Genomic DNA, 72,089 nt, shown 5'->3' with positions numbered 1-72,089 from the left:
TGAGGTGCTCAGCGGCATCTCTGACCTCATCCAGGAGGAGGTGAGCAGACATCGGTCTGCAAGAGTAATCCCGCCTTCTCCCTCCCAGGCCTCCAGAGCCACACGACCCTCGCTGAGGCCGAGGATGGCCCCCCTCTGCCGCCGACTACAGATCAGCACGCAGCGGAGACTCACCTTCAGCAGCAGGGTGACGACACCGGCTCCAGCTGCGTCCTCCGGCACCAGGGGGCCCACCGCTCCTACACAGGCACAGATCACAGTTGCGGCTAGACAGGTGGGGAGCCTCAACAAAACCAGGAACTGGTCACTTGACCTCAACAAAAAATATGTCATCCTGGGTGACTCAAATGTGGCCAAGTTTCCGGCCTGGAATAACCCCAACCTGCAGGTGGACAGCTTCCCTGGTGCCAAGTGGAGGCACCTCACCCACCTGTTCGACAAGGCACCTGTCTTCGCTGACGTGGAGCGGCTCATCATCTCTCTGGGCATCAACAACAGGGCCCAGAGGGACAAAACGTCGGCTGTGAAGGAGATGAGAGCAGCGCTGAGAGCAGCCAGGGTAAAGTGCCCGAATGCTGAGATTTTTATCCCTGCGATAAATTTCTCGCCGGCACTACCGTCCGTGAACAGGTAACTCTCACTCACCTGAACATGCACATCACACAGCTGAACCGCTGCATCCCGGCACTGGAGAGGCGGGCCTTCACAGTGGCTAGAGATAACGTCCACTGGACCAGGGCCACCGCTGCTCGCATGCAGAGCCACTGGAGCGAGTGGCTAAAATAGATTGCCCTAAGAGCCTGCAAAGGCAGGATGGGCACTCTCAGATTGTAAATAATAATATTTGTAATCTTTCTAAAACATTTACACTTACTGATGCACAGTGTTCCCTTTTAAATAAAGGTTTGACTTTTATTCCCACTCAGGGTAATAATTCTTTAAAGAATGTGAAAATGCAAATGAGGTATGACCTGCAAAAATACCATAGAAGGATAAAATTGGCCATCTACTACAAAGATGATGTTGGTAAAAATGTAAATAATGAGAACTTACCTTTCATGCCTGAATCCGACTGGTCTCCTCCAATCGCTTCTCTTCCTCCTGAGGTGGACAAATTAATTTCAAAGGACCTAAACTATTTGGATTATGATTTTAAATTTAATAAAACTACACCTAACCTAAATTTGAATGAGAGAAAAGCTCTAAAGGAACTAATGATCAATAAAAACATCATTATAAAACCTGCTGACAAAGGAAGCTCTATTGTCATTCTGGACAGAGAGCAGTACCTGTGGGAGGGATACAAACAATTACACAATGAAACCTATTATAAAAAATTAGATTCTCCAATTTATCCTGATACGGCCCCCTAATATCCAAAATTTTAGAAAATCTTCATAAAAAGAAATTTATTAACGCTAAACAAAAAACTTACCTGCGTGGTTCTCCTGAACCAAGGGCCAGACGGTTTTACCTGCTCCCTAAGATCCATAAAGAGCCCGAAAAATGGAGCAAACCGTTCGAAATCCCTCCTGGTAGGCCCATTGTCTCCGATTGTGGGAGTGAGACCTACCAAACAGCAGAATTTATTGATCATTATTTGTATCCTCTATCAATTCGGCACCAAAGTTACATCAAAGACACATATGATTTTGTGGAAAAAGTCAAATTAATTCTCTACCTCAGGACTCTATTTTATTTACAATTGACATAGACAGTTTGTACACAAATATTGATATAGATGAAGGAATTGGCTGCATTAAAAACATATTTTTGAAATATCCAGATTCGAGGAGGCCAGATCGAGAACTTATACAGTTGCTGGAAATAAATTTAAAACGCAACGATTTTGTGTTTGATGGCCAATTTTTCCTGCAGGTCAAGGGCACGGCCATGGGCAAAAAGTTTGCACCGGCATATGCAAACATTTTTATGGCCGAGTGGGAAGCGGGTGCCCTTAATACGTGCGGAAAGGCACCTCTGCACTATTATCGGTACCTGGATGACATCTGGGGGGTCTGGACCCATTCTGAAGCCGAATTTCAGGAATTCCTCCAGCACCTAAATACACATAATCCATCCATTACAGTAAAGTCCACTACCAGCGTTAAAGCGGTCGACTTCCTGGACACCACCACATATAAAGGACAAAATTTTGACACGACACACAAATTGGACATTAAAGTTTTTTTCAAACCTACAGATACACATGCTCTATTATTTAAGACCAGCTACCATCCGAGGCACACGTATGCTGGTCTTATAAAATCACAACTCCTCAGATTCCATAGAATTTGCTCACAGAAAACAGACTTTGAGGAGGCAACTAGGATTCTGTTTTCTGCTTTAAGTAAGAGAGGATATTCCAGATCTTTCCTGAGAGCATGCAGGAAGAACTTCCTTGAGTCCAGACCCCCCTATTCATCACCTATGATCCCCCTGATCACTACATTCTCCTCCTCAGCCGGACAATTTGTGCATAACATCAAGCAGAATTTCACTAAATTCCAATCTGAAACGTCTTTGCTACAAAATCACAGAATAATTGCGGCCTACAAAAGAAACAAGAACCTGAGGGATTTCCTCATCCGTGCTGAGGTTCGACCTTTGAATGCACCAAAGGTCAGAGGTCAGGGTGGATTCTTCAAGCAGCTGCACTGGGTACAAAACAGATTTAAAAACACAATTTTCAAATTAGACCCATCAGGAAACCCCAAATCAAAAAATTGTGTTTATTTAATTACCTGCCAAATTTGTAAGATCCAGTATGTGGGTGAGACGGGTAACAGCCTCCTTACTCGTTTCACCCAACATAGATATAACATTCAAAAACTAAAAAAGACTCACGTACCCTTAGTGCAGCACTTCATCCGCCATGGCTGGGATGCACTTTCAGCCTCGGTGCTGGAGTGCGACCCAGCCTGGTCTTCAGCCCAGAGGAGAAGGGCTGAAAGATTATGGATCCAAAAGCTGGAGACTCGGATCCCTAGGGTCTGAACGAGAGATAGGCCTCGCGTAGAGGCTCCCAGCAGAACGTGCCCGTGCACACAGGGGCCGGGGAAGAGGGTGAGGGGGAGAAGGAAGGGGTTAAACTTGTTTGACCTCTGACCTTTAACCCTGAACCCAAACCCTGACCCCAACCCAAACCCCAATCCTAACCCTAACCCTAACCCTAACCCTAACCCTAACCCTAACCCTACCCTAACCCTAACCCTAACCCTAACCTAACCCTAACCCTAACCTAACCCTACCCTAACCCTAACCCTAACCCTAACCCTAACCCTAACCCTAACCCTACCTACCATGGTCTCGGGGTCAAATTTTGACCGATTTTCACACATCACCCCAGCCACGCATATGACACATCCCCGCGCTCAGGGCTTCGCCCTGAGCACGGGAACCCCTCTCACGCCTCTCTACCACCCTCCCAACAACACACCATATCTCCAAAACACTCCACCCAGGACCACCTCCAGACGCCTCAGCGAGCCCCGAAACGCACTCTAGTGAGGTTCCCCCAACAACCCCCAACGTAAACACTTAGAGCAATTTCACCCATTTTTCAACTTGCTCCCACCCAAGTACATGACCTCCCCGCACTCAGGGCTTCGCCCTGAGCACGGGGAACCCGCTCCCGGCTCGATCCGACCTTCCTAGCCGGAGATGAAAAATGAATGGGGGTCTATGGCAGCTATAGGAAGGGGAGGGGCTAGGGCCACCAAACTCACAGGGAACCTGGGGGGGCCCATGGGGAGTCTACACACCGAGTTTGGTCCCCTGAGCACTTATGGTTTTGAGTTATTGAGCGTGAGCACTTTTTTGAAATGAATGGGTGTCTATGGCAGCTATGTCTTAGGAACCAGCCACTTCCACCAAATTCACAGGGTACCTGGGGGACCTCCTGGGGATCCTCTGTGCCAAGTTTGGTCCACCTGGGACTTTTACTTTTTGAGTTATTGAGCGTGAGCACTTGAGATTTTTGGCTATCATCCTATATCCTAACCCTAACCCCTAACCCCTAACCCTAACCCTAACCCTAACCCTAACCCCTAACCCTAGTCCAAACCCTAAAGTCCAAACCCTAAAGTCCAAACCCTAAAGTCCAAACCCTAAAGTCCAAACCCTAAAGTCCAAACCCTAAAGTCCAAACCCTAAAGTCCAAACCCTAAAGTCCAAACCCTAAAGTCCAAACCCTAAAGTCCAAACCCTAAAGTCCAAACCCTAAAGTCCAAACCCTAAAGTCCAAACCCTAAAGTCCAAACCCTAAAGTCCAAACCCTAAAGTCCAAACCCTAAAGTCCAAACCCTAAAGTCCAAACCCTAAAGTCCAAACCCTAAAGTCCAAACCCTAAAGTCCAAACCCTAAAGTCCAAACCCTAAAGTCCAAACCCTAAAGTCCAAACCCTAAAGTCCAAACCCTAAAGTCCAAACCCTAAAGTCCAAACCCTAAAGTCCAAACCCTAAAGTCCAAACCCTAAAGTCCAAACCCTAAAGTCCAAACCCTAAAGTCCAAACCCTAAAGTCCAAACCCTAAAGTCCAAACCCTAAAGTCCAAACCCTAAAGTCCAAACCCTAAAGTCCAAACCCTAAAGTCCAAACCCTAAAGTCCAAACCCTAAAGTCCAAACCCTAAAGTCCAAACCCTAAAGTCCAAACCCTAAAGTCCAAACCCTAAAGTCCAAACCCTAAAGTCCAAACCCTAAAGTCCAAACCCTAAAGTCCAAACCCTAAAGTCCAAACCCTAAAGTCCAAACCCTAAAGTCCAAACCCTAAAGTCCAAACCCTAAAGTCCAAACCCTAAAGTCCAAACCCTAAAGTCCAAACCCTAAAGTCCAAACCCTAAAGTCCAAACCCTAAAGTCCAAACCCTAAAGTCCAAACCCTAAAGTCCAAACCCTAAAGTCCAAACCCTAAAGTCCAAACCCTAAAGTCCAAACCCTAAAGTCCAAACCCTAAAGTCCAAACCCTAAAGTCCAAACCCTAAAGTCCAAACCCTAAAGTCCAAACCCTAAAGTCCAAACCCTAAAGTCCAAACCCTAAAGTCCAAACCCTAAAGTCCAAACCTAAAGTCCAAACCCTAAAGTCCAAACCCTAAAGTCCAAACCCTAAAGTCCAAACCCTAAAGTCCAAACCCTAAAGTCCAAACCCTAAAGTCCAAACCCTAAAGTCCAAACCCTAAAGTCCAAACCCTAAAGTCCAAACCCTAAAGTCCAAACCCTAAAGTCCAAACCCTAAAGTCCAAACCCTAAAGTCCAAACCCTAAAGTCCAAACCCTAAAGTCCAAACCCTAAAGTCCAAACCCTAAAGTCCAAACCCTAAAGTCCAAACCCTAAAGTCCAAACCCTAAAGTCCAAACCCTAAAGTCCAAACCCTAAAGTCCAAACCCTAAAGTCCAAACCCTAAAGTCCAAACCCTAAAGTCCAAACCCTAAAGTCCAAACCCTAAAGTCCAAACCCTAAAGTCCAAACCCTAAAGTCCAAACCCTAAAGTCCAAACCCTAAAGTCCAAACCCTAAAGTCCAAACCCTAAAGTCCAAACCCTAAAGTCCAAACCCTAAAGTCCAAACCCTAAAGTCCAAACCCTAAAGTCCAAACCCTAAAGTCCAAACCCTAAAGTCCAAACCCTAAAGTCCAAACCTAAAGTCCAAACCCTAAAGTCCAAACCCTAAAGTCCAAACCCTAAAGTCCAAACCCTAAAGTCCAAACCCTAAAGTCCAAACCCTAAAGTCCAAACCCTAAAGTCCAAACCCTAAAGTCCAAACCCTAAAGTCCAAACCCTAAAGTCCAAACCCTAAAGTCCAAACCCTAAAGTCCAAACCCTAAAGTCCAAACCCTAAAGTCCAAACCCTAAAGTCCAAACCCTAAAGTCCAAACCCTAAAGTCCAAACCCTAAAGTCCAAACCCTAAAGTCCAAACCCTAAAGTCCAAACCCTAAAGTCCAAACCCTAAAGTCCAAACCCTAAAGTCCAAACCCTAAAGTCCAAACCCTAAAGTCCAAACCCTAAAGTCCAAACCCTAAAGTCCAAACCCTAAAGTCCAAACCCTAAAGTCCAAACCCTAAAGTCCAAACCCTAAAGTCCAAACCCTAAAGTCCAAACCCTAAAGTCCAAACCCTAAAGTCCAAACCCTAAAGTCCAAACCCTAAAGTCCAAACCCTAAAGTCCAAACCCTAAAGTCCAAACCCTAAAGTCCAAACCCTAAAGTCCAAACCCTAAAGAAAGGTTTTCCCAGGCCCACCTATTCCTTAAAATTGATTAAGTTGAATGTATAAAATGATTTAGAAAAAAATTTCTAAATCAATTTATACATTCCACATATAATATACAAGCCATAATTTACAATTCTGTAGATATTAATGTTATAAATCTCTACCCACTTGTGTTTAAAACCTTTAGCTAAGTTTTTAGCCATTTCATTTAGAAGTGCATAGAAATTGAACTTAACTTCTTATGAACAGGGATCCACATTTGGCATGTACTCCACAATGAAAAATTCTTCATGTAATTTTATTGTCCTGCCACATTACAGCTAAATTTGCTAGAGGCAATTTGGCTAAGGTAAGAGAAGCACTTGATCCTGAATACTTTCTGGTGGGGAAAAAAAAGACATTCATTAAGTCATTTTTTTCCAGATTGGTGCATAAATTACATATTTTTAAAGTTTAACCATTCATTTTCAATGCGCCTCAAAATAATTTACCAATTTGTGGAAATAAGGACTTTAAGATTCTTTTTGTAAAAAATGTTACGATATTATAAATTGCTGCCTTTGTAAATGGTAAGGTTCTGTCACTGAACTTTAAATTGACCTCTCAATTTAAAACAGAACTTTAAATTTAATTAAATATTGGGACTCTACTATATAGTAACATTTTATTTAAAAATCTACAAATATTTTTACTAGGTTTTTCCAGAGCACTACTCTTTAAAGAGATGGAGCTACTGGGGTTAAATAGTGACCAAAAAATTAACATTGAACATGCCAGTTAGAGATTTAAGATTACCAAAATGCACTGCAAAGATCTCTGTGGCACATGAAGAGCATCATGCTCTTTTTACATGGAAGCAGCTAAAAGTGTGTTGGCTGAGGTTGATAATTGATTTTCCAGAGTGAAAATTGGACCCTGCCATTTTACTCAAACAGAAAAAGTGTCCATTGAAGGCCAGATGCCCATATGTAAAAGGTGGAAAACTAACAATCCAATGCACAGTTAAAGGGCATCACCAAAAATTAGGGTGCATTTTTATTTGCAAGATGCTCTTCTAACAGGAAGATTACAATTGTTACAAGGCTCTTTACACATAACTATAAGCATGATCCCATAAGTGGAAAGTTATGAGAAACCAAACCATCCAAAACATTTTAAGTAGGTTTGGAGTGAATAAAATTAAATGTCATAATATATTCAGAGACTTAAATTAACTGTTTAGGACAGCAGCAATGAAATTGGCTTAGAGAAATGATAACCTTTAGGGAGATAGACCTTAGCCTACCTGTTAGCAGTACTTTGAATAGGCCACATTGCTGAAAGAGTTACAGCTATACTGTGTGTTGTTTTGGAGCTCAGAATAATCCTAATCTGAACAGAAACTAAAGAGTTTTGGATTTTATTAATCAATTTTGTAACTGCTATCTTTTACATTTAAAATGAATCTCCTGATATGTAAATTTTTCTCATGTCTAAAGAATTTTATTTGGGCTGATTGGGACCTAACCCTGCAATAATAATCCATGCCATGCTAGAGCTAAGGTCATAGGAAGTTAAAGCTATTGACTTTTAGCTGAAAATTTTCTGAAATTAAAATTCTTCTGCATTTCTAAGCTGTAGGACTGAATAGAGAATACTAGCTGGAGTGCATGTTGCTGTGTGTGTGTGTGAGGCTATTCCTCTAGAAGACTGGACTGCATTTAAGACTCCCGAGTCCTGGAGTCACCTTTCCCACGTGCTGTTCCTATAGGCGGAACCTGGGAAGGCTGATACATACCGCGCCCCTGGTTTCAAAAACACACTGTCCGTTAACACCGCAAGGTGGAACCAGCATGCCCAGGAAGCAGAAGAGTTCTCCGTTGATTCTCTACTGGTCTGCGTTGAATCCTGGCAACCTGCAAGTTTACTGACTCACCTTAGCTTCCCAGTCTACAGTGAATTGTACACTAGTACCAGCCACAGGGCGGCTGTGGCTGTGTGGCAGAGTTGTCGTCTTGCAATCAGAAGGTTATAGGTTCAATTCCAGCTTCCTCCTGCCATATGTCGATGTGCCTCTGGGCAAGGCACTCAACCCTAAATTGCCTACCGGTCTGCATATAGGTGTGCAAATGGGTGAATGTACTGTAAAGTGCTTTGAGTAGTCAAAATGACTGGAAAAGCGCTATGCAAGTTCAGTCCATTTACCATTTTTATTTTAGTAGATAGCAAGGTGTTGCTACCCAATCATCCTCCCAGGGAAGAAGAACCTAGACCAGTTGCAGTAAGCTGCTGCCTTCAAGGTCTCTAGACACCTACTGGGATTCAAACCACCACCCCTGAAATGAGAGAAAAGAGCAATTCTAGTGCCATCATACACCGCAAGACCCCTAGAAAGCTCGGTAACAGCAAAGGGTCACGACCACTTTCACAAAGTGAAGAGACTTACCCAAAGCTGCCACAGTAGGATCCATCTCAGCAGGCAACAGTTCAACTCTGAACACCTCATTGTGACTCATGGTGCAGATTTCCTAAATGTTTTAGCTCATTCTAAAACATCTAGTTTGACAGAGGAGCTCATGCTAATCACAACACTATATGGTTTTTTAGGGATTGCAGCAAAAACAGCAAAACTAGAAGCTAAAATATGAAGCCCCACCATGCAATGGATTCTGGGTTCTTCTAAAGTGCATTTCTGATGTTCAGAACAGTATTAATACATATTTCTGCCCCCTAGCAGGATCTCAGCGATGAAGTTAGAAGCTGAGCTGTGATTTCTGTCTTGAAAACGCAGTTTGAAGACAAACAAACTGCGTTTTGTTTAGGGTTAGGATTGGGGTTGGTTTTAAAAGTCTTAAAATAAAAGACTTTTAAAACCAAATTCAAGCCTTCAGAGCAGCATAAAGATGAAACTCCATCATCCAACAGAGGGACTGAGATGGCATTTTAAAACTGAGCTGAGTTCAGTCCAAAAAGGAGAGTTTAAAAAGTAAAAGCATAGAAAATCAGTTTGAAAATTGACTTTAAAGCAAATTCCTGTTGAGTAGAGCAGCATCAAGGCTAAATTTCATCCAACAGAAACTCAGAAATAACATTTTAAAGCTGAACTGATTTATTTGAAAAATTGAGCTCAAAAACAAGTAAAAATGTATTGAAATATGATTAAGTTGAGGCAACTGAGGATGGGGCTGAGTTCCAGCTCGATAGAAAATTCATCACCAGACTTCGATTAGGTTGAAAAATTCATGTAGCTGCCATAGGGTTAGGGTTAGCATGTAGCTATGGCAGCTTCATGAAAGGAGTAGGCCAGGGCCACCAAACATGGTGGGAACCTGCAGAGGCTTGTAGGGAGTATAGAAACCAAGTTTGATCTAATGAGGTTCACCTCTTGTTATGTTCAGAGAACCTTAGATACTCTTTTATTATAAGATCATCATACAGATAAGTTTATAAGAATTAACAGATGCACTGCTTGCAAATTAAATACATTTCATTTGGTTGACAAATGCCCTATTTGTAAAGTAGTCACAATTTATTTTATTGTACAAAAATGACCACACTGAAATGAAGAAGTCTATGCTGTCCTACTAAAATCATAACTGAAAAATAGTGAAAACCCAATTAAATAAAATTGACAGATTTGGGAGGAATAATAACGAGGAAAACCCTAACCTTTTTAATTTTTATTTTTTCACTTTTTGATACCTTTTCATTGTCGTTATCTTTTTATTTTTGTATTTGAAATTGCCCTTCCTGCACTTTTTAACATTATAGTCTTACATTTAGTCTTTATTATGGACTTAATTTAATAAACATAGCTTTGTTTCATGTTTTTAATTTGAAAAGGGTGTATTTATACTTATTTCACTGATTACATTATTTTACTTATTTAATTAACTTTGCAGTTAATAGGAATAGTCAGCTTAGACTTTTTCAGGTTTTCTTTGGGACAGGTGGGGTTGTAAGAAAGTCATGATCACACATCCACATCGATAGCTTTCTCATCTCCTTGGGCACAACCAGAGGACGGGGAAGTTGTGGACGGCGTGCGGCGGCCCGTGTATTACCTTAAACGCCCCAGTTTCAACTGCCCAGTAGACGGACGAGGTGGGGGGAGTTGTCGAGAAAGATTTTACCCATCTAACCCCAACCCTACCCTGACCAAAAAAGCTTTCTCTCAGTGAAATAAGTCAAAAATGCAAGAATGTGTAATTTTCTGCAAATTCATGAAAGTTCAGCTTTATCATCTTTGAAACAGCATAGAAGTACTGAGAGGTAGTATATTTTAGTGTTTTGAACAATTCCAGTGTTTCATGAACATAAAACTAAGACCAAAAAAGCATCAACCTTGCAGTTTTGCAGACAGCAGTAGTAATACTACTGGCAGGGGGTGGAGGAGCTCCATCTTTTCACAGATTATCTGTCTCATATTGTCAAAACATGGTGACAGTTTGACCAAATTTTGGTAAAAGTTACATTCTTACTTAAAAAATTAACGACTCGGAATAAATCAAGAACGGGCATCATTTCAGACTTTTATAATGTGCTAATCTCTAACTCATTAGAGAATTCAAATATTAAGCTTATAAACTGGAATTTGGACCTATCATCAAATATCAGTGAACAGGATTGGGGAAGGGCTTGCATTAAAACTCACAAAATGTCCATGAACAGCCATCTTAGAATTCTACAATGCCTGTGTTACGCCTGTGCATTTAAATAAATTCAATAATAACATCCCAGATCTTTGTGTAAAGTCTAATGGGACTCTAATACATTGCATGTGGGAATGCAGACAAATCAAAGCGTTTTGGACAGAGGTGAAAGATATAATTGAAAAAATAATCTTAAAGCAAATTTCACTGGATCCTGAATTGTTTCTGTTAGCTTTATACCCTGAGAAACATAACTTTAGTAAATCAGAATGTACTTTTATAGATATAAGCTCATTAGTGGCAAAAAAGTTTATTGCTTTGGCTTGGAAAAATATCAGTAGACTCAGTGCCACACAGTGGTTAAAGCAGATGTCGTCTAATTTGCCGCTAGAAAGAATAACATATTTTAGGAAATCCAAATGATATCTTTTTGAGAGGATTTGGGGGCCTTTCATTAATTTGATTAAGGACTTAGACTTGTCAGAGGGTTTGTTTGAGTTCTGATTTGCCAGAACCTGCGGTGTGCCATGCTGTATAGGTGTGTACATTTATACTCTATCTAACCAATTTGTAATCTGCTTGAATACCCCCGTTTTTGAAAAGCTGTGCTTTTTGTTGTTTTTTTCTCTTTCTTTTTCTTTCTCCGGTTTTTAATTCTCTGAGTTAAGTGAGAAGAATTACCGTCACGTAATAACTACAAAGAGAAACTGTTCAGATAGTTACATGATTCTATGTCTGAAGTGGAGAATCTCAATAAAATATTGTGGTAAAAAAAGTTACATTCTGCAGCTTTACAAGGTAAACAGCATATCTATAGTATGCAGTTTTGAATGAGCTTAGAAAATGCTGATGCTGTGGAGAATACGGTGAACTGGTTTTTATTGAGCAAGGGATACAAAAACAAATAATGTTGTTTACTCAGGCTTTCATATATATAGTTATTCCATGAAATGATGACTTCAGCAATAACTGTTGGTTTCAGTGATTTAGGGCTGGCAGGATGGTTCCTTTGCAGAGTCCGAACCCCACCCTGTATCCATCTCTTTCACCGTAACCTAAGAAGAAATAATTATTGTTACAAAAATATATCTGACATCATTCAGCAAATACAGAAGAATATAACAATAATTAGAGAACATACATCAAAACAATACATAAACATTTTAAAGTCATGACAAAGCTTGGTTGTCAGTGTAAAAGTAACTTAAAAATATTTTTTCAATCAATTTTGTCAAAAATGCATGTAAGAATCAAACCACCTGTTACCACCTGGTATTTCAGTTATAAATATTTGAGTTTGGAACCTAGAAGGCCATTACAGTGTGCATGTCTGATGTCTTTTTTCACAATTTACGAAATTGTGAAAAAAGTGTGACAACTTTGCCAAAACGCGTACACTCAGTGTTGCAGAGCCACGAGGAGATGCAGGGGGAATCATATCAATAGGGAAATGCGGGTCGAGAGGGGACGCCCTCTTTATCCTGGATCTTGATAGTAATCTCATTATTTCACTATTGTATCTCAATAATTAGAGATTTTTTAAATTTTTTACCACAGTAGCGGAAACAGGCTTCCATAGATTTTAGCACCAGACAAGCTTTGGCATGGTAACCGTTTGTTGTAGAAAAGACTTAGATGAATAATGTTATTGACCTTTGACACCAAAATGTCTAACCTGTGATTGTGATCTCATCTCCATCATTCAAGAATGTTCTAGTTTCTCCTCCTCCAATGTCAATACTCTTTGACCCTCTCCAAGACAGCTCCAGCATGGAACCAAAACTGCCAGGGTTCTATGGAAATAAAGTACATTTTCTTTTAGCAAGAATCGTAATTATATGTAAAGCAATATACTTTTGACAGCAATGCACTGTGTGATAATGTCAGCTTCTGCACTGTCAGTTAAACATGATTTAATGTGACCCAATTTTCACTCTTCATTATTAATGCAAAGTATGTATTAATAATGAAGAATCCAGAAATCTGATCCACCAAAAGAAACTTCTCCTCACCTACACACAATGATGATATTATTGCATCCAGCTAAATAAAACTTTTTTCTGTCCATTCTCATCTTCAGTTCTCGTATTACATAAATAATTATGTGTTTTCCTTCTTTCTCTTTTAGCTTGTTGCTAAGCTAAACCTAAAGGAAATGATATGTTAGGAAATGCAAAGGAGAACTAGGGTTAAAGGGAAAGGCACACTAGGCTCCGCCCTTTTTAGGGTGTAGCTTAGATAGAGGCTAACAAAGCAGATCACAAATTGTTCTTGGTTGCCATTTTGTCTTGCTTGATAATGTTAGCAGATTACTTAATGCAAAAGCAAAGCAACAAACTGGCATTTTTTGTTACAGATCGATGTCAATGACATCCAACTTTGGCACTACGGATGAAATATGACCTTTCAGAGCTTAGATTTAAGACTAAGAGATCAATTGAGCTTTGATTGGGTAATGGGAAGTATTACAGACAGGTCAGGGCAAGGCTAAAGAAATGAAAGAAAAAAATAATGCAAGACAACACAAAGACAGACACATATACTGTATATGTGTGCATGCGCATGTGTGTGCAAAACCATGCCATTATTAACAAGGCAGTAAGGTTGCTACACTTACGGGCCCACTGATGGTACCGGAAGCCAGTAAGTCTCCTGGTCTGACATTGCAGCCATTACTTGTGTGATGGGTGAGCTGTTGCTTCATTGTCCAGTACATGTACTTTAAATAAAGAGAGATACAAAAAGGGAAAAGGAAATTATTTCATTTAAATTACTGTATACTGTAAACTCCGCTCCTCTACTCCTGATTTTATTACAGCTGTAACACACATCTGTAACAACACTCACAGCTGTGAAAGCCTGCAGCTGTGAAAGCCTGCTTCATCATAATGATCTCTTCAGACAACATACCTTCACAGTCTCTTTCTGTAACAAAGCTTTGTTATTCTGCAACATGTTTAATAACGTGTATCTGATAACCATTTTTTGAAGCACTAAATTAAGTTTCACACCTTATTATCACAACATATGAGTGTATCATAAGGCAGATAATTCGATGACATATTACAACTTACAGCAATTACGGGGTCCAAAATGAGAAGTAAATATCTGCAGTCTTAACAAAGATGTTAACACCCAATATCAAGGCAAAGGCAATAGGCAAAAAAATAAGAGCAACAACAACCATTCAACAAGAACATCAGGTCTGTGAAATTATTTGCTGTAATCATATCAGTTGTTGAACCATCTGATTGATTTGGTCAAAAATGAGAAAGAAAGGTTGATAATCATGTGACTGTCTGTGTTGAGACTCGACTTTAAATGCCACAACGTCTTCTTGAGGTTTTGTTCAAATTCTTACTTTGAAATTTGAACTGCAGATGTTTACTGCCTCAGTCATGTTCTGACCTTGAGAGAGAAAAAACAGAATATTTTAGCATATATGACATAATGGTAGGGCATCAAGTATCACTTGTCAAACTCAAGCGCAGAGCTAACATTTCAGTTCTCCCAGAATGATTGAAGTTTGTATGTTCTGATTCTTCAGTCTAGCAACAAATTTCAATAAAGGAAAAGCAGCTGTATTGTGTGCGCAGCCATGGACTGTGTGCGGCAGCAACTGAGATTCACTTTAATAAATGAATGGACCACTCGGTTCAGTGCAACTCACATAGTGAGATGCAATGAGCTTAGTGTCCATGTCACTGGTAATGCTCTGATCAGGAATTTTTCTCTTCTTGATTGATTTAATGTGCATAAAGTCTGCATGTCTGGACCAAGTGGTCTGATGTGTGAAGTATGTCAAAATGACAGATGGCCTTCATATTTTTCCATCACTGTTTAAAGAAATCTTAAAAGGCAGAAAATATTTGGCCACAGTATAAATGTGGTTTATTCAACTTTTAAAAAAACAAAGCTCTCCCGTGAAAGTGTACCCATGTAAAAAGAAGATTCATAACAATATTATGAATATAAGACATCTATATATCAGTTAGAGGTAGCCCTGCAGAAAAAAAAACAAAACAAAATATTGTATGATAAAAATATACAATTAAAATTGAGAAATTGAGAAATTTTTTTCAGAAGCAACTACAAAGAAAAATTTCAATACGGTTTCAATTGAAACTTTGGATTGTTACACATTCAAACTTATTCATCATTGCTGACATTTCTTCTACCAACTTACTATTAAAAATATTATCCACAAACATAGCCTCATCATCCCCATAGCCTTCTAAACTAAAATTCATGTATTTTCCATTGTTGATGTAAATTTTTGTACTCAACATTTTTGATTTCTTGAAGTTTAGAGACAAGGTTTTTGCTGTGATGGTGCCGTTATCAAAGTACAGAGAAAATGTCTCCTGCTGTTGTAATTATTTATTTATTTTTGTTGAAGGTAGTTGGTTTTTTTGCCTAAACTTTTAATTTGCATGGCGTGTTTATACGTTCATTACAGTAATTGCAGATTGCTCAGTCGAGAGTAAACCATAGTGCTCACAATGTTGACAAAGTGACAATTTCCAGCTTTTTACTGCTTTTAAATTAAATTGTACCTTAAAAGCTTCATTACAGAATACAAAGAGAACCCCTGACCTAGACAAATGAGCAAGTCCCACTCTGAGCCAAAATCCACATTCAACTTTAACACCTGCTTCAGAAAAGAAAAATAAACAAGCAGCTGGAACTAAAAAAATGGACGAAGTGACCAGCCCGAGCCTCAACACATTCTGACTCTTTGGGAATTCCACTGAAAAACAGATTCGCTCCACTTCAACAGGAATCTTTGAAGGAAACCTTGCCTTCAAACATCAACAAAAGGTATGAGGCAAGATCAACACATCAACCCCCAAAATGAACACCAAGAAAATGAAAGAAATGGTTATTGTCAGAGATGAGACAGCAAATGGAACCAGACATTTTTGCAAGGCCAAGAAGATGAAAGTCATTTCTTTCACAATGACACAGTGTCTGAAGTAACAGAAAAAGTACTCTAACTACTCATGAGCCCAATATTGAGACTCTAGTTGTACATGTTGATAATCTGACAAAGCAAAATTCTGAAAATTTGAAAAAGGACTACTATTGAAAAATTAAAACTGAAGTTGTTTCTCAGTAGTCCAAGTCCATCAACTCGATGGAGGGACGAAGAATACTGCAGATCTTGACACCAACTCTATACAAAACTTAATGTGGAAAGCTTTTTTATTGACTTCAATGAACTTCTATCTAACAGTCATACTCAACAGTCATTCAGTATGACTGTTGAATATTTGTAGTACTGGGAGCTAATGTCAATGTGAGCTATGTTACTTTATCTGTTGATCCTTATATTTTCAGTGTCAAAACTCAGCAGGGTTTAAGAGTATTTTCACTCCATGAAAATGATCTCTCTGCTGTGGTTCTTACGTCTGTTCATTGATTGGACATAGATCATTCTTCCTTCTGTAAATTAGTGAAAACTGATTATTTCTTTTTATAAGAAGAATTACTCTATTGTGAGCACTATAAAAAATAACCCTGTATTTTATCCCTCTTTCCTCATCATATTCTGTATTGGTATTTTCTGTAAATTTCTCTTGTAACAATAACAGCCACACTTTCCTTCACCCCGCTTTTGACAATAATCTCAACCAACTCCCCTGCCCTCTCTGACAATTGAACTGGTGGTGGGAAATCTTGCAGCCGGCGGCAGAAAATTTCCCTTATTTTTAAGGTATGATTATGTCTGTTTGATTTGTCCTTAGATAAGCCAATATTTGTGCCTTTTGGCCGGATTTCCACATCCATTATTATTCCAAGATGTGAATGTTATTATTATAGTCATTACCGATTAAACCTGGAACAGAACATTTGGAGTGAATGTATATCCTTGCCAACCGAACCAAAACCTTCAGTGCACCCAGCAAAAAAAAAGACAATTTAAAAGAGCAATGAACATGCCCGTCATGGAAACAAAAAACCTATGAATTTTATATGATTTCTTTTTTTATTATAATTGGACAGCACATTAGAAAAGCAATTAAAATTACGATTTACAATTTCTTTGTTTCTTATGAAAAATTTAAGAATCCTGCATTGGGTGTTGATTGTTTCAAGTGTAGACATGGTTATCTAAAAATATTTGAGGAATTTTATGATATGAAAGAAGTCATAGTCTCTGATGAATATGTATGTAAACTTCTGAAATAAAAAATGGCAAAAAAGAAAAAATGTGTTCATTAACTTCTCTACAATTTATGAACAGAAATAATTTTAATTGTAATTAATTTAACACAAGAGAAGATTGGTCTCATTTAACTTCAGACTGTGAGAAAAAAATAAAAACATTTTCTGCACGTAAACTTGTGGTTTCAACTGTAGATGGTTGTATATGACAGATAAAAACTCTTTCGTCTGCAGTTCAATGTACACCAATTTTTCTCAAGTTTCTTGTGTGTGTCTGGATGTGTACAGTACCCTTGAGTGAGACAAACAGGTTAATGTTGAAGGTATACGCATCTTCATGTTGTAGGTATGGGAGAGGTGGGGGATCCTGTAAAATAAGTCACAACACTCAAGCACAAATGAAATTACTTTTTATCAAATTAATAAAGTAAACAAAAAATGAACAAAATAAAATATGTTTGTTGCAGGTCAGTTAATTTATTCAGTGTAGGATGGCAGGACAAAGTGAAAATTTTGGGGGAGAGCTGTTACTCCATCGTTATTTACCAAAGAGAAGAGATATTATTATCGAAAAGTTAAACATAGATATACACAGGATGATCTAGAGCACACTAAACCACACATTGATGGACTTAGCTCACTATTCACTATTCGAAATTAGTTTAAGAAGGCCTTTCATATGATATATCATTTCACTTATTATGCTTTGATTCTGAGCAGGGCTGGCCCATGGTGTTATTGGACCTTAAAGGGATCCTAGATTAGTTGACAGTATATTAGTTGCCTAAATATAGGCCAACATATCGCAAACAGCAATTTTTTTAGTTAATAGGAAAAATGTTAAACAAAAAAATTGCTGTTTGTGATATGCCAATGCTCATAATTACTTCAAAAAATGTAAATCTTTTATTATATTTTTCATCCCTGGAGGTCGCCATTTTTTCACCTGCTGGGTTGATGATGCAATTCTGTACAGGAATCTACAAAGTAAACACAGAAAGGCTAACTTTCCCTGAGTTGTTGTTCAACATAATGAGTTTGACTGGTGAAATTTTAAATAATGCCACACATAGATGGACTCTTGCACACTGTCGGCTGTAATTTAAAAGGAAAAGAAAAACAGTGAGGTGAGTCACATCCTTTTGTTCTCAAAATTGGTTATGTTTGCATTCAAAACTTTCAAATCTTCTCTGTGCTCTCTCAAATCTTTATGGTTAAACTCAGAGATCTTCCTCACGCAAAACTTCTCTCTCCACAGATGAACTCTGCACTCAAAGTTCCTTGCTTGCTTGCAAATTTTTTTCTGCATTTTCAGCACTGCAGCCAGTCATCAGTTCAACAGCATGTCTTCACCTAATAGTCAGAGCAAAGCAGACCCATGTCACTCTATGTCAACACTGCAAATACATCACACATTTGTAACGCTGAGTGCCGCTGTCAAGCAATGCTGGCAGGTTGCCATGGCAACCTTAACTACATCAAATTCTGACTCGCCATTGGGTGGCAGAGGTGTGGAGGGAGCGCTCTGCTTTATATCTACATCGGGCTGCTGCACTGCTGAAAACTCAACTGTAGAAGAAAGAAAGCTAGTCGTGAGATCCTTTTAGGCAAAATAATGCAGAGCTAAATTGTATAAACATGTCTACATTTGCACAGAAACAAAGAGAAAGGACACTATTAGATACAAAGTAGTGTTCTTAATTTCATAAAAACTTTTTTGTTTACCAACAAAAAAACTGTTGATTTGGATGATACTTTCACTTTAAGTTCTACCACGGAGCAGAAAGCTGACATTGTTTCTCCCGGCATCAGTGGGTGGTGCAGAAAAGTAGGGTTAGCAATTGTGCTTGTACAATTGACAGTAGCCACACCAACTAGAAGGAAACCAACATACTTTGCTTGCAGAGTTAATCCGTGCAAAAAGAAATCTTGCCTGAGAAAGATCTCTGAGTGTCAGCACAAACATTTGAGAACACAGAATACTTCAAAGTTTTGAACACAAGTATTACAAGTTTTGAGAACAAAGAAATTAAGCTCTTCTTTCAAAGTGAAAATATGTGCTTTTGACTTGTGGCAGTAAAACTCCCCAGACCAAACTCCAGAACGGTTGTTACTGGATCGTACACAAAGCTACAGATGCTGGGAGAAACATCAGAGACAGACAGGAAACCCTGGAACAGAGCTACAGCTACTGCCAACAGTACTGCGTCAGTAGTGCCGGTGAAACTACTTCTGCCCTGTGTTAGGTTCAGAATTTGGACAAAGACTGGACCCTAAACAACTGTTACTGGACCAGAAACTGAGCTGCAGACACGAGGAGAAAGATGAGAGATAAGCAGTGCTGGGATTTCTTTTATATGATGACGGAGTTATTGCGCCTGCCGACCAAAGGCACGTATCATTCATTGTTTCATTTATGAACCTGGAGGTGGTGGCAGCAGCAGCAAAACATCATCTTAAGCCAACTCTGTCCTCTTCCTCATCTTCATCACCTCTTGTGATTTCTACATTCCCATCAATTTGAACGTGCTTCAGTTCAACCTGAAAAGGCTTACAAACGTCACACAAAAATGACTTTCTGTAGTCCAAGTAGACAATGACATTGTCTTTAGAATGTTGCAACATTTGTACAAACCTGCAAGGGATTAGACTCTGCAAAAGGTAAAAGTGCTTCCATTGGCACAACCCAGGGTGAGATTGTCGTCCCAAAATTCTTTCCCAGGAAAGGTCCAAGTGGAACATACTCCCAAGCTTGAATATCTCTCGCTGCAGATACACAAAAAGCAACATTATCATTAAGTAGATAGTTGGTTCAAAGAATTGTAAAGGACTGCCAAAGGAATAAAAAGTAATAATGCTCATAAAAAATTCTCATGTGTGCCTACTTTTTAAAATCAACTTTTTAGCCAAAAAATATATTCCACAGAATACAAAAGAACAGAATATACTTTCCTAAGGGGAAATTACTTACTGCTCTACACAAGGTGTTACATATTAGTAATACAAGTACTATACGTGACCATACGTGACTATACGTGGCAGGGTGTAAATCAAACAGGTTTTGATGGCGGACGGTGCGGAGTCCGGCTCGGGCGCTTCCTTCTCCATTCCTCCCCGAACTAAACCGCAGATCTACAAAACCACTGATGGAAAACTTATAGTAGAGGATGAGTTTTTAAATTTTCTTGTGGTCAAAATCAAGACTATGTGTCAGGAAGAGCTTGTGCTGCTTGCATCAAACACATTTGACTTTGAGTGGATTGAGTCCTCTAGAAAAGTACTGTTTGAACTGTGTTCCAACTCTAAGCAGCGATACACGGCCTTCAAAGGAAACCAGAAAGCTGCAAATGCCATAAAAAGCTGTTTAAAAGTTCTGAATGAGTGTGGGGAAGCTATTCCACGCTTTGTCTCTCACTTCCTGGATGAGCTGCCACCTGTGACGTTCAACAGCCTAGACGTCTCCAACTTACTCAGCAAGATAGAGCGCTTGCAGAGCGAGGTTTGTGCCCTAAAGCATACAGTATCACGCCAAGTGGATGTTGAAGAGAAGTTGCGTGAAGTTACCGCTACCATTGACCGCAGAGTTGCTGCAATGGAACGGTATTTGGTGTCTGGCGGTGGAGGATCCAGCAGTGTCGATGCGCCTGCTCTAGGAATGCCCAACGCTGGAGACATGAAATTGGCTGTGAACGTTTCTGAGGAGGTGGTGGCATGCATGGATTCTGTTGCAACAAACTATGTTACCGCCGATAATGCGGCTTTGCCCGTGAATGGGACCTACACCAACTGTTCCAGGACTACTGACGAGCCTGTTGCGGTGAGTGATAAGCTAAGCTCTGCTGTAGATGAGCCTGCCAGCTCACCCACATGGAACTTGGTGGTGAAACAAGGCCGACGTAAGAGAACCGAGAGCCATCCAGCTCATCAAAATCGCCAAACTAAACCTGAGCGCAAAAGACCAGCGCCTATTATTGGCACTGGCGCACAAAGCACCATAAAAGTGGTAAAAACGAAGCTTGCCACTATATTTGCAACTAGATTTGTGCCAGATCTAGATGACGAGACACTAACGAACTACCTTAAAGAAAAGCTTGGGCATGATGTTGAGTGCCGGCGTATTGTCACTGGGAACACAAGATATAGTTCTTTTAAAGTCAGTGTGGAGTGTCAGAACGTTGCAGAAGTGTATAACCCAGAGCTGTGGCCAGAGGGTGCGGTGGTGCGCCGCTACTATGAGCCACGGAATAAACCTACAACGTCTGAAGGACCTGGGGTGAGCACCTCTAGTGATTCCAGAAGGATCGATGGGATGGCTGCAGTTACTTTCTCATAGACCAATTCATGCGTGTTATTTCTTACAATTGCCGGGGACTGCGTGTCGGTAATACAGCTGGAGATAAAGCACGACGTCTGGTTGTGGATAAACTGTTGCAAGAATGTGACGTTCTTTGTTTACAAGAGACTTTTTTATCAAAACAAGACTTGGGAAGTTTGAACTGTATTAATGATTGTTTCTGTGGAGCTGGTGAATCTACTGTGGATCTTTCTATGGGTATAGTGAGGGGTCGAATCGCAGGAGGAGTAGCCATTCTATGGCACAAAAAGCTGGATCCAGTTTTAAATGTCATCAGAACCGGTGTTGACTGGTGTATTGCTGTTCATTTTAAAATCGAAAACAAAGAATTTATCATTATTAATGTCTATACACCATATGAGTGTCCTCAGAATGAAGACATTTATTTGAATAGACTTGCTTTCTTGAGCTCTTTTATTGATGTCCATTGTTTTACCTCTGTGTATGTAGTAGGTGATATGAATGCAGATATATCTGATGAACATTCCTCATTTGCCAAACATATGCATCAGTTTTGTGATGATAATAGTTTATTATTGTCCAGTCAGCTCCTGCTACCTGCAGAAAGCTATACATATATAAGTGAAGCTTGGCATACAACGTCATGGCTTGACCATTGCATTAGCTCTGCTGATGCCCATACTGTTGTAAAATCATTAGAAATCCTATATGAGTATTCAATGTCGGATCATGTCCCATTTTTAATGATGTTGGATATTAAAAATCTCCCAGAGTTTATACGGGGGGCAAATAGTGCTCCTACAGTTAAAATTAACTGGTCCACACTTTCTAAAGATGACTTACTCGTATATCGTATGAAAACTGATCTTCTTTTGAGTAAAATAAATCTTCCTCTTCCAGCTATTACGTGCTCAGATGTTAATTGCAGTGATATTTCTCACTGTACTGACCTCCATACTATGTATGATGGCATTGTGGATGCTTTGTACCAGAGCACAAGACCATACCTTACATACAGAAGGACTAATAGCATCAGGCCAGGCTGGAAAAACATGTGTCAGGATGCCGTGCAGAAGCTAAACAGGCATATAAAATGTGGGTACAGGCAGGTAAACCAAGACATGGGACTATCTTAGATTATAAAAAACTCACCAGTGCAAAGTTTAAATATGCCATTCGATACATCTCCAAATGTGAACAGAATATGAGAGCAGACTCCATGGCTGAAAAACTGCTTTGTAATGACACCACTGGCTTTTGGAATGATGTTAGAGCCTTAAACAGGTCTGCTGCATTACTCCCCAATACCATAGAGGGCATATCTGGGGCTCATAATATAGCTGATCTATGGAGACAGCACTATTCTGCCTTATTTAACTGTGTACAAAATGAACCCTATGGACTGGGAAACATTGCTAAGAATGATGTGGTTATAACCCCTAGTGAAATTCAGCAGGCTATAGTAAATTTGTGTGAGAATAAAGCAACAGGTTCTGATGGCATTGCAGCAGAACATTTGAAATATGCTAGCCAAAAAGTGTCTGTGCTGCTTGCAATGTGTTTTTCTGGGTTTATGACCCATGGGCAGTTGCCTGATTCCTTACTATCTGTTACCCTTGTGCCAGTAATTAAGGACAAAACTAATAAGGTTGGCAGCCTTGATAACTACAGACCCATAGCTTTGGCTAGTGTGTTATCTAAAGTATTAGAAAAAATTTTGCTTGGTCGGCTTAATCAGTTTATTAGAACAACAGATAATCAATTTGGTTTTAAAGCCAAGCTGGGAACGGATTTCTGTATTTACGGCCTGAAAGAAGCTGTAAGAACATACTTAAGGAAAAATTCATCTGTGTTAATTGGGTTTATTGATGCCTCGAAGGCCTTTGATCGTGTTAACCACAATAAGTTATTTGACAAATTAAAAAAAAGAGGTGTTTCAGATATTATTATACGAATTTTAGTTTACTGGTACTCTAACCAGAAAATGCATGTAAAATGGGGAGATAACATCTCTGCTTCCTTTGGTGTTAGTAATGGTGTGCGGCAGGGTGGGCTTCTTTCACCTGCCCTGTTTAACTTGTATATGGATGACCTATCAAAAGAAATGAACCTCTGTAAAACCGGGTGTATGATTGGTGATACTTGGTCAATCACTTCATGTATGCTGATGACCTGGCTGTTCTCTCACCCAGTAGTGCTGGTTTTCAGCAGTTATTGAATATCTGCTCTGATTATGGGTTGAGATTTGATGTGCAGTATAATGCTAAGAAAACTGTTGTACTAGTTTGTAGAACTAAAGATGACAAAACAACTCTGTTTCCCTGATTTTTTCTATCAGGGCAAAAGTTAGATGTTTGTTCCAAAAAACTAAGTATCTGGGTCACTACATCACAGACCAGCTCTCTGATGATGATGACATCTATAGGCAGTGTCGCATGTTATACGCCCAGGCAAACGTTTTGGGGAGGAAATTTCATATGTGCTCTGATGAGGTAAAAATAAGCCTGTTTAAAGCTTACTGTACATCCTTGTATACAGCTCCTTTGTGGTGCAAATTTAAAAAAACTAGTATGCAGAAGCTTAAGGTTGCTTATAATGACTCTTTGAGAATTTTGATCAAGAAACCCAGGTTCAGCAGTGCAAGTCAAATGTTCTGTAACGCACATGTCAGAACATTTCAGGCCCTTTTGAGAAATCTGATATACAAGTTTATGTGTCGTTTGGGTAACTCACCGAACAATCTTCTTGTAATGTTCTCACAGCCTTCTGTTAGTGCGCTAAGATACCAGTCGGCTCTTTGGAAACATTGGTATACAAGTCTTCTATAAGATTTATATTTATATTTTTTATGACTACTTATTGTATTTTATTTTTCATTTTCTCTTGTTTTTTATGTTGTGTTGTTGTGTATCTTGTGGACCATGAGTCTGTTGAATAAAGTAAATTCAATCAATCAAATTTTATTTGTGTATCATGTTTCAGTAGCAAGGCATTTCAAAGTGCTTTACACCATAACAAACACAAAAACATAAAGTTATGAAACATAGAATCAACAATCAAAACATGATTAAATCATCATTAAATTTATAATCCATTTAATTTCAAATACAATTCTGAACAGGTGTGTTTTTCGTCTAGATTTAAAGGAAGTCTGTGTTTCAGCTGTTTTACAGTTTTCTGGAAGTTTGTTCCAAAGTTTTGGTGCATAGATGCTGAAAGCTGCTTCTCCTCTCTTGGTTCTGGATATGATATGGGGATGCAGAGCAGAACCAGAACCAGAACCAGAACCTGAGAGTCTGGAAGGTTGATACAACAACAGCAGATCTTTGATGTATTGTGGTGCTAAACCGTTCAGTGATTTATAAACTAACAACAATATTTTAAAGTCTATTCTTTGAGCTACAGGGAGCCAGTGGAGGGACTTTAAAACTGCTGTTATGTCTCTATCTTCCTGGTTCTAGTGAGAACAGGAGCAGCAGCTTCTGGATCAGCTTTGATTGATTTGTTGGACAGGCCTGTGAAGACGCTGCTGCAATAATCAATGTGTAGGATTATTACCTATGAAGGCAATAATCCTTCGTAGGCCGATTTGTAAGCGACCTACGAAGGATGCAGCCCTTGAATTTAGACACAGCTAGAGTCCATAATATAGGGTCTAAGTGGCGCTGCTTTTGGGGTGTTTGTGTGTCTGGACAGAAGACATGTCTGAGGAATGTTTGTTGGCCATCTATGGTGGAAGCATTGTAAAATGGCAGAAAAATACAATGTGACTGCAGAAGGAACCCTCCAAGTGCCATCAAATTCTTACTTCTTCTCATTCACAGTCTTGTTAAAGTAATTTTTCATGGCAGGCCACCACTATATTTATGTGGTAATTCCTGTAAATAAAAGAAAAATATTTCGTCTTGCAGGCATGTTGTGTGTGATTTCTCTCTCTGCAGAACTAATTTGGGATTAGTATGGATTCAGAGATAATAGGAAGGCACACAGTTGGGGGCTGAAGGAATCTGGATGAGAACCAGTATTTTTATTATTTTTTAATACCCATGTAAATGCAGAAATTTCTTCAAGAAAACTTAAAACACATACATAAAGTGCCTGCTTATAATAGCTTTTAAGCAGGCACATATAGTTCTTTGTCAGCAGCGGTGTAAGTTTAATCATTCCATTGTGCATTAGCCCATCAAAGGGCTTCATTGGAAGTAATTCAGTTTTCTTTGATTTAAAAGTAAGTCAGCAAGTTTCAATTCAAATCATTCTGGATAATTAGATTTTTGTGTACTATATTTTGTTAGATGACTACTCATCAAACAAAATGTATTAGATGTGACTTATTATTGATATGATGAGTCATTACAATAAGAAATTTCTTACCGCTCCAGTCATTCATAAGTACCATCCCAAAGATATGTTCATGGGCTTTGTTAATGGGAATAGGCTCCCCCAGCTGACTTTCTCCACCAACAAAGAATGCCTGTTAACAAAAAAAAGGAAGTTCCAGGGTTATGGAAACTTCCTTTATCAAAGAATGAGAATCTGTTTCAGTGATAAGAGAAAAATAAATCTTTGTCTTTAAATTTCTGTATTCGAAGGCAAAAGCGTTCAAAGGCCCATCTCACCGAATGCAGTCAGGAGAAGACACATTATATAGTTATATAGCTGCAGCAAAAGTCTGATCTTATCTCTATTGCCAGATAGACCACAATGACAATCCTTACCCCCAACTCATGAACTGCCCCTCACCTCTTTGGAGCCAACGGTTTTATGGCAGGACAGAGAGCTGATAAGGATTTCAACAGTAGCTTCTAGTTCTTCACCCAGAGTTGCAGGGTCAAACGGAAATACCAACAATGCATTCTACACATACCAGGTTTATAAGACAACTGGCAGATCAGCAGTTGTCTTATAACTGCCTGACCTGGGGTTATTTCATCAAAGATGAAATAAGGTTAAAAATGAGATTTTCTACTACATCAGCAACCATGACACTGATGCATGTTAACATGCATTAAAATATACCATCACAAGAAAGAAGGATAACCTTTCTCCAGTCAACAGTTTGAGTCTTCACATATCACTCTACTCTGTATTCTGTCTTTGGTTCATAGAATGAACAGCATAATTACCATCTCAAGCTCAAGGTCCAGTTGCTTGGAAGGGCCAAAGATTGGAGGTTTCGCTGAAAGGCAAAAGGTAAATGTTGTTACATTAAGCATAATAAGTCAGAATTTTTTTCAAAATACATCTTTCTTTACGCCACAATGTTTAGGACAAAGATTTTATTTGTATTTCAGCTACCTGTCACGCTCATAGCATACTGCTTGAGCATGACAGGTAGAGCTGCTACTGCTTCTGCAGCTCAGGAGCTGCAGCTCATGCTCTCATTTTTATAAAAAATATATATTTTTTTACATATTTATTAAAATATAAGCAGCTACTCTACCTCCTCCCATTGGTTCTCCTGCTTTCTGAAATACATTGCTCCAGCTCATAAATACATCCAGGAGGATGTTCCCCACACAGAATGTACAAGCTCAAGAGTACCGGTTTACTGCCGCTGTGGTAGTGATGAAGAAACAACATAAAGCTATGTGAATAAGCATTGGTGGCAAAAGCTTTGATGGCCATGCTTCACATTCCTGGCAGGCTCCAATGTTAGGGAGGAGGTGAGAGCAAGACAAAGTGTGAGTTGGAGATACACAAAAAAAAAAAAAAAAAAAATATATATATATATATATATATATATATATATATTTGTTGTTGTGACAGTCATATCTTCTGCATTCAGGGCAGCAGCCTCAAAACCAGGGACCAAAAATGGCTGAACATCCTGTTAAAGAAGGGTGGTCCTTTTCTGGGTACGACTGTGGAGCATCTGAAGATGATGATGCAGAGGACTATTCATAAAACCAAGAAAATGATGGACAACCCTGACCATCCTCTTCATGAGACCGTCTTGGGGAAAACAGAGTTTCTTCAGTCAAACACTTCTTCGGATTTACGTAATACATACCACTACAAGAGATCTTTCCTGCCAACAGCTAAATTACCTACAATAACTCATATGAATTAATATGAATTATAACAATATTTAACTTCCGTTTGGATCACTAAAGTAATTTAGTATTTTAATTTGAGTAGCAGAGAACTATGTTACAGTGGTGCAGGATGTGTTGTGTATGAGAGCTGTAAGACTCTCTGAGGAATGGCAGGAAGGATGAAAGATGATGGTGTGACCTGCAATGATGTTTGCTTTAGAGACTGTGGCAATGACAAAGAGGCAAGATGCAGAGTTGTAGGTAGCAGAGGAGAACTTGTCACTCCAAGGAGAACCTCAATAAGAATCGATAAGATCAGAAATGAATACATCCGAGTAACAGCTCATGCAAGATGCCTGGGAGATAAAGCCTGACAAGCCAAACTGAGACAGATCCCCTCAAGGGAAAAGCCAAGAGGAAAAAAAGAAGTCACTCTGATAAGGAAGTATAGGTAGTCTCTACTATGTCAAAATATCTTCAAGTTGGTTTTATGCTCTACTCAGGTCACTAGTTAAACTTATATTTTTTGGTATGAAGAGAAGAAGATATGAAACAGGATTTGAAAACCCATCTTCAAAATAGGTTTGTCTGTCTCAATTAATGAGTAACACGAAAATGCGTGATTGAATTAAAAAGGACATTAACACTGAGACCCAACACTAGCAAACAGGAGATTAGAAGGTTACTTTGATCAGGCCTCATCTGGCCACACGGGCGGCGAATCGGGGTTCCAGACACAACCAGTGATGACGCTCTGCCATGGTATCCCACTGGAAGCCTCAACCTGCCAAACATCATTACCCAGTTTTGAACAACAAAATCACACAAACAACAATTTGGGTTGTCTTTTGCACAAACTGGAAAACTGATGACTGGAACTTTCTATTGATTGACTTAAACTTGGTAAAAAGTTTTATATCAAATGTTTCAACAGCAATAAAAAGTGATAATCACATTAAACCATAACAATGTTATTTATTGCTGTTTCTAATTTAGTAAATTGAAAACACGCCACCCTCAATTATCAAGCTCTCTTTATCTTGAAAATCATGTGTAAGCATAAAAATCCTTCAACAACATAAATTAATTTGTTTCACATGAGCATGATGAGATCTGCAGGATTATATTTAGGCTGACTCCTCAAATATTGTTCATGAAATTGTATTATTAATGTGGTTTGTTGCTGTAGATTTTAGCATGGCATGTACCAGTTTGGCATCAAAGCGTTCTCCTTTCCTCGAAACATGATGCCGACATTAGTGGCGTGATCCCTGGAGGAGTAGAAATCGGTGTAATCGCCTGTGGAACACACAGAAGTGGATTTTTATTTTTAATTCATTTGTAAAATCTTTCCAAATTCTCATTTTCCAACTTTTAACACTTAGGCTTAAAACGTCTTTTTCCTTTTCAAGTTTGCAATGATTCTGCAAAAAGACAAAATGACCAATTTTCTCATGCTCTCATTCTACTCCTCTATGATTTGCATTATTTGCTGCTATTTCAACTGTTAAAGTTTTGTTTTCTTTCAGTTATTTTTCTTTCCATAGAAGCTACACCTAGTCTGGCATTCTGTTTAGCTGGGCATCAGCTGATATAATGTTGTCATCAGCAAATTGTTCTCCCTTTTCTAAAATCATTTTTTAAAAGGAAAGTATTGAAATAATTTTACTTTCACTCTACTGAACACGTGTGATTACACCGAATTTTCTGTTTTCAACAAGTCACATATCTCCAACAATGACTTAGGAAATCAAAAATACCTTACACTGTACATTTAAAGAATTGGGCATACTGTCCCAGTTCTCACATTTTGCACGCTTGTAAACCTGGGCACTCAAATCCACACCTCACAGAGGGGCGTTGCATGCGCATTGATCTTTGGGCCAAAGAAGCTGGCTTTTATACCTGGAGCAAATTCATTATTCATACTAAGTAAAGTGCTTGTCAGAAACAAAACAAGAAATAAATATTATTTACACAAATCTAACGCAAAACAATAAATAATACCAATATTTACATACATGCAAATCATTAGAACCAAACTAATATAAAATCAATCAAGGAATAAATTTAAGTCAACTGTATGTCCAAAGAGTACAACTCCTCTTAATCAACACAATATGCTCCAGGAGGTTTTCAGTAGCATCTGGCGCATTTGTTTCCCTTTGCTGCTCTACCTTGCTGAAGAGACACACCAGGAAAGGTAAGCACTCAATCATCAAACTCAAATTAAACCCATAAAAGTTATTAGAAACAAAGTGACATTTTCCCCCACATTCTCCCTGAACAGGAACGATAGCTAGTTTCCCTACCTGAAAAAATGTTCAACTAAATGCCACAATGCAACTACAATAAATAACTGAAACAGAAAACCGGAGACTGTAAATATACTGAACAACATAATATTAACATTCCTTTATTAGTAATGAAACCCTTGGTCTCCATCACAATGATAAACTGAATTGGATTGAATTTAGTCATAAATTCAACCAATTTATGACTAAGAGTGTAAAGCATAGAGATCAATGTAAAACATTTAGGAATAAAACTGTAACATTCTGAATACTTCCTGTATTCAGTATGGAATACTGAATATATGATCTAATATGTAGTGCTCATATTGGATTGTGTTAAAACTGATCTAACTTTATCAAGTACATTGCTAATGTGAAGAGAGAGGTAGAGTTACCTCTCTGACCCAACTGAAGATGTTATTTTATCTACTGTTCATGCCATCAAACAGGAACAGATCTACAAATATAAGCCATTGTTTCTCAATGAGACATTTTGCTGTTGAGGTGACAACAAGAAGGTGAAATATGTTTGTGCAGATGTATGCAGTTTGTTGAAGGTTTAAAAAAATTAATTAATTTTTATTTAAAAAAGCAAATACTCACCAACATCTGCAGGAAGGTGCATCACGGCTTCACTCTGACTGACAAATGCCCTGCAGAAAGCAACAGACAAATTCAAATAAAACTTATTATCTGTGGAGAAATTTTATGCATAGAAAAGTTCTGAGTCCAATAAAACCTAATAAATGATGTCATTTGAACAAGGGACTGTGCAACATGAATATTTAAACAGTTATGTGAATGCAAGATTGACAAGTCCAGGTACTCTTAATTGGTGAACTGATTGAGAACTTAAGAGGGTCACTTATTAGTTTGCAAGTTGTAGTTTTGAGGATTATTTTTATTTAACTGCAGCGCTCTCGGTCAATCCAGAATGTTAATAATCTTTTAATATCTTTCAAAGATTGATCAATAACCGTTGGTCAATCCAAAGATTTTGGCTTTCTTAGTGTGCATTATTATTGTGATTATTGGGCAACTATTAGGGTGCAGAAATATTATGCAACTGAATTGAAATTGAACATTTTCACATCTCACTTCCTTATCATCTTCTGATGAAGCAGTGAGCCGGTGGTCAGTCCTTGCAAAGTTCAGAGCATGATAGTCAAAACTGAATAAATGGATGGTTGTGACAGAACAAAGAAATGGTTTGGAGTCGATTGATACACGGACTAATAAGATTCCCTGAGTTAACCCAGTGCAGCCCTCCACCACCGTTATTTAGCCATGTTTTACAATAATAAAACATGTTTATTATTGTTAAGTATTTGGTGCAAAAAACTGATTGAAAATCGTTTTATTCACTACAAGTTTATGTCTGTTAAGATTGAGACGGAGCTTCATATGAAAACGACCTTTAAACCATTCCGAGAACCAGCACAACAATCACAACTGTCAGATGACTGATTACCCCATGATAATAACGCAGAAATAATCCAAATTAGGATTTCTTTTTATTTCTTTCCTACTTAGGGAATGTTTATGTTTATATCAAAGGTTTTTGGTGCCTTTCTATCCAAAAGAAAATATATAAAACTTCAGATATTTCACAACGAGGTAATATCTGGTAACACAGAACATGACAAAACCTCTCGTTGTCATGTTCTGTGTTTTTCTGTGTTGATTCTTAGTTTCTGTGTCCTGAGTTCCCTTCGTTGTCCTGTCTTCCCCTTGATTCTTCCCAGGTGTGTCTTGATTACCCTCAGTGTATTTAGTCCCTCCTGTGTCGGAGGGACTAAATACGTCGGGTCCTCGTCGTATTTTTGTCATTGTCGTACGTTGTCTTGTTACTCTTGTCTTTTGACAAGAGACCAGTTGCTATGAGACCAGTTGCTACCGGTGTGAGCCGTGCTGCCTGGCCGCGGACTGATTTACTGATGTTTTTGGACAGTTTTTTCATCATTAAATCTACACTATTCACTTTACCTGGATCTCCAGCGTCTGCCTCACCACCTCCAATACGTCACTTTATGACACTCATACCCTTATATTAAAGCAGAAACCACGACGGCCATCATAAGAAAGGCTTACAGTATTCAATTATGCTGCATGAACTGATCAGCACAGTATTGCGAGGTAATGCAAAGAAAACAAATTCCCCATGTCCTCTGGAGGGCTCTGTAGGATTCAGGTCCAATCTAGGTCAACCATTTTCAACATCATCCATTAGGAGGGAAAAGAAAGAAGATTGACCATCAAGCTAAGGAAATATTTAACTTTTGCCTTTCTAGACTTTAACATCAACACCCTTTATGTCTGTAATTATTCTTTATTTGTTTTTATTCTAATATTTTAATATTTGACTTTGATTTAACACCTATATGTATGTTCATGTTATTTGTTTGAAATAAAGTAAAAAAAAAACAAAAGTTTAAAGAAAACTGTGTCGTTTCCTGATCAAAACAAAACAAATGTGAACGTTATGAACTGTAAACAGTTCTGATGTCATGCAAACTCTAATTCCTTGTTCATGTAATGGTCTGCATATTTGGGTTATTGGTCTCTCTAAATGTATGTGTGTGCGTGCGCATAGTCGTTTGTCCTGTCTGTCTGTGTGTTGCCCTATGACAGACTGGCGACCTGACCAGGGTGACCCACACCTCTGGCCTGGAACTCCAGCACCTCTCCAGGAAGGGGTCCTAAAAAGCCACACCCACAGAAACATGTCTCTCCCAGCTGCCACCACCGGTTAATTTAGCCACCAGTTAGTCCACAACACACATATAACACTGTGCACAAAGCTAGCAGTTACAGTATGAAATGAAATTTTGTTGTTATAGTGTGTTTGCTAGTCTCAATATTGACTTTTTTTCCCTCTGTGAGCATTTGAAGATTTCTGTGTTGGGAGCTGCAGCTGCTGTGTCCACAGATTTGTGCCTTTCATTGCAGTTTTAAAGGGTACATTAGACGTTCAGTGATCAGACTTCTGCCTCTCGAGTTTGTGTACCATTCTGGCGACCATTTAGAACCTGCTACATATGCTGTAAAAGAACAAAGACAGATTGCATTCAGACTGACCTGCTCCGAAGACTGACATTATCTCTCAGACTACTCTCATTGTCTGACAGAAGATTTTGCAGCGTCCTCCGCGCCTCACTCCAGGCTCCATAACCAAGACTCATGAAAGCGTTTAGTGTAGGCTTGAAAAATAGAACATAGTGAAATATTAGGGTTTGAATGAATTCAGATACTAGGACCATTAAGATCACAATCAAATAAGTTTTATTTGGTTATTTTATCTGGACTGCTCTGCCATGCAAAGGAATATTGGCAGGGTCTCATTCTGCAGTTCACTTATCAGCTCTTAACTTGTATAGCATAAAAATCTAGTGCAATGCGTTAGAACCAGGTGTTGAAATTATACTGAAATTAAATTTTGTTGTTCCATAAAAATATTATAGCCACAGATAAAATGTTCAGATACTTTAAATGAGTAGTTAGATGAATGTATTGCATGAAGTTGTTAGTTCTAACCCTTCTTTCATGTAACTGATTAATTGAAGGTTGTAGCTAGAAGTAAAAAACAAGCCTGAAAATAAACTTTACCTGGTCAAAAACATGGCAGTGTTTGGACATTACAGGTCCTATAAACAGAGATCTTATCACACTGAGGTCAAGGATTTGGTCTCCAATTGCAACACCGATGCGATGTCTGGGCTGGTGAATAGAACAAATAGAAAGCAAATCACATTTTTTGTGTAGCACATTTCTGCAACAAGGCATTTCAAAGTGCTTTATATTATGAAAGCACAAAAATACAAAGTCATAGAACACAGAGTCAATTGAAACATTGCATTTTGCCATCATTACAAATCAGATTGTTTATTAATATTTCACTGATTATGTTTCAAAACCAACTCCAAACAGGTGGGTTTTTGGTCTAGATTTAAAGGCACTCAGTTTTTCAGCTGTTTTGCAGTTATCTGGAAGTTCATTCCAGATTTGTGGCACATAGCAGCTTAAAGCTGCTTCTTCATGTTTGATTCTGGATGCAGAGCAGAAGACCATAGAGGTCTCTGGAAGGTTGTTACAATAACAGCAGATCTTTAATGTGCTGTGGTGCTAAGCCAGTGTTTCTCAACCTCTTTTGGGCCAGCACCCTGTCCATTATCCTGGTCCCTTTCCGCACCCCACTAAAGAAATTACAGGTCACTTTGCACTGAATATTATTTTGTTATTAATTTTACTATCACTATTTTTGATGTTTTGATTTTTATTCTTGTTTTTGTCTTCATTATCAAAAGTAATTTTCCAGAGAACAAAAAACCATGTGAACAGAAGTTATTTTTACAGGCGTCTACGAAAAATGCAATGGACATTCAACTTTAAAATCGGTAGGCCTAACAGCAGCCAATCAGAGTGGAAAAAATATTCCTGTTCTGTGCAATTTTCTACATCTTGCACAAAATGGCCAGATAAAAGATGTACAGCAATGGCAGTTTGAACTTTGATCTATTAGCAAAACCACAGTGCTCTGCAACATTAAAACATGGATATAAATGCAACTGTATTAATCATAACTCTTCTCTTCAGTGTTTCTGTGAGTTCCTGGTTTAGCAACTCTGTGCTGCATTCAGGAGAATATGGAAGTCAGAGTATCATCCATAAGATTTCACCAACATGGCATAACTGTGCAACAGAACTTTGAACTTCTTGCCGTACAGTACTCTTATTGCTTGAAAGAGCTTGCCATACTAGCTTATTCCTTTGTATTGAATTTAGTTTGTTACTAAATTCAAGTCATGTTAATCCAGAATTTCAATGGATTTGACTATATCATTCCCATCATGCGGGCAAATGCAAAGCAAATGTAGTAAATTTTCCCCAACAGGAATAGTTTCTGTTTCTGCTGCTGAGTTGATCTGAGACTGTAGCCAATAAAAAGACCAGAGGAGAGAAGGTCAAAAGTTATGAAGTTATGAGTAAGCAAATTTGCAGCCAATTTACTAATTAAGCCCTAATAATAACAACTTTGCTGATCAAAAAAGCTCAAAGGGGTTAACTGCATATCATTTTTTGATGTTAGCATCTCTGAGATCTGGAATTACAAGACTGGAATATCAAGGCAAAGAAAAGTCAGTAGCTGCTGGTAGGGCCCTCTACAGATTCAGGGGCCCCTCAGGGGCCTCCAGACACTCAGGAACCCCTAGAAATTATTTAATTGTAACACAGACCATAGATCTAAACCTGCAGAATTCTTTTATAGAGAATGACAATGTTATTAAATGTTATTTCATGTATTCAACTGTGGAAAAAATATATATACATTTAGGATTTAATTAGGAAGTTCACTATGTGAAAGTTTAAAGAATCATCTTGATAGTTTGATTGTTGTGTTACCATGACAACAATATGGTGTAATCTTTGTGTTCTGATTCTGTATTAAATATAGACAATGAATTGTCCGCACATTCCAAGAATTTTGAGAATATTTCTCCAGGAAGTTTTAAACTGCTGCTTTTTAGACCCCTTAAGATGGCATGGCTTCTTTTATTTTTGTCTTCTTCTATCATCAAAGTCTTTTAGGATTTCTAATGATCAGGATTTACAGCGATGGCTTTTGCTGTAAAATTTTTACAGTCACTGCATTCTAACAGCCCTGCATTCAAATTTAAATGATCTTTCCTTCTCTCTCTTTTAACAATTTAATGTGGTTGAAAACAAACTTACATTGTCAGAAGTGGAGAACACCCCATATGGAAGATTCTGGTAGGAAAAGTCAGAAGCTGCATTTACTCTTATGAAGGACATCTTCTGGTTGTCTCTGCTGAGCCACTTTGTTTCTTCGACTATGTGGAATACTGAGCAGTGTTAAGTGTTTCCAGAAGAGTAACTTTGGCTAGATACGCCTCCCACAGTACAGCCAATCACATCCCACAAGCAGCATCCGCCCTGCTCCAAGTCCTCTTGGTTAATTCATAACAGTCCTGAGATGACGATGCAAAATGTTCAATGAAGTAAACATACCCTCTTTGGTAGCACTGGAGTTCGGTTTCTGTTGTCTGCAAGGATAATGAAAAACAACCTACAGCATAAAGGAAAGGCGTTGAACAGAGGAAAACTCTGAAGGCTCACCACATGCATAGTACATGCATGCTACTTAGATAAAAAAAACAAAAAAAAAACAATGTGAAACAAAGTAAATTAGTTTAAAAGAAATGCTTGAAAGTGCAACTGTCTCTCTTTGTGAAAATATATCTATAGAAGCAGTAGAAAGTCAATAAGTCAGCCTACTTGTAGTCACTGACAAACTCTAATTTCTCAGTTTATGTTGTCGTCGTCATCATCTGCATACTGAACAATGTTTTTGCATAGGAGTCTGTTTATCAGTTCAATCATTGCAAACTAGAAAAGTAATGACAAGAAGTTTGTATACAAGTTTCTTTTTTATTGGAAGCTGTGAAGGTTCCACATTAAATCTCATCTGTATCGATCAGACTATGTCTATAAACATTTTTATTTTTTAGAAAAATGTATGTCAGTAGTTATGCTTGGTTAGTGCAGGTCCCTTTTTGTATTGTTTTCCACTCGTTTTTTCACAATGTTAATTAATACTAGTTCACACAATATATACTTACATACATTAAAATGTAAGTCAGATGTGATTTCCAATTGATTAGTCACCACTTTTGTAGAACTTTTTCATTTCCTTTATTTATTTATAAATAAATCTATTTATTTAGAAATAGATTCAATATTTATTTCATCTATTTTTGTTTTTTGATTAGTATTATTAGATATTCACAATGGAACTGGAAGGCCACAAGTGCAGCGTGTGTGACAGGACTTTCTCTGTGAAGTCCAACCTCACTTGGCACATGAAGCTTCGTGGTCGGAAGGAGTGTCTGTGTGAGGTGTGCTGGCAAGGCTTCGCTCAGAAGCAGCAACTCAGCAGACACCTGAAGCAGCACCTCTACCCTATTCTCCGCCTTTATAGGCCAGGGGAAGCCAAGCTGCAGTGCACTGATGCAGCCAAGGCTGTAGCAGCAGCCCCCTCCAGAGCAGTAGACCCCACCTGTCTGGATCCAGAAAAGGTGGAGGCTGCTGCTAAAAAAAGCCAGTAGAGTCATGTGGAGACGTCTGCCAGTTACCACTTTTGGGTTACGCAGGGCAGATTTTCAAGTGGCTGCTGGAGAACTTTTAAACTGCTGACAAATGCATTTTTTGATTTTTCTAAATACACAGTGTGAAAATGTCACATTTTATGTTGCCAAAGACTGACTACAGTAGGTTTAGTATTTCACTTTGTGAGGAATTTCACAACGTGTTATTTTATATGTTATGTGTTTCATTTTTGGCATTTACAAATCCTATTTTTTCTTTTAACTAAATATGTTAATATCTTAAGTAGTGTGCTGAATTTATTTTGTCTGATTTCTTCTGCAGAAAATGTCCCTGTGGGGAGTGTGAGGTGCCGGTCTCGAGCTGGGCACAGATCACATCGGCTGGCAGCCAGGACTCTCAAGTGAGAGGTCAAAGAGGTCAAAGAGGTGGCTGGCTTTACTGCAGTCACCAACTGCACATGTCATCCATTGTTTTATTTACGAAGCTGAAGGCAGCAGCAGCAAACATCAGCTCCTATGGCCAACTCTGTCCTCCTTCTGTGTTTGGCCCTCTTTTCTCCTTTTCTGATTTCTTTATTTAGATCAAGTTCATTGTGCTCCAGTTCAAAGTAAAAAGGCTCAATAACTTTACTGACCAGTGTTAGGCTGGCAGTTGGACCATTACACGTTATTTACCCAGAAAGCATTGCAGCATGAACAACATAGCAACATTCCTGTGAAAATATTTTATTAAAATTTACAAAAACTAAATAACCTACAGTTTCATTGTTTTGTTTTTACATCTAAAATAAATATTTTCCAAATAAGATTTATTTTTATAACTAATCATGCTTTCCTCTAAGCCTCCCTGATATTCAGGGGTCCTGGAGAGGAGGGTCCATCAGATAGTCGAATCTTGGATTTAGAAAGAGTAGTGTGGTTTTCGTCGACTGGACCAACTCTACACCATTAGCAGAGTCCGGGAGGGTGCGTGGGAGTTTGTCCACGCACCCTGTGTTTTGTGGACTTGGAGAAGGTGTTCGACCTTGTCTCTCAGTGAGTCCTGTGGGGTTACTCCAGCAGTATGCGGTATTGGGCCAGTATTGGGCCTTTGAGATAGGCTGTTAGGTCCCTGTCTGATCAGTGTCAGAAACTGGTCAGCATTGCCACCAACATGCCTTCAGTCAGGTTCGTTTCCGGTGAGTTTTTCTCCGCCAAACTTTCCCTTTGTCAGTGATTCTGTTCATTACTTTGATTGACAAAATTTCAAGGACCAGCCAAGGTGTTGAGGGGATCCATTTTGGTGGCCTTTGGATCATGTCTCTACTTTTTGCAGGTTATGTTGCTGGCTTCATCAGACCTTGATCTAAAGCTTTCACTTGAGCGGTTTGCAGACGAATGTGAAGCGGCTGGAATGAGGTTCGTGTCTCCACATCAGAAGCCATAATGTTGAGCAGGAAAAGGGTAGAGTGCTTTCTTCTGATTGAGGAGGGTGTCCTGCCCCAAGTGGAGGAGTTTAAGTGACTCGGGTTCTTGTTCACGAATGAGGAGAAAATGGAGCGGGACATTGATATAGATGGATTGATACAGCATCTGCAGTGAAGTGGGCGCTGTACCAGTCTGTAATGATGAAGAGAGAGGTGAGTTTAAAAGTAAATCTCTTGACTTACCAGTCAATCTACATTCCCATCCTCATCTATGGCAATGAGCTTTGGGTCTTGACTGAAAGAACAAGGTCACGGATACGAGCGGCCGAAATGAGTTTTCTCAGTAGGGTGTCTGGGTTCTCCCTTAGAGATAGGGTAAGAAACTCAGTCATCTGGGAGGGACTCAGAGTAGAGCCGCTGCTCCTTCATGTCGAGAGGAATCAGTTGAGGTGGCTCAGGCATCATGAAGGGATGAGGTGTCCTGGGCACGTCCCACCGGGAAGAGACCCAGGGGAAGATCCAGGTGTAAGGAGGCCTACTTTTCTGGCTTGCAGTCAGGAGGACTGGGCTGACAATTGTTTTAAAATACGTTTTATGCATTAAAAATACAGTTATAATGAAAAGGCATTGTTTGTTCAAACATATATTCTGTGATTCATTTCAATTACATTACAACTGAAGATTTGTATTCATAATATTTTCAAATCACTACTCTATACCAGTGCCAAACATACACCTTCTTTCATGTTCTATATTCAAATTAACACTACTGAGCATCTGACTTTCAACAAAAAATGTTTTATATAGAATTGGATATAAATTTCAGCAAATGAGAGGTTAATGGTACTTTACTACTAGCATACAAACAATAATCAAAGCTGTTTAAACCGCATGTATACTGTTGTCCATAAGAAAAAGATAAAATAAAATAAAAAAACTTTATTTTTTTGAACATCCCTTTTGCAGGAGAAGCATGTACTCCAGCCAGGTGTGCAGTCTTTGGTTATTTCACAAGCCATTATGACCTGTAAAATGATTTTCGCAACTATAAAAGTCCACAGATTTTCAGAAGTCATATTTATAAGTCATTGTCAAGGGTCAAACATTTGTGAGAAGTTTAAGTCGAGTCTTGCCCTTTTCATCCCAAGTCAAGTATCCACTATTTAAAGATGACTTCAATGTGACTCAAGCCTAAGTCAACTCTTGTTCTGATCTTCTCTTTGGTCTTAATCTATAGGATAAGTCTCTGACTCAGGATCTTACGGTTGATCTCAGCCAAGGCCACAGAAAAGACAAATGCCTTTTCATCAGACAGACTGGCGTACACATCCACTTCCTTTTCTTGTTTTTCTGTGAATACAAAAACACAACATATTAAAGTATTTTTAATGTAAGATTATAAGATTTCAATCAACTCATGATAGCTATTTAATTTTAGGGACAAATGCAAACTATAAAAAAGAAAAACAGGAAACTTTCTTAGATAGGTCAAATTCTAGGTCACTGGGGCCACAGCAGAAAAAAGCAGTACCGTCACTTGACATATGAATATATGAATTGCTCTCCAGTGGTCAACAGTTCCATTAGTATGAATATATATATATATATATATATATATATATATATATATATATATATATATATATATATATAAACAACATCCTTTGAGTTGGCAAATTCTGATAATTCCTCATATTTGTTAAATCCGTCATGAAATGTTCTTTAAAGTTATGATATATGTAGGAGATATGTAGAAAATGGTGATAATATGATAATATGACATGGAAATGTTAAATGATATGTATATCATGCCACATGGAAGATCCTTATGCGCAGTTCGCATGAGAGTTATTAAAGGGACTTTAGAATCGAATAATGGATGCATCAAGGATTTCTCCATTGAAGGAATGAAGACCTTTGAAATGGAACATATTGTACTGCAAGATACTGCTCAGTATATTCTGTTTTCTAAGGACGACCAAGAGACACTGGCGGTTCAGGGACCCTTTGTATGCTGGACTCAGAGACTCATGGACATGGAGAATGTGTTGGGGGCCCTGAACCAGGACTGTGAGAAGGCAGAATAATAAAATCAACCCAGAAACAACAATTTGTTTCTGTGACCGAAGGACAGGAACTGTACTACACTACATCGCTGCTGACTATTCATTTGGTGTTATAATTAAAGTTTGGTCTTTACTTAGTTAAATCCTTGCCATTATGACCTCTGATGATGTTGGGTGAAACTCATTGCAGGTATCATGGTCTGCAGTTCCAATTGTGTCTGCAGGTGGTTGCCTGGGACCATAGGATAATCGTTTTTTCCATGAATGAAAGTTGGACTGAAAGGGTTTTTGGATCCTATACTAATGGAACTGTTGACCACTGGAGAGCAATGCACTATAAATCATACATTCACCACAAGGTAAAACCATTAAGCTATATATTTACATAAGCTTTGTTGTTATGTTATCTATATTAACATTTTATCTTTATTGGTTATATGTTAGCCATCAGAAGCAGACTTCTATCCATACAATTCTCTTTAAGGAACTCATTCCTAACTAGAAAATAAGTGTACTTATTTTAGGGGGGATATGAAGAGGAATATAATTATGTTAATAGTTAAAAAATATATTGTTTGGTTGATTCGCACTAAGATATGTTTTAACCAAAAAGAATTATACTGTGTGAAATGGACTGGATCAATTTGACCTAAAAGTCAGGAAGGAATTAAGATTTGGAGAGATGTGGATAACAATCACTAAAGAGAGGAAAGTTGTTAGTTTAAGCTGTTGTGAAAATAAGTTCTGGCACCCGACATTTACCCTGCTCACCGGAGCCCAAGACTTGGAAAAGAATCTCAGTTTATGCCCAGTTCACACTACACGATTTTGCCCTCTAAGACAATCTTAGAACGTTCTGAGTTCTAAGATTGTCGCTTCCGACAATCGGAACCGATCATCCTGTAGTGTGTGGTGTGTTAGGACTGATCGGGTCCAGTCGGTGGAACGTCGGGGCCGCTGCAACGGTGAATGAAATGTGCTTAATTAGATCTCATAAAACCATAAGTGAAACTTTATCCTTATTTGGAGCAGCATGCTATAGGATCATTGTTTTTTTTTTTTAAATGAAAGATAATTATAAAATTATTGCACAGAGCACATCTGGTTGAGAAGCGCATTCCAATCTTTGGATGAAATGGTGCATTTGATTTTATTCTGCAGTCATAATACAGGTTTAAACAATACAATAAGTTTCAATTAAAGGAGCTGGAATACGTGAAGCTTTTGCAGTCAGTTGGGGAGAAAAGAATAACTGCCATCTGATTTTCTAAAAACGAATATGCAGGAAATGCTTTCTTCTACTTTAAGCTGCTCTTAAAGTAGAAGTCTTGTATGGGTAGAAGTCTGCTTATGTTTCTGATGTTTCAGTCATTTTGTGATATGCATATATTCTACAACAACATAAACACAGCAAAAAATTATAAAATTATATGTAAACGGTAACGGTTAATGAAACGACAAAACCGAAAACATTAAAAACTGTATTTTTTTTATGATAAAAAGAAAAAAAAACTCTGGAATTAGAGTGAAACCTTACACTCTAGGATCGAACCCGTTACGCCTACGATTTTAAATCGGCTAGTGTGTGGTCTGTCACGTTTTCAGAATCGGCCGACTTCTAAAATCGTGTAGTGTGAACTGGGCTTTGGACAGATAAGGAACAAACAACTTGACTAATAGTTTGTCTGAAATGGAGCAGATGTTGAGGTCAAAACGTCTCTGATTATTCCAGGAGGTCAACTCCTAATTCTTGGAACTTCAAATATACATCCAATGTAAAATGGAGCCAGAAGTGCCACGCAATTGAAGGGAAAGAACGTCATTGATTAAAGCTTCCCAATACACACACCAGTAGAGCTGGGACTCCATAAAAAAATTGATGTCAGAAGCAGAAGTCAAGAGATTTTGGATTTGTGTAACGATGTGAAGGTGATGTTTTGGCTCCGCAGATGTGCATTAAAATCTCTTCCTGTTTGACTATGAGCAGAAGGAGTTCAGAGTCTTGTGTATTTCTTTATTTATATATACAATGAGTTTAGTGCCTTTAAATTTCTCTATAGTATTTATCCATTTTCATTTGTAAACATAATCTTTTGCTAAATTAACAACAGCAACACACTTTGAACTAATGTTACAGCAAACAAATGGTTGTCCACAAGCAATACCTTGTGCTCCACTAGGGGACATCCACAGACCACAGTTTGAGCAAGACTGCACAAGAGCAACAATGGTCAGTCACTTCCCAAAGGTTGAACAGCAGTGTTATGATCATCATGAGAGATGGCAGGATAACAATGTTCCCAACACTGTGGTGGAGCATGAGGAGGGAATTTTCTCTGGGCAGTCAAAACTGCAGCCACGGTTGCAGAGAGTAAAGTTGGCTTTCTCATCACACACAAATGGGAGTACACCCCTGAAATCTCTACAGATATTCAAGTATATCTTTTCATGGGACAAGACTGACAAAATGACACTTAGACACAATGAAAAGTAATCTGTGTGCAGCTTATACAACAGTGTAAGTTTATTCTTCCCTCAAAGCAACTCTATACAGGCATTAATGTCAAACTACCAGCAACAAAAGTGAGTACACCCCTTCGTGAAAGTTCAGAAGTGTCAATATTTTGTGTCAGGGCCGTGCAGAAACCTTTGGAGGGACAGGGGCTCAAAGTTAAAAAGGGCACACTGAATAGGATCTTAAAACACCATACAACATAGCAACAACCCATATTAATCAAGAATCGAACTGGATCCGACTAGATCATTCCTATCATGCGGGGAAATATTTTCCCCAACAGGAATAATGTTGCTGTTTCTGCTGACAGTCCTGGAGGACTGAGTTGATGATCTTAGACTGTAGCCATTAAACAGACCAGAGGAGAGAAGATAAAAGGTTATGAAGTTATGAAATAAGCAAATTTCATAAGTTGTTCTATTTAACCTCTAGATCAACTTGGCTGCAGACTGATTTAGAGATCAAAAAAGCTCAAAGGGGTTAACTGCATATCATTTTTTGATGTTAGCATCTCTGAGATCTGGAATTGTAAGACTGGAATATCAAGGCAAAGAAAAGTCAGTAGCTGCTGGTAGGGCCCTCTACAGATTCAGGGGCCCCTAGAAATGATTTCATTGTAACACAGATCTAAACCTGTAGCATCATTTATAGAGAATGACAATGTTATTAAATTTTAATAACATTGTCATATACCTTGACAATGTTAATGTGAGCTGAATACCAGTGTATTCAGCTCACATACCTTGGCATTCAGCATTCAGCTTCACATTGTCAAAGTAAAGCTGAATGCTTTTTTTCTCAGCATTCAGCTGAGAAAACAAAGTACAATTAGGATTTAATTAAGAAGTTTACTTTGTAAAAGTTTAAAGAACCATCTTGATAGATTGTTGTGTTACCATGGCTACAATATGGTATAATCTGTGTATTTGAATTGGGGTTTGTTCACATATTTGGCAAAGGGAAAAACCGCTGAAGTAGAACTCAAAACCACTTCTTTCTTGCTCTCTGTATTGGCCAAGCTACATACAGACTCGTTGCCATAGCCACTGACAACTTGTCAAGTTTTCCCTTTTGGCCGAGAAAGTTCCAATTTTTTAACCCTTTTCTCGTCATATTATTATTTTCCCGTAAATATCCTGGATTGTGCCGCCCGCGCTCACGTTACTTTTCTCACAGGTCTTATTACGTTACTCTGTTTACATTTAACCTGCCGTCACCATTTCATCAGTCCAAATAATGTCCATTTCATCAGTCCAAATAATGTCCATTTCATCAGTCCAAATAATGTCCATTTCATCAGTCCAAATAATGTCCATTTCATCAGTCCAAATAATGTCCATTTCATCAGTCCAAATAATGTCCATTTCATCAGTCCAAATAATGTCCATTTCATCAGTCCAAATAATGTCCATTTCATCAGTCCAAATAATGTCCATTTCATCAGTCCAAATAATGTCCATTTCATCAGTCCAAATAATGTCCATTTCATCAGTCCAAATAATGTCCAATAAACAGACATTTTGTTGCAACATGTAAAAACAGTTTGGTTTGTAACGCCAAAACATTTCACAACACAAACAAGTGACACCTATTAGCCCAAATTGGGCCCAACATTAAATTCAAAATGCATTCAATAATTCTTGAACCTTGAAAATTTACAATATTCTCTATGTATTTATAGATCTCTGCTTATTAATAAGTCTTGTAAAAATGTGCTGTCAATTCTGGATATGTCACTCAAACTCTGGACACCAAACTTTTGAATTTTTTTAAAAATAAAAACTATTGATTGTCTGGCTAGACGACAATTGCAAGGATTTACCTTTCTCTTCTTCCTGTTTCTTCAGGCCCACAGTCTTTGGGCGACCACGGCCTCTACGGATGGTATCTGACTGACTGTTGGCTCGGGATCTTCTGTGGTTTTCTGAGTCACTGGTTAGAGGAGAGCCAATCCTCTCTCTGCGAATGCGCTCTGTTCTTCTCCGCTTGAAGTCCAGTTTGTCTGAAACAAAAACACGACCAGTAAGGATGCACAAAAAGTATAATTTTATATTTTAATAGGACATTATATTTCAAAAAAACTTGAGACATAAATTAATGCTTTTTACTTTGAAGTGATGTATTTATTAGAGGTGTGCCAATCGATCAGCCACCAATCACAATCAGCCGATTTCCGTGAAAAAGTGTCTGATCGGTGATCACGGTCTCGTGTTGCTGATCACACAAACAATCACCTGTATCTCACTTCGCAGCCTGCGTGTGCAGCTCATATCCTTTTTCCTTCACACTGAAACAACAGCAGGAAATCCTAAGCAATGTGGTGTGGAACTTCAACACTGAGAGTGAATGGGGAAGTTTGCGTGTTACAACGGAAAATTACCTCGGGGGTGAAGCACGTCAAAATGCATCAACAGAACAAGACAAATATGACATTTAAAGAACAAACACTTGATGGAGTTTGGCTACATCGAGGCTCACTGCAACTAACACACTGGTGGTGGAAGACGCTATTTCTGCTCTTGATGTTGAACCAACGTTAGACGCTTAAGTAGTAATCTTTTACAGACGGAGTCCTGTTTCTGCTCCACCCAGCAGCGAATGTCTGCTTAAAGCTGCCACATACAATTTAAACAAACATAATATTTTACATATGTCTTAAAATTTTCACTATGCCGTAACACAAGACAGATAACCTCTGAAAAAAATAAAAAAGTTGATCTCCTCTGCCACTTCCTAGCACTCTGCAGAATTATTCAGCTTGTCAGAAACAACCAATCAGAGCCTCCACTAACCAGCTAGCCATAAATGCTCTCAGGAAGTTTTGATTTAGTAACTCAGGATTATTTATTTTGATGCAGCCTGCATTTAACTTTGAATGAATGTTTCCTTTTTTCTTGATGTTATTTGATGTAGGCAGATTTATTTGACTGGTGTATAATACGATACACAAGTTAAATATTTAATGATGACAACCCTAACTTGTGTTAACTTGTTTTATTGATTGCAAGGTTTTCAATTGTCCTGTTGATTGAATAGCTGCTGTATTGTGCATGTTTATGTCTCAACTACGTTAATTTATTACCATATTATTTATAAATTTTGTCAGATCACATTTATACCTAAAGTGAAAAATTAACAACCAATCCAGATGATGAGCAATGCCGATCATTGCTCATCATGGGTGATCAGAATCGGAAGGAACATTTTTTTGTCATTTTTATTCGCTTTTTGATCCACAAGTAGAGCGAACATTCACTACACATTGGGAACTAACACTACATATCTGTTTCAAGCGAATTTCATCATAAGCATAACATCCTAGATGACATTGCAAGATCACCAGGCTGTCTGTAGATTGTTGTTGAGTCTCGGAGATGGCTAAACAGAGGGGAGGGAAGAAGCATGGCTAACTGAGACATGGCTAACTGCTGTGCCACGTTTTCTGCCTTTACACTCATTTTATATTTGTATAGTGACAAATTCTAAATTCTAATTCTACAAGATATGTCATCTTCAAAAAGATACATTTGTTTTTCTGCTCATATTCACTCATTTGGAGTTTGATGCCTGCTGCTGCACATTTGAATGATGTTTGGACAAGGCCTTGTTCACAGAGGTGATGTAACACCCAGAGGTGTTACATCACCTTTTCTTTTAACAAGACCCAGAAGCTGTGTTGAAAGTCAGGATACTGATAGTTGAAGCTTTGTGGGGGGAGTTCTTTCACATTCTTGCTTGCATTCAGTTTCTCAACAGTCCAGAGTCTCTATTGTTGTATTTTGTGCATCATAATCAGAAACACATTTTCAAATGTAGTTAATTTTTTTTCTATACAAGTTTCTTGTGACCCTGTTGACTATTTGCAGGTAAACATTTGATGCTTCTATGATCACACCTCAATATCTTAGCAATTTCAGTCTAGTACCAGCACTCTTACTACGAAGCCATTCTGTTGTAACACATGCAAAATGTGGCTTGGTCTTGCTGGAATAAGCAAGTATGTCCCTTGAAAAAAGGCTGTTTGGATAGCAACATATCTCACTCCAAAACCTTTCAGTATTGGAGCAACAATGATGCCTGCAAAGACATGCAAGTTACCCATGCTGTGGGCACTAAGACACCTCTGTGATCCAGACAGTCCTTTTCCTCTTTAAGCTGGAGGCCACATTGGCCATGATTTCCAAAAACAATTTGAAGTGTGGACTCATCAAAACCCAGGACACTTTTTTGGCTCGCAAGTTCCTCTAGCCAGAAAGGTTCATCAGGCTAGCAGCGTTTTTGTGTGTTGTTGATATATAACTTCCGCTTAGTATTGTAGAGTTTTAACTAGAACTTGTAGATGTAAAAACAAACTATTCACTGACAATGATTTGCTGAATTGTGAAAATATTTGTTAGGGAATGATGTCGGGTTATAATGAGGTGCTGTCTGAGGGATTGATTGTCGTGGGCCCTCAATGTGGACCTTGCTGCTTACTTGCAGGGATTTCTCCAGATGCTCTGAAACTTTTAATGATATAACAGACTGAAGATGATGACAACCCTAAATTAAAGTCAAAGCAAGAGGAATGTATAAAGTGTTTTAATGCTGGCAAAGATGTTGTGGCCTCATTCCCCATGAGGTCGATTACAGCGAATGCAATTTCTAATAAGCCTATTTGAGCTGGTGCATTACACGTCACAGACAAATGCTAGGGATTGGGTCAAATTAAATCCATTCACTTACAACTTAAACAGAGTCCATGCTTCCAGATAACAATAACTTCTCAATAGTCGATTGTTCAGTCCCACTGTTATTTTTTAACAAGCTCGCTTTTAATGGCAGACGACACAAAATATAGCTGCAGGTACCAACTGCTCAATAGCGTTCTAAAAGCTGCTTTATTCTTAGTAACTGGTCAGTCAGCACGAGCTTCAATTCTGATTTACAGTAATACTCATCTATTAACTGAAGTTAGGTTGAGATAGACAGACAGGCTGCATCCCTCTCAATCTGGATATCCAGCCACCAGCTGAAATGCTTTATGCCATGTGTTTGGTGAGGTGAACCTTACCTGTGATAGCTGGTGAAGGACATTCACTGAGTTTTGCATTTAGAAGTTTTCTGCTGATAAATATATAACCACATGGACAGGATTTGCAGGCAACTGGAATCTGCAAAATAAAATGCTAATATTAAATTATGTTTTCATGACGATCAAGAGGGATTGAAAATATATGCCACCAGCAAAACAGGTTCAAAATTTTTACTGTAATTTACACATACATTTGTCTTGTTTTTTTTAGACCCTAGCAGCAAAAGGGCTGCGAAGGTCCAGTGTATCAATTACGTTTATTTGTTTACCTGAAAATGAATTGCCAATTTAGAGGCCCACACACATACAAAAGCTCAAACTTTATACATGAGTGAAATTTACATCCAGTATGTGTTGCGCAAAAGAATGAAGAATAAAAACAGGTCAACAGCACCGCTGGAGCAACTTTCAAAACCCAGTTTGGTACACTTCCCAAGACTTACCCCAAAAGTTTCAACAATAAAGAGGAAGTCAGCCATCTTGGATAGAATTTGCAATTTTGGTTCTAATTGATCTGTGTTAAATTAAGTCAGCATGACCTTTCGAGATGAGGAATTAAAATTTGTAGAAATTGTGAATTTCTGACCATGTTATGATACAATAATTTTTTTTATAAGGCCTACAAAGAAAGCCAGAGGTACAAACCTTTGATTCATTCTTTTCAGGACCCTAAGAAAATGTCAGGGGTCAAATTTTGACATCACACTAGACCGCTCTATGAAGAGTAATGTTTTACTTTGAAAAGTCTATGTTTGACCAAATATCAAATAGTTGCATAAGCAAATGTTTATGCAGTATACACCAAAATACTCCAGAAATATTTAAGCATATACCAAATATTTCTATAGATGAATATTATGCTGATATTTGCTAAGCTCACTCTAATAATAGCGAGCCCTATTGCTATTACTAGGGCTTAGCCTTATTGCTAGAAGCATTAAAACAATCAGCACCAATCCATATTTTCACCTAGGATTCTAAAATTTGATAAACAAGCAACTTCTCAAGACTAACAAAAAAGCCTCTTGGGACTCTGGCCCTATCCCAGAGGAAGTTGGCCAATTTCAGAGGAAAAACCACCTTTTGTCTCCTTTCAACACATTTGAGTAGTTTTCCAATTAGACGTTGTTTCAAAGCAATGTGGGCGTGGTCAAGCCTCAAAATCTGACTTTCTCACTATCACATGATCACATGAAATCTTTATTGTTCACTCTGGTTGGAGCCAGTAGTTGGTTAAGGTTCGGAAATCTTTATCATTGATCTTCATTCTCTGATGGCATAACGTAAGATAACACGGTGTGACAATCTGTCAAATACTAAATGTTCACTGTTGATAAAATTGTACAGTCACAAAAGAGAAATTAAGAATTGCAACACTTTAGGGCCTGCATTTCTGCTGTTCTACTAATGAAACTGTGCACATATAAACAAAATGCATTTTGTGAAGTAACATTTTTTTAAATGCAACTGAAATGTGTAATTATTTGGACTGCTGCCAACAAGAAGGCTATGAAAAAAAAACATGTCACTCACTGTATATAAAAGCATAGCATGCATCTCACTAACATCTGGATATGTGAGGAAACCCAAAGGAGTGAGGATCCAGATTTCTCTCCAACAGACAACTTCATTAGATTGCACTTATATCCCTTGTGACTGTAAACATCAGACAACCGATCCAACTGTTTCCTCCTGATAAAAATGATACAGTAATTATCCAGAACAAATTTTAATTGTTTTCTTTCGCCCCAGCAATGGTGAAGTTGCTTTTGACTGAGAAAGAAGTCAGAACTAGATATTCTGTTGTACACAAACTGACCTGTTGGTCACATTCGGGACAGGATTTAGTTGCCATTTTAACCTTCTTTGTTTTGTGGGCCGACATGGTCCTTCAGTTCCGCAGAGACACGAAGAGCCGAAGTCAGACCTCTGTGAGTCGTGTGGACCGGTACCGAAATTAGACCTGATGATCCCGGAGTAACATCCAGCCATACAGTCGAAAAATATTATCTTAGACTGCGGTTTCGTCTGCTTTCAGGACCATGATCAATTTCGTTTTCTTATTCTGGCATCTTAATACAAACGTAATACCAACTATAATGCGCAATAGTGCCACCTGCTGGACTACAAGGGGGACCGAAACTTATCAGGAAACAATTGATTTTTCCCCTCTAAACTTGTGTTTTTCAAAAATTATGTACGTTTAATTTCGGTTATAGTAATTGTCGACCTTTTGAATTCTTTTTAAGCTCAGTCTTTTGTAGTTAATGTCCATGAAACAAAGCATATGTAGTCAGAATGCAGTGATCATAAGCTCAGTGTTTTCTGCTTACTTTAAGCATCTTACTAAGACCTGTTTTTTAGAAGTTCAGTTTTTATAAGTGTAGTAATACTTTTATTTTTTCCTATTTTTATTCCTCAATATTCTTGCCAAATATTTTGAACGTAATTGTTATTTTGCATTCATCCTTATTCAATAATTATTTTATGGCAAAACTCTCTGCAGAATCATGACATTTTATTTCTTCTTCATTCTCTTTTATTGCCAGCACGTTCAAGAAAGGTCACATCAATCAAGAAAATATAGACATAGTGGGTAAATCTCGCTGCGTATACTTCCCTATCACACTACAGTGAAGCACCAACATTTGCTGCTGGTTGTGCTTTATTGGCAGCCAACTGGTGGTATTAGAAAACAAAGCAGGAAAAAGAGACAGATGGTAAATTATTTTTGATGATCATTACAATAAAAAAGGTGTTTATGGTACTGGCATACAGGGAAGAACATGGTCAGCAAATCTTAGTTTTCAGAAAACAGGCACTTTTCTCTTCATAGCGGAAAGAAGTAGCATCTGTGACAGCATTCTGATAATGTAGCCCATTGTCTGCTTCAAAGGTTCCACCGGAAGTAGTTCCTGTAATCTGACTGGTTGATTTGCTGTTTACCAAGCAACTGGAGAGATACACAGACAGTGCCTGCTAAGTTTATGCTTCGAAGCAACATTATTAAGTTATGTTATAAATTCTCAGTCCTTTGCAAATGATATTCTCTTCTACATCTGTCTTAATATTTCTTCTAAAGATAAACAATGAAACTGAACCATATTTATTATCCTAGACATTATACTGTTCCTCAGATGTAGTGCATTGGTCTGTGCGCTAAATGGAATGCATCTGCAGGGTAATTTTATTATCACTGAAAAAGAAAAAGCTGGGTTGGATCAGCAGGTTAACTCCAAACACATCAGGTTTGATTATTTTTAAGCTGATCAAGGTGTGTATGTGTGGCAACACTCAAGGAACTCAGAAATATTATGCAACTTCAGTTTTGGAGCCAAAGAAATAAATAGCTCAACATCACCACCCTGGGAATATTACCTTCTTTTGAAAGCACAGGTTCAGATGTGCAGGTAGTTATAACATTTGAGACAGGACTTAGATTCACAAAGCAATTAATTAGATTCTATTTTCAAACACTCTTAAAAACACCAAAAGAAAACAGAAGAAAACCCACAGTAGCTGAGGTCACCAGCAGAAGGACACACAGCAAAACAAAAAACCCTTTAAAACACCAAAACGTTGCATAGAAGAGGAAGACGCCCTGACCACATCAGCACCACCACTGTACCTCAGCAACTGCAAACAGGAGAGATAATTAATGCATGTTACAACCCTGTCTAATAAAACAGAAACAGTGTCAGCCCAAATAATTAAGAATCAAAAGAGCTGTAAATGAAACAAGATACCAAACAAAGAAATAGAAAATACAAGCTAAAGAAAATGTGCAGCGCCATATTTTACACACAAGTCGGCATGTAAAATAATAAACTTTGCATTAAAGTTTGCGCAAATATACGCACATCTTTTCTGTGGACAATATCAAACTACAAAGCGTCAAAACACCTAAATACACTGAATTCTGACGACATTCAATGTTATGTAGACCAAAAAGTTTCAAACCAAATGTTTTTTCATGATTTTAATATTTTGTTTAAATGTAAACGATGAAACTGAGCCACATTTTTCCTCAGACAATAATCTAACACGAACATGTGGCGCACAAGCAGTTATCATGGAATAGTTTGGGTTCCTTAATACTAGTCTTGGTTTATTAATACTAGTTTGGGTTTATTAATACTAGTTTGGGTTTATTAATACTAGTTTGGGTTTATTAATACTAGTTTGGGTTCATTAATACTAGTCTTGGTTTATTAATACTAGTTTGGGTTTATTAATACTAGTTTGGGTTTATTAATACTGGTCTGGGTTCATTATTACTAGTTTGGGTTTATTAATACTAGTTTGGGTTTATTAATACTAGTTTGGGTTTATTAATACTAGTCTGGGTTTATTAATACTAGTCTGGGTTCATTAATACTAGTTTGGGTTTATTAATACTAGTTTGGGTTTATTAATACTAATTTGGGTTTATTAATACTAGTTTGGGTTTATTAATACTAGTCTTGGTTTATTAATACTAGTTTGGGTTTATTAATACTAGTCTGGGTTCATTATTACTAGTTTGGGTTTATTAATACTAGTTTGGGTTCATTAATACTAGTTTGGTTTATTAATACTGGTCTGGGTTTATTAATACTAGTCTGGGTTTATTAATACTAGTCTGGGTTCATTAATACTAGTTTGGGTTTATTAATACTAGTCTGGGTTTATTAATACTAGTCTGGGTTCATTAATACTAGTCTGGGTTTATTAATACTAGTCTGGGTTCATTAATACTAGTTTGGGTTTATTAATACTAGTTTGGGTTTATTAATACTAGTCTGGGTTCATTAATACTAGTTTGGGTTTATTAATACTAGTTTGGGTTTATTAATACTAGTTTGGGTTTATTAATACTAGTCTGGGTTTATTAATACTAGTTTGGGTTTATTAATACTAGTTTGGGTTTATTAATACTAGCCTGGGTTCATTAATACTAGTTTGGTTTATTAATACTGGTCTGGGTTTATTAATACAAGTTTGGGTTTATTAATACTAGTCTGGGTTTATTAATACTAGTCTGGGTTCATTAATACTAGTCTGGGTTTATTAATACTAGTCTGGGTTCATTAATACTAGTTTGGGTTTATTAATACTAGTCTGGGTTTATTATTACTAGTCTGGGTTCATTAATACTAGTTGGGTTTATTAATACTACTTTGGGTTTATTAATACTAGTTTCGGTTTATTAATACTAGTCTGGGTTTATTATTACTAGTTTGGGTTTATTAATACTAGTCTGGGTTCATTAATACTAGTTTGGGTTCATTAATACTAGTTTGGGTTTATTAATACTAGTTTGGGTTTATTAATACTAGTTTGGGTTTATTAATACTGGTCTGGGTTCATTAATACTAGTTTGGGTTTATTAATACTAATTTGGGTTTATTAATACTAGTTTGGGTTTATTAATACTAGTTTGGGTTTTTAATTACTATTTGGGTTTATTAATACTAGTCTGGGTTCATTATACTAGTTTGGGTTTTATTAATACTAGTTTCGGTTTATTAATACTAGTCTGGGTTCATTAATACTAGTTTGGGTTTATTAATACTAGTTTGGGTTTATTATACTAGTCTGGGTTCATTAATACTAGTTTGGGTTTATTAATACTAGTCTGGGTTTATTATTACTAGTCTGGGTTCATTAATACTAGTTTGGGTTTATTAATACTAGTTTGGGTTTATTAATACTAGTCTGGTTTATTAATACTAGTTTGGGTTTATTAATACTAGTTTGGGTTTATTATACTAGTCTGGGTTCATTAATACTAGTTTGGGTTTATTAATACTAGTCTGGGTTTTATTACTAGTCTGGGTTCATTAATACTAGTTTGGGTTCATTAATACTAGTTTGGGTTTATTAATACTAGTCGGGTTTATTAATACTAGTTTGGGTTTATTAATACTAGTTGGGTTTATTAATACTAGTCTGGGTTTATTAATACTTGTTTGGGTTTATTAATACTAGTTTCGGTTTATTAATACTATCTGGGTTCATTAATACTAGTCTGGGTTCATTAATACTAGTTTGGGTTTATTAATACTAGTCTGGGTTTATTAATACTAGTTTCGGTTATTAATACTAGTCTGGGTTCATTAATACTAGTTTGGGTTTATTAATACTAGTTTGGGTTTATTAATACTAGTCTGGGTTTATTAATACTAGTTTGGGTTTATTAATACTAGTTTGGGTTTATTAATACTAGTCTGGTTCATTAATACTAGTTTGGGTTTATTAATACTAGTCTGGGTTTATTATTACTAGTCTGGGTTCATTATACTAGTTTGGGTTTATTAATACTAGTTTGGGTTTATTAATACTAGTCTGGGTTCATTAATACTAGTTTGGGTTTATTAATACTGGTCTGGGTTTATTAATACTTGTTTGGGTTTATTAATACTAGTCTGGGTTTATTAATACTAGTTTTGGTTTATTAATACTAGTCTGGGTTCATTAATACTAGTCTGGGTTCATTACATTCAATACATCAAAGATCTGCTGTTGTTGTATCAACCTTCCAGACTCTCAGGTCTTCTGGTTCTGGTCTGCTCTGCATCCCCAGAACCAGAACCAAGAGAGGAGAAGCAGCTTTCAGCATCTATGCACCAAAACTTTGGAACAAACTTCCAGAAAACTGTAAAACAGCGGAAACCCTGACTTCCTTCAAATCTCAAGTAAAAACGCACCTGTTTAGAGTTGCATTTGAAATGTAATATGTATGGATTTGATTTTGTGGATATGTATGTAATTTTTTTTTTTTTTTTTTTTTTTTCCTGTTGTGGGCAACGGGGCCCGGCGAATACCCGTGGTTAAACGGACGGCGGAGTCCGGCGGTAACAGGCGCTTAAATTCCGTGTCAAAGGGAAGGGGGAAGAAAGGGAAAGAAGAGGGGAAAAAGGGAGGAAAAAAAAAAAAAAAAAAAAAAAAACCTTGGTATTTTATTCTATGTTGCATGCCTTCGTGTTTTGTGTTTATGATGTAAAGCACTTTGAAATGCCTTGTAGCTGAAATGTGCTATACAAATAAAGTTTGATTGATTGATTGATTAATACTAGTTTGGGTTTATTAATACTGGTCTGGGTTTATTAATACTAGTCTGGGTTTATTAATACTAGTCTGGGTTCATTAATACTAGTTTGGGTTTATTAATACTAGTCTGGGTTTATTAATACTAGTCTGGGTTCATTAATACTAGTTTGGGTTTATTAATACTAGTCTGGATTCATTAATACTAGTTTGGATTCATTAATACTAGTTTGGGTTCATTAATACTAGTTTGGGTTTATTAATACTAGTCTGGGTTCATTAATACTAGTCTGGGTTTATTAATACTAGTCTGGGTTTATTAATACTAGTCTGGGTTTATTAATACTAGTCTGGGTTTATTAATACTAGTTTGGGTTTATTAATACTAGTTTGGGTTTATTAATACTATTTGGGTTTATTAATACTGGTCTGGGTTTATTAATACTAGTCTGGGTTTATTAATACTAGTCTGGGTTCATTAATACTAGTTTGGGTTTATTAATACTAGTCTGGTTTATTAATACTAGTCTGGATTCATTAATACTAGTTTGGGTTTATTAATACTAGTCTGGGTTTATTAATACTAGTCTGGATTCATTAATACTAGTTTGGGTTTATTAATACTAGTCTGGGTTTATTAATACTGGTCTGGGTTTATTAATACTTGTTTGGGTTTATAATACTAGTCTGGATTCATTAATACTAGTTTGGGTTTATTAATACTGGTCTGGGTTCATTAATACTAGTTTGGGTTTATTAATACTAATTTGGGTTTATTAATACTAGTTTGGGTTTATTAATACTAGTTTGGGTTTATTAATACTAGTTTGGGTTTATTAATACTAGTCTGGGTTTATTAATACTAGTCTGGGTTCATTAATACTAGTTTGGGTTTATTAATACTAGTCTGGGTTTATTAATACTAGTCTGGATTCATTAATACTAGTTTGGGTTTATTAATACTAGTCTGGGTTTATTAATACTAGTCTGGATTCATTATACTAGTTTGGGTTTATTAATACTAGTCTGGGTTTATTAATACTAGTCTGGGTTTGTTAATACTAGTTTGGGTTTATTAATACTAGTCTGGGTTCATTAATACTAGTCTGGGTTTATTAATACTAGTCTGGGTTTATTAATACTAGTTTGGGTTTATTAATACTAGTTTGGGTTTATTAATACTAGTTTGGGTTTATTAATACTGGTCTGGGTTTATTAATACTTGTTTGGTTTATTAATACTAGTCTGGGTTTATTAATACTAGTCTGGATTCATTAATACTAGTTTGGGTTTATTAATACTAGTCTGGATTCATTAATACTAGTTTGGGTTTATTAATACTAGTCTGGGTTTGTTAATACTAGTTTTGGGTTTATTAATACTAGTCTGGGTTCATTAATACTAGTCTGGGTTTATTAATACTAGTCTGGGTTATTAATACTGGTCTGGGTAAATTAATACTAGTTTGGGTTATTAATACTAGTTGGGTTTATTAATACTAGTTTGGGTTTATTAATACTGGTCTGGGTTTATTAATACTAGTCTGGGTTTTATTAATACTAGTCTGGGTTCATTAATACTAGTTTGGGTTTATTAATACTAGTCTGGGTTTATTAATACTAGTCTGGATTCATTAATACTAGTTTGGGTTTATTAATACTAGTCTGGGTTTATTAATACTAGTCTGGATTCATTAATACTAAGTTTGGGTTTATTAATACTAGTCTGGGTTTATTAATACTAGTCTGGGTTTGTTAATACTAGTTTGGGTTTATTAATACTAGTCTGGGTTCATTAATACTAGTCTGGGTTTATTAATACTAGTCTGGGTTTATTAATACTAGTTTGGGTTTATTAATACTAGTTTGGGTTTATTAATACTAGTTTGGGTTTATTAATACTGGTCTGGGTTTATTAATACTAGTTTGGGTTTATTAATACTAGTCTGGGTTTATTATTACTAGTTTCGGTTTATTAATACTAGTCTGGGTTCATTAATACTAGTCTGGGTTCATTAATACTAGTTTGGGTTTATTAATACTAGTCTGGGTTTATTAATACTAGTCTGGGTTTATTAATACTAGTCTGGTTCATTAATACTAGTTTGGGTTTATTAATACTAGTCTGGGTTTATTAATACTAGTCTGGGTTTATTAATACTAGTCTGGATTCATTAATACTAGTTTGGGTTTATTAATACTAGTTGGGTTTATTAATACTAGTCTGGATTCATTAATACTAGTCTGGGTTTATTAATACTAGTCTGGGTTTATTAATACTAGTCTGGGTTTATTAATACTAGTCTGGGTTTATTAATACTAGTCTGGATTCATTAATACTAGTCTGGGTTTATTAATACTAGTCTGGGTTTATTAATACTGGTCTGGGTAAATTAATACTAGTTTGGGTTTATTAATACTAGTTTGGGTTTATTAATACTAGTTTGGGTTTATTAATACTGGTCTGGGTTTATTAATACTTGTTTGGGTTTATTAATACTAGTCTGGTTTATTAATACTAGTTTGGGTTTATTAATACTGGTCTGGGTTTATTAATACTAGTCTGGGTTTATTAATACTAGTCTGGGTTCATTAATACTAGTTTGGGTTTATTAATACTAGTCTGGGTTTTATTAATACTAGTCTGGGTTTATTAATACTAGTCTGGATTCATTAATACTAGTTTGGGTTTATTAATACTAGTCTGGGTTTATTAATACTAGTCTGGGTTTATTAATACTAGTCTGGGTTCATTAATACTAGTTTGGGTTTATTAATACTGGTCTGGGTTTATTAATACTAGTCTGGGTTTATTAATACTAGTCTGGGTTCATTAATACTAGTCTGGGTTTATTATTACTAGTCTGGGTTCATTAATACTAGTTTGGTTTATTAATACTAGTTTGGGTTTATTAATACTAGTCGGGTTCATTAATACTAGTTTTGGGTTTATTAATACTAGTTTGGGTTTATTAATACTAGTTTGGGTTCATTAATACTAGTCTGGGGTTCATTAATACTAGTTTGGGTTTATTAATACTAGTTTGGTTTTATTAATACTAGCCTGGGTTCATTAATACTAGTTTGGTTTATTAATACTGGTCTGGGTTTATTAATACAAGTTTGGGTTTATTAATACTAGTCTGGGTTTATTAATACTAGTCTGGGTTCATTAATACTAGTTTGGGTTTATTAATACTAGTCTGGGTTCATTAATACTAGTTTGGGTTTATTATTACTAGTCTGGGTTTATTATTACTAGTCTGGGTTCATTAATACTAGTTTGGGTTTATTAATACTACTTTGGGTTATTAATACTAGTTTCGGTTTATTAATACTAGTCTGGGTTTATTATTACTAGTCTGGGTTTATTAATACTAGTCTGGGTTCATTAATACTAGTCTGGGTTCATTAATACTATTTTGGGTTTATTAATACTAGTTTGGGTTTATTAATACTAGTCTGGGTTCATTAATACTAGTTTGGGTTTATTAATACTAGTTTCGGTTTATTAATACTAGTCTGGGTTCATTAATACTAGTTTGGGTTTATTAATACTAGTTTGGGTTTATTAATACTAGTCTGGGTTCATTAATACTAGTTTGGGTTTATTAATACTAGTCTGGGTTTATTATTACTAGTCTGGGTTCATTAATACTAGTTTGGGTTTATTAATACTAGTCTGGGTTTATTAATACTAGTTTGGGTTTATTAATACTAGTTTGGGTTTATTAATACTAGTCTGGGTTCATTAATACTAGTTTGGGTTTATTAATACTAGTCTGGGTTTATTAATACTAGTCTGGGTTCATTAATACTAGTTTGGGTTCATTAATACTAGTTTGGGTTTATTAATACTAGTCTGGGTTTATTAATACTAGTTTGGGTTTATTAATACTAGTTTGGGTTTATATAATACTAGTCTGGGTTTATTAATACTTGTTTGGGTTTATTAATATAGTTTCGGTTTATTAATACTAGTCTGGGTTCATTAATACTAGTCTGGGTTCATTATACTAGTTTGGGTTTATTAATACCAGTTTGGGTTTATTAATACTAGTCTGGGTTTATTAATACTAGTCTGGGTTTATTATTACTAGTTTCGGTTTATTAATACTAGTCTGGGTTCATTAATACTAGTCTGGGTTCATTAATACTAGTTTGGGTTTATTAATACTAGTCTGGGTTTATTAATACTAGTTTCGGTTTATTAATACTAGTCTGGGTTCATTAATACTAGTCTGGGTTTATTAATACTAGTTTGGGTTTATTAATACTAGTCTGGGTTTATTAATACTAGTTTGGGTTTATTAATACTAGTTTGGGTTTATTAATACTAGTCTGGGTTCATTAATACTAGTTTGGGTTTATTAATACTAGTCTGGGTTTATTATTACTAGTCTGGGTTCATTAATACTAGTTTGGGTTTATTAATACTAGTCTGGGTTTATTAATACTAGTCTGGGTTCATTAATACTAGTTTGGGTTTATTAATACTGGTCTGGGTTTATTAATACTTGTTTGGGTTTATAATACTAGTCTGGGTTTATTAATACTAGTTTCGGTTTATTAATACTAGTCTGGGTTCATTAATACTATTTTGGGTTCATTACATTCAATACATCAAAGATCTGCTGTTGTTGTATCAACCTTCCAGACTCTCAGGTCTTCTGGTTCTGGTCTGCTCTGCATCCCCAGAACCAGAACCAAGAGAGGAGAAGCAGCTTTCAGCATCTATGCACCAAAACTTTGGAACAAACTTCCAGAAAACTGTAAAACAGCGGAAACCCTGACTTCCTTCAAATCTCAAGTAAAAACGCACCTGTTTAGAGTTGCATTTGAAATGTAATATGTATGGATTTGATTTTGTGGATATGTATGTAATTTTTTTTTTTTTTTTTTTTTTCCTGTTGTGGGCAACGGGGCCCGGCGAATACCCGTGGTTAAACGGACGGCGGAGTCCGGCGGTAACAGGCGCTTAAATTCCGTGTCAAAGGGAAGGGGGGAGAAAGGGAAAGAAGAGGGAAAGTGGAAAAAGGGGAGGAAAAAAAAAAAAAAAAAAAAAAAAACCTTGGTATTTTATTCTATGTTGCATGCCTTCGTGTTTTGTGTTTATGATGTAAAGCACTTTGAAATGCCTTGTAGCTGAAATGTGCTATACAAATAAAGTTTGATTGATTGATTGATTAATACTAGTTTGGGTTTATTAATACTGGTCTGGGTTTATTAATACTAGTCTGGGTTTATTAATACTAGTCTGGGTTCATTAATACTAGTTTGGGTTTATTAATACTAGTCTGGGTTTATTAATACTAGTCTGGATTCATTAATACTAGTTTGGGTTTATTAATACTAGTCTGGATTCATTAATACTAGTTTGGGTTTATTAATACTAGTTTGGGTTTATTAATACTAGTTTGGGTTTATTAATACTAGTCTGGGTTCATTAATACTAGTCTGGGTTTATTAATACTGGTCTGGGTAAATTAATACTAGTTTGGGTTTATTAATACTAGTTTGGGTTTATTAATACTAGTTTGGGTTTATTAATACTAGTCTGGGTTTATTAATACTAGTCTGGGTTTATTAATACTAGTCTGGGTTCATTAATACTAGTTTGGGTTTATTAATACTAGTCTGGGTTTATTAATACTAGTCTGGATTCATTAATACTAGTTTGGGTTTATTAATACTAGTCTGGGTTTATTAATACTAGTCTGGATTCATTAATACTAGTCTGGGTTTATTAATACTAGTCTGGGTTTATTAATACTAGTCTGGGTTTGTTAATACTAGTTTGGGTTTATTAATACTAGTCTGGGTTTATTAATACTAGTTTGGGTTTATAATACTAGTTTGGGTTTATTAATACTAGTTTGGGTTTATTAATACTAGTTTGGGTTTATTAATACTGGTCTGGGTTTTTAATACTTGTTTGGGTTTATTAATACTAGTTTCGGTTTATTAATACTAGTCTGGGTTCATTAATACTAGTCTGGGTTCATTAATACTAGTTTGGGTTTATTAATACTGGTCTGGGTTTTTAATACTAGTCTGGGTTTATTAATACTAGTCTGGGTTCATTAATACTAGTCTGGGTTCATTAATACTAGTTTGGGTTTATTAATACTGGTCTGGGTTTATTAATACTAGTCTGGGTTTATTAATACTAGTCTGGGTTTATTAATACTAGTTTCGGTTTATTAATACTAGTCTGGGTTCATTAATACTAGTCTGGGTTCATTACATTCAATACATCAAAGATCTGCTCTTGTTGTATCAACCTTCCAGACTCTCAGGTCTTCTGGTTCTGGTTCTGCTCTGCATCCCCAGAACCAGAACCAAGAGAGGAGAAGCAGCTTTCAGCATCTATGCACCAAAACTTTGGAACAAACTTCCAGAAAACTGTAAAACAGCGGAAACCCTGACTTCCTTCAAATCTCAAGTAAAAACGCACCTGTTTAGAGTTGCATTTGAAATGTAATATGTATGGATTTGATTTTGTGGATATGTATGTAATTTTTTTTTTTTTTTTTTTTCCTGTTGTGGGCAACGGGGCCCGGCGAATACCCGTGGTTAAACGGACGGCGGAGTCCGGCGGTAACAGGCGCTTAAATTCCGTGTCAAAGGGAAGGGGGAAGAAAGGGAAAGAAGAGGGAAAGTGGAAAAAAAAAAAAAAAAAAAAAAAAAAAAACCTTGGTATTTTATTCTATGTTGCATGCCTTCGTGTTTTGTGTTTATGATGTAAAGCACTTTGAAATGCCTTGTAGCTGAAATGTGCTATACAAATAAAGTTTGATTGATTGATTGATTAATACTAGTTTGGGTTTATTAATACTGGTCTGGGTTTATTAATACTAGTCTGGGTTTATTAATACTAGTCTGGGTTCATTAATACTAGTTTGGGTTTATTAATACTAGTCTGGGTTTATTAATACTAGTCTGGATTCATTAATACTAGTTTGGATTCATTAATACTAGTTTGGGTTCATTAATACTAGTTTGGGTTTATTAATACTAGTCTGGGTTCATTAATACTAGTTTGGGTTTATTAATACTAGTCTGGGTTTGTTAATACTAGTTTGGGTTTATTAATACTAGTCTGGGTTCATTAATACTAGTCTGGGTAAATTAATACTAGTTTGGGTTTATTAATACTAGTTTGGGTTTATTAATACTAGTTTGGGTTTATTAATACTGGTCTGGGTTTATTAATACTAGTCTGGGTTATTAATACTAGTCTGGGTTCATTAATACTAGTTTGGGTTTATTAATACTAGTCTGGGTTTATTAATACTAGTCTGGATTCATTAATACTAGTTTGGGTTTATTAATACTAGTCTGGGTTTTATTAATACTAGTCTGGATTCATTAATACTAGTTTGGGTTTATTAATACTAGTCTGGGTTTATTAATACTAGTCTGGGTTTGTTAATACTAGTTTGGGTTTATTAATACTAGTCTGGGTTCATTAATACTAGTCTGGGTTTATTAATACTAGTTTGGGTTTATTAATACTAGTCTGGGTTCATTAATACTAGTCTGGGTTTATTAATACTAGTTTGGGTTTATTAATACTAGTCTGGGTTTATTATTACTAGTTTCGGTTTATTAATACTAGTCTGGGTTCATTAATACTAGTCTGGGTTCATTAATACTAGTTTGGGTTTATTAATACTAGTCTGGGTTTATTAATACTAGTCTGGGTTCATTAATACTAGTTTGGGTTTATTAATACTAGTCTGGGTTTATTAATACTAGTCTGGGTTATTACTACTAGTCTGGATTCATTAATACTAGTTTGGGTTTATTAATACTAGTCTGGGTTTATTAATACTAGTCTGGATTCATTAATACTAGTTTGGGTTTTATTAATACTAGTCTGGGTTTATTAATACTAGTCTGGGTTTGTTAATACTAGTTTGGGTTTATTAATACTAGTCTGGGTTCATTAATACTAGTCTGGGTTTATTAATACTAGTCTGGGTTTATTAATACTGGTCTGGGTAAATTAATACTAGTTTGGGTTTATTAATACTAGTTTGGGTTTATTAATACTAGTTTGGGTTTATTAATACTGGTCTGGGTTTATTAATACTTGTTTGGGTTTATTAATACTAGTCTGGGTTTATTAATACTAGTTTGGGTTTATTAATACTAGTCTGGGTTCATTAATACTAGTTTGGGTTTATTAATACTGGTCTGGGTTTATTAATACTAGTCTGGGTTTATTAATACTAGTCTGGGTTCATTAATACTAGTTTGGGTTTATTAATACTAGTCTGGGTTTATTAATACTAGTCTGGGTTTTATTAATACTAGTCTGGATTCATTAATACTAGTTTGGGTTTATTAATACTAGTCTGGGTTTATTAATACTAGTCTGGGTTTATTAATACTAGTCTGGGTTCATTAATACTAGTTTGGGTTTATTAATACTGGTCTGGGTTTATTAATACTAGTCTGGGTTTATTATTACTAGTCTGGGGTTCATTAATACTAGTTTGGGTTTATTAATACTAGTCTGGGTTCATTAATACTAGTTTGGTTTATTAATACTGGTCTGGGTTTATTAATACTAGTCTGGGTTTATTAATACTAGTCTGGGTTTATTAATACTAGTCTGGATTCATTAATACTAGTCTGGGTTTATTAATACTAGTCTGGGTTTATTAATACTAGTCTGGGTTTGTTAATACTGGTCTGGGTTTATTAATACTAGTCTGGGTTTATTAATACTGGTCTGGGTAAATTAATACTAGTTTGGGTTTATTAATACTAGTTTGGGTTTATTAATACTAGTTTGGGTTTATTAATACTGGTCTGGGTTTATTAATACTTGTTTGGGTTTATTAATACTAGTCTGGGTTTATTAATACTAGTTTGGGTTTATTAATACTAGTCTGGGTTTTTTAATACTAGTTTGGGTTTATTAATACTAGTCTGGGTTTATTAATACTAGTTTGGGTTTATTAATACTGTTCTGGGTTTATTAATACTAGTTTGGGTTTATTAATACTAGTCTGGGTTCATTAATACTAGTCTGGGTTTATTAATACTGGTCTGGGTAAATTAATACTAGTTTGGGTTTATTAATACTAGTTTGGGTTTATTAATACTAGTCTGGGTTCATTAATACTAGTCTGGGTTTATTAATACTAGTCTGGGTTTATTAATACTAGTCTGGGTTTATTAATACTAGTCTGGATTCATTAATACTAGTTTGGGTTCATTAATACTAGTTTGGGTTTATTAATACTAGTCTGGGTTCATTAATACTAGTCTGGGTTTATTAATACTAGTTTGGGTTTATTAATACTAGTTTGGGTTATTAATACTAGTCTGGGTTTATTAATACTAGTTTGGGTTTATTAATACTAGTTTGGGTTTATTAATACTAGTCTGGGTTTATTAATACTAGTTTGGGTTTATTAATACTAGTCTGGGTTCATTAATACTAGTTTGGGTTTATTAATACTAGTCTGGGTTTATTAATACTAGTCTGGGTTTATTAATACTAGTCTGGGTTTATTAATACTAGTTTGGGTTTATTAATACTAGTCTGGGTTATTAATACTAGTTTGGGTTTATTAATACTAGTCTGGGTTTATTAATACTAGTTTGGGTTTATTAATACTAGTCTGGGTTCATTAATACTAGTTTGGGTTTATTAATACTAGTCTGGGTTTATTAATACTAGTTTGGGTTTATTAATACTAGTCTAGTCTGGGTTTATTAATACTAGTCTGGATTCATTAATACTAGTTTGGGTTTATTAATACTAGTCTGGGTTTATTAATACTAGTCTGGGTTTGTTAATACTAGTTTGGGTTTATTAATACTAGTCTGGGTTCATTAATACTAGTCTGGGTTTATTAATACTAGTCTGGGTTTATTAATACTGGTCTGGGTAAATTAATACTAGTTTGGGTTTATTAATACTAGTTTGGGTTTATTAATACTAGTTTGGGTTTATTAATACTGGTCTGGGTTTATTAATACTTGTTTGGGTTTATTAATACTAGTCTGGGTTTATTAATACTAGTTTGGGTTTATTAATACTGGTCTGGGGTTTATTAATACTAGTCTGGGTTTATTAATACTAGTCTGGGTTCATTAATACTAGTTTGGGTTTATTAATACTAGTCTGGGTTTATTAATACTAGTCTGGGTTTATTAATACTAGTCTGGATTCATTAATACTAGTTTGGGTTTATTAATACTAGTCTGGGTTTATTAATACTAGTCTGGGTTTATTAATACTAGTCTGGGTTCATTAATACTAGTTTGGGTTTATTAATACTGGTCTGGGTTTATTAATACTAGTCTGGGTTTATTAATACTAGTCTGGGTTCATTAATACTAGTCTGGGTTTATTATTACTAGTCTGGGTTTATTAATACTAGTTTGGGTTTATTAATACTAGTTTGGGTTTATTAATACTAGTCTGGGTTCATTAATACTAGTTTGGGTTTATTAATACTAGTTTGGGTTTATTAATACTAGTTTGGGTTTATTAATACTAGTCTGGGTTCATTAATACTAGTTTGGGTTTATTAATACTAGTTTGGTTTTATTAATACTAGCCTGGGTTCATTAATACTAGTTTGGTTTATTAATACTGGTCTGGGTTTATTAATACAAGTTTGGGTTTATTAATACTAGTCTGGGTTTATTAATACTAGTCTGGGTTCATTAATACTAGTTTGGGTTTATTAATACTAGTCTGGGTTCATTAATACTAGTTTGGGTTTATTATTACTAGTCTGGGTTTATTATTACTAGTCTGGGTTCATTAATACTAGTTTGGGTTTATTAATACTACTTTGGGTTTATTAATACTAGTTTGGGTTTATTAATACTAGTCTGGGTTTATTATTACTAGTCTGGGTTTATTAATACTAGTCTGGGTTCATTAATACTAGTCTGGGTTCATTAATACTAGTTTGGGTTTATTAATACTAGTTTCGGTTTATTAATACTAGTCTGGGTTCATTAATACTAGTTTGGGTTTATTAATACTAGTTTGGGTTTATTATTACTAGTCTGGGTTCATTAATACTAGTTTGGGTTATTAATACTAGTCTGGGTTTATTATTACTAGTCTGGGTTCATTAATACTAGTTTGGGTTTATTAATACTAGTTTGGGTTTATTAATACTAGTCTGGGTTTATTAATACTAGTTTGGGTTTATTAATACTAGTTTGGGTTTATTAATACTAGTCTGGGTTCATTAATACTAGTTTGGGTTTATTAATACTAGTCTGGGTTTATTATTACTAGTCTGGGTTCATTAATACTAGTTTGGGTTCATTAATACTAGTTTGGGTTTATTAATACTAGTCTGGGTTTATTAATACTAGTTTGGGTTTATTAATACTAGTTTGGGTTTATTAATACTAGTCTGGGTTTATTAATACTTGTTTGGGTTTATTAATACTAGTTTCGGTTTATTAATACTAGTCTGGGTTCATTAATACTAGTCTGGGTTCATTAATACTAGTTTGGGTTTATTAATACCAGTTTGGGTTTATTAATACTAGTCTGGGTTTATTAATACTTGTTTGGGTTTATTAATACTAGTTTCGGTTTATTAATACTAGTCTGGGTTCATTAATACTAGTCTGGGTTCATTAATACTAGTTTGGGTTTATTAATACTAGTCTGGTTTATTAATACTAGTTTCGGTTTATTAATACTAGTCTGGGTTCATTAATACTAGTTTGGGTTATTAATACTAGTTTGGGTTTTAATACTAGTTTGGGTTTATTAATACTAGTTTGGGTTTATTAATACTAGTCTGGGTTTATTAATACTAGTCTGGGTTCATTAATACTAGTTTGGGTTTATTAATACTAGTCTGGGTTTATTATTACTAGTCTGGGTTCATTAATACTAGTTTGGGTTTATTAATACTAGTTGGGTTTATTAATACTAGTCTGGGTTCATTAATACTAGTTTGGGTTTATTAATACTGGTCTGGGTTTATTAATACTTGTTTGGGTTTATTAATACTAGTCTGGGTTTATTAATACTAGTTTCGGTTTATTAATACTAGTCTGGGTTCATTAATACTAGTTTGGGTTCATTACATTCAATACATCAAAGATCTGCTGTTGTTGTATCAACCTTCCAGACTCTCAGGTCTTCTGGTTCTGGTCTGCTCTGCATCCCCAGAACCAGAACCAAGAGAGGAGAAGCAGCTTTCAGCATCTATGCACCAAAACTTTGGAACAAACTTCCAGAAAACTGTAAAACAGCGGAAACCCTGACTTCCTTCAAATCTCAAGTAAAAACGCACTGTTTAGAGTTGCATTTGAAATGTAATATGTATGGATTTGATTTTGTGGATATGTATGTAATTTTTTTTTTTTTTTTTTTTTTCCTGTTGTGGGCAACGGGGCCCGGCGAATACCCGTGGTTAAACGGACGGCGGAGTCCGGCGGTAACAGGCGCTTAAATTCCGTGTCAAAGGGAAGGGGGGAGAAAGGGAAAGAAGAGGGAAAGTGGAAAAAGGGGAGGAAAAAAAAAAAAAAAAAAAAAAAAAAACCTTGGTATTTTATTCTATGTTGCATGCCTTCGTGTTTTGTGTTTATGATGTAAAGCACTTTGAAATGCCTTGTAGCTGAAATGTGCTATACAAATAAAGTTTGATTGATTGATTGATTAATACTAGTTTGGGTTTATTAATACTGGTCTGGTTTATTAATACTAGTCTGGGTTATTAATACTAGTCTGGGTTCATTAATACTAGTTTGGGTTTATTAATACTAGTCTGGGTTATTAATACTAGTCTGGATTCATTAATACTAGTTTGGGTTATTAATACTAGTCTGGGTTCATTAATACTAGTTTGGGTTTATTAATACTAGTCTGGGTTTATTAATACTAGTTTGGGTTTATTAATACTAGTCTGGATTCATTAATACTAGTCTGGGTTTATTAATACTAGTCTGGGTTTATTAATACTAGTCTGGGTTTATTAATACTAGTTTGGGTTTTAATACTAGTTGGGTTTATTAATACTAGTTTGGGTTTATTAATACTAGTCTGGGTTTATTAATACTAGTCTGGGTTTATTAATACTAGTCTGGGTTTTAATACTAGTTTGGGTTTATTAATACTAGTCTGGGTTTATTAATACTATCTGTTATTAATACTAGTCTGGGTTTATTAATACTAGTCTGGTTATTAATACTAGTTTGGGTTTATTAATACTAGTCTGGGTTTATTAATACTAGTCTGGGTTTATTAATACTAGTCTGGGTTCATTAATACTAGTTTGGGTTTATTAATACTAGTCTGGGTTTATTAATACTAGTTTGGGTATATACTAGTTTGGGTTTATTAATACTAGTCTGGGTTTATTAATACTAGTCTGGGTTTATTAATACTAGTCTGGGTTTATTAATACTAGTCTGGGTTTATTAATACTAGTCTGGGTTCATTAATACTAGTTTGGGTTTATTAATACTAGTTTGGGTTTATTAATACTAGTCTGGGTTTATTAATACTAGTCTGGGTTTATTAATACTAGTCTGGGTTTATTAATACTAGTCTGGGTTTATTAATACTAGTTTGGGTTTATTAATACTAGTCTGGGTTTATTAATACTAATTAATACTAGTTTGGGTTTATTAATACTGGGTTTATTAATACTAGTCTGGGTTTTAATACTAGTTTGGGTTTATTAATACTAGTCTGGGTTTATTAATACTAGTTTGGGTTTATTAATACTAGTTTGGGTTTATTAATACTGTCTGGGTTTATTAATACTTGTTTGGGTTTATTAATACTAGTCTGGGTTTTAATACTAGTTTCGGTTTATCTACTAGTTTATTAATACTGGGTTTATTAATACTAGTCTGGGTTTATTAATACTAGTCTGGGTTTATTAATACTAGTCTGGATTCATTAATACTAGTCTGGGTTCATTAATACTAGTTTGGGTTTATTAATACTAGTCTGGGTTTATTAATACTAGTCTGGGTTTATTAATACTAGTCTGGGTTTATTAATACTAGTTTCGGTTTATTAATACTAGTCTGGGTTCATTAATACTAGTCTGGGTTCATTACATTCAATACATCAAAGATCTGCTGTTGTTGTATCAACCTTCCAGACTCTCAGGTCTTCTGGTTCTGGTTCTGCTTTGCATCCCCAGAACCAGAACCAAGAGAGGAGAAGCAGCTTTCAGCATCTATGCACCAAAACTTTGGAACAAACTTCCAGAAAACTGTAAAACAGCGGAAACCCTGACTTCCTTCAAATCTCAAGTAAAAACGCACCTGTTTAGAGTTGCATTTGAAATGTAATATGTATGGATTTGATTTTGTGGATATGTATGTAATTTTTTTTTTTTTTTTTTTTCCTGTTGTGGGCAACGGGGCCCGGCGAATACCCGTGGTTAAACGGACGGCGGAGTCCGGCGGTAACAGGCGCTTAAATTCCGTGTCAAAGGGGGAAGAAAGGGAAAGAAGAGGGAAAGTGGAAAAAGGGGAGGAAGAAAAGAAAAAAAAAAAAAAAAACCTTGGTATTTTATTCTATGTTGCATGCCTTCGTGTTTTGTGTTTATGATGTAAAGCACTTTGAAATGCCTTGTAGCTGAAATGTGCTATACAAATAAAGTTTGATTGATTGATTGATTAATACTAGTTTGGGTTTATTAATACTGGTCTGGGTTTATTAATACTAGTCTGGGTTTATTAATACTAGTCTGGGTTCATTAATACTAGTCTGGGTTTATTAATACTAGTCTGGATTCATTAATACTAGTCTGGATTCATTAATACTAGTCTGGGTTTATTAATACTAGTCTGGGTTCATTAATACTAGTTTGGGTTTATTAATACTAGTCTGGATTCATTAATACTAGTTTGGGTTTATTAATACTAGTCTGGGTTTGTTAATACTAGTTTGGGTTTATTAATACTAGTCTGGGTTCATTAATACTAGTCTGGGTAAATTAATACTAGTTTGGGTTTATTAATACTAGTTTGGGTTTATTAATACTAGTTTGGGTTTATTAATACTGGTCTGGGTTTATTAATACTAGTCTGGGTTTATTAATACTAGTCTGGGTTCATTAATACTAGTTTGGGTTTATTAATACTAGTCTGGGTTTATTAATACTAGTCTGGATTCATTAATACTAGTTTGGGTTTATTAATACTAGTCTGGGTTTATTAATACTAGTCTGGATTCATTAATACTAGTTTGGGTTTATTAATACTAGTCTGGGTTTATTAATACTAGTCTGGGTTTATTAATACTAGTTTGGGTTTATTAATACTAGTCTGGGTTCATTAATACTAGTCTGGGTTTATTAATACTAGTTTGGGTTTATTAATACTAGTTTGGGTTTATTAATACTAGTTTGGGTTTATTAATACTAGTTTGGGTTTATTAATACTAGTCTGGGTTTATTATTACTAGTTTCGGTTTATTAATACTAGTCTGGGTTCATTAATACTAGTCTGGGTTCATTAATACTAGTTTGGGTTTATTAATACTAGTCTGGGTTTATTAATACTAGTCTGGGTTCATTAATACTAGTTTGGGTTTATTAATACTAGTCTGGGTTTATTAATACTAGTCTGGGTTTATTAATACTAGTCTGGATTCATTAATACTAGTCTGGGTTTATTAATACTAGTCTGGGTTTATTAATACTAGTCTGGATTCATTAATACTAGTTTGGGTTTATTAATACTAGTCTGGGTTTATTAATACTAGTCTGGGTTTGTTAATACTAGTTTGGGTTTATTAATACTAGTCTGGGTTCATTAATACTAGTCTGGGTTTATTAATACTAGTCTGGGTTTATTAATACTGGTCTGGGTAAATTAATACTAGTTTGGGTTTATTAATACTAGTTTGGGTTTATTAATACTAGTTTGGGTTTATTAATACTGGTCTGGGTTTATTAATACTAGTTTGGGTTTATTAATACTAGTCTGGGTTTATTAATACTAGTTTGGGTTTATTAATACTAGTCTGGGTTCATTAATACTAGTTTGGGTTTATTAATACTAGTCTGGGTTTATTAATACTAGTCTGGGTTTATTAATACTAGTCTGGGTTCATTAATACTAGTTTGGGTTTATTAATACTAGTCTGGGTTTATTAATACTAGTCTGGGTTTATTAATACTAGTCTGGATTCATTAATACTAGTTTGGGTTTATTAATACTAGTCTGGGTTTATTAATACTAGTCTGGGTTTATTAATACTAGTCTGGGTTCATTAATACTAGTTTGGGTTTATTAATACTAGTCTGGGTTTATTAATACTAGTTTGGGTTTATTAATACTAGTTTGGGTTCATTAATATTAGTTTGGGTTTATTAATACTAGTCTGGGTTCATTAATACTAGTTTGGTTTATTAATACTGGTCTGGGTTTATTAATACTAGTCTGGGTTTATTAATACTAGTCTGGGTTTATTAATACTAGTCTGGATTCATTAATACTAGTTTGGGTTTATTAATACTAGTCTGGGTTTATTAATACTAGTCTGGGTTTGTTAATACTGGTCTGGGTTTATTAATACTAGTCTGGGTTTATTAATACTGGTCTGGGTAAATTAATACTAGTTTGGGTTTATTAATACTAGTTTGGGTTTATTAATACTAGTTTGGGTTTATTAATACTGGTCTGGGTTTATTAATACTAGTTTGGGTTTATTAATACTAGTTTGGGTTTATTAATACTAGTTTGGGTTTATTAATACTAGTCTGGGTTTATTAATACTAGTTTGGGTTTATTAATACTAGTCTGGGTTTATTAATACTAGTTTGGGTTTATTAATACTGTTCTGGGTTTATTAATACTAGTTTGGGTTTATTAATACTAGTCTGGGTTCATTAATACTAGTCTGGGTTTATTAATACTGGTCTGGGTAAATTAATACTAGTTTGGGTTTATTAATACTAGTTTGGGTTTATTAATACTAGTCTGGGTTTATTAATACTAGTCTGGGTTTATTAATACTAGTCTGGGTTCATTAATACTAGTCTGGGTTTATTAATACTAGTCTGGATTCATTAATACTAGTTTGGGTTTATTAATACTAGTTTGGGTTTATTAATACTAGTCTGGGTTCATTAATACTAGTCTGGGTTCATTAATACTAGTTTGGGTTTATTAATACTAGTTTGGGTTTATTAATACTAGTCTGGGTTTATTAATACTAGTCTGGGTTTATTAATACTAGTTTGGGTTTAT

At 36.2% G+C, this 72,089-nt stretch overlaps 2 protein-coding genes across 2 annotated transcripts; both read right to left on the bottom strand.

Moving 5' to 3' along the window:
* Positions 1-11,697: 11,697 nt before the first annotated feature.
* Positions 11,698-35,522, bottom strand: fah (fumarylacetoacetate hydrolase (fumarylacetoacetase)). Its single transcript, XM_055022424.1, has 14 exons — positions 35,381-35,522; positions 33,257-33,367; positions 32,729-32,850; positions 30,254-30,303; positions 28,565-28,655; positions 28,043-28,140; positions 26,445-26,497; positions 25,693-25,792; positions 19,639-19,769; positions 17,295-17,370; positions 14,197-14,243; positions 13,453-13,554; positions 12,511-12,628; positions 11,698-11,890 (listed from the first exon to the last, which is right to left on the bottom strand). Exons 1-14 carry the CDS (start codon positions 35,459-35,461, stop codon positions 11,814-11,816), a joined length of 1,257 nt encoding a protein of 418 aa, XP_054878399.1. The 5' UTR covers positions 35,462-35,522; the 3' UTR covers positions 11,698-11,813.
* Positions 35,523-37,490: 1,968 nt separating this feature from the next.
* cunh16orf87 (chromosome unknown C16orf87 homolog) lies at positions 37,491-49,906 on the bottom strand. Its single transcript, XM_055022463.1, has 4 exons — positions 49,655-49,906; positions 47,815-47,914; positions 44,584-44,763; positions 37,491-39,530 (listed from the first exon to the last, which is right to left on the bottom strand). Exons 1-4 carry the CDS (start codon positions 49,718-49,720, stop codon positions 39,412-39,414), a joined length of 465 nt encoding a protein of 154 aa, XP_054878438.1. The 5' UTR covers positions 49,721-49,906; the 3' UTR covers positions 37,491-39,411.
* Positions 49,907-72,089: the final 22,183 nt, after the last annotated feature.

This window comes from Poeciliopsis prolifica, unplaced genomic scaffold, assembly GCF_027474105.1.
Source record: "Poeciliopsis prolifica strain line A6 unplaced genomic scaffold, Auburn_PproV2 SCAFFOLD086, whole genome shotgun sequence".
NCBI lineage: Eukaryota > Metazoa > Chordata > Actinopteri > Cyprinodontiformes > Poeciliidae > Poeciliopsis > Poeciliopsis prolifica.
The sequence above is the reverse complement of the archived record's forward strand: the minus strand, read 5'-3'. Positions and strand labels throughout refer to the sequence as shown.

Excerpts from the sequence above, each read along its gene's own strand:
- fah (XM_055022424.1), bottom strand. The coding sequence starts at position 35,461 with ATGTCCTTCATAAGAGTAAATGCAGCTTCTGACTTTTCCTACCAGAAT. Across the intron at positions 26,498-28,042 it reads CCAGATGAGGCCTGATCAAA|CGAAACCTCCAATCTTTGGC; the intron begins GTAACCTTCTAA and ends TTTGCCTTTCAG. Across the intron at positions 12,629-13,452 it reads CCGGTACCATCAGTGGGCCC|AACCCTGGCAGTTTTGGTTC; the intron begins GTAAGTGTAGCA and ends TTATTTCCATAG.
- cunh16orf87 (XM_055022463.1), bottom strand. The coding sequence starts at position 49,720 with ATGTCGGCCCACAAAACAAAGAAGGTTAAAATGGCAACTAAATCCTGT. Across the intron at positions 47,915-49,654 it reads GTCCCGAATGTGACCAACAG|ATTCCAGTTGCCTGCAAATC; the intron begins GTCAGTTTGTGT and ends TTTATTTTGCAG. Across the intron at positions 44,764-47,814 it reads TCCTTCACCAGCTATCACAG|ACAAACTGGACTTCAAGCGG; the intron begins GTAAGGTTCACC and ends TTTTTGTTTCAG.